The following is a 61,424-nucleotide window of genomic DNA, read 5'->3' as shown; positions in this document are numbered from 1 at the left end:
TCAGCAGCCCTTATCTTCACTTGCCTTAAGTTGAAGACACAATGGCTTGGAAAGTTTGAAAAAGTTCACCCTTGAACTATAAAGCGAAACTTTCAGCGTAGTCATCTGAATGCAGAACAGCGTGCAGCTGATACATTTAGTGGACAGATTTTGCTGTGCACAGCGTTCTAGTAATCAAAATAGTTCATAGAAAATTTTTCTTTTCATCCGTCGTAGTCTGTCTCACACTACTTGTGGTGGAACGTGATACGTGTCAACCAGAAGCATTCTCACTATCAATCATAATACATTTGCTATGATGCCCCAACTAATGGACCAACTTTAAAGCCCTCGGGCACCTCAGTCCTAACAGTTTTTATTTTCGTTGGACTATCATACTCCTTGTTCATGTCTTCTGTGAGAAAGAAAGTTTTTGTCGCCCAAGTGGGACATGGATCAACGACACGCACAAAATTCTGGAAGATTAGCAAAGAAATCATTAGTTTAAGCTCACTATTTCCTAATTAAAAAGGTTTATGGGATGTTCAAAAACCACATACTTTTCTCCAGGGATGGAATTTTATTCGCACTTGTTAATGACGTTGTTGGTGATACGCCAGGAACGACCATCAACTGAAATATTCCAGGATCACGGTGCGTTAGTTTTCACATCAGTACAGCCAAAACGGCGAAATTAACAAGAACTTGGGAGCCTACCCTTTAAGTGTGGAACACTACCGAAATTGACTCGAATATGGCTGCCACAAGAAACAGTAACTATCCACAATGCGGTGAGAAATCCTAGGAAACCAATTTGAATTATTGGCCACCCACATCCCAAAGTCGTTTCTTCGTTTTCTTTTGTAATAAGGATAATAACGGCCAGACTACCATTACTTTTGCGCAGGTCGGGACTGTAAAACCGATCACAATTTATGCTGAAAACTAGACGGTGTGTAAACTCTGGTTAGGCCAGGCAAGATGACATCAAGCTAAGTTCAGTACTGGGAAACGAAATATGTTTATAAATGTTTAGAAGAATGAAACCTAGGGACCGATATGGAGCCTAATGCTTCGTGTAAACATGCAGACTGAACCAGTGGACAATACCGATCCAGTGTTGGACAGTCGCTTGTCCTTTATTTGTTCCCTGCTTGCGTTGTCCATCGACTGAACAGTCAACGAATAAACGGAGATAATCATGCATAATGAGCAACCATGTTTACTTAGTCTTGATTTAAAATGTAATTAGCTCATGTAATCTGCGCTACACTATTGTGGCTGTGGTTTGGGATTTTTCAAACGGGCCTGTGCTTCAAATCTTTATGATGACCTTTACAAAACGATTTATGCCAATAATCTAAAACAAGCTCATACTGAATCAGGTAAGTCGAATGGGAGATAGTTTCAAAAACCTTTGCTAAACAACTGTTGTCTGCCAAAGTCTTTTGAAAATATGAGGTCTCAGTGGGTTCCAAACGTTTAGCAATTGCTTGACTGGGATATGTTACTTAGAATGGTGGGACGATAGCGCTACTTTTGTTAACCGATACTTAGTGATATCAGCATCTTCTAGATGGTCGCTTGAAGGGACTCCTTTATGTTCCCATCCATCTTGAGAACTAAAGTGAACCCAAACAATAACCCCGATTATCTTCAGTTTTCTGGGAATTCTTGCTTTGATTCACTTTGTCAACATTCTAAACGTTGACTATGACACCCCTGTCTCTTGTAGTACGTATCCAGACTGGTCAGCTGTTTGTTTCATACCCATGGACGGCTCTGTTTACCAATGCAACCCTCGGTCAATAAATAGTTCGTGTGTTCTGAATAAATCGGAAGCTTCTTGGGTGTCATTATGATAAGGCTGTCTACCAGTTATACTCCCGTTTATAGATACCAAAAGCCGAGGATAAAATGGTTTCTTAAAAAGAAACGCACCTCAAAATGCAAAATACAACCAAAGGAATAAACGTTTTCTCGTGACAAACTGCGACCTATCATTAGCACGCAATATGTAACTTTCTAACCAGTCTAGGGTTCGGTAAACACCAATGGAGTTTTTTAACGATCCGTTTTTTCGGTTGACTAGTGAACTGACTTATTTTCATGAACCATATGGAATAAATGATTGATTTTTTTATATAATTACTTCATTAATTCAAACAGCGTTTTATTGGTCAAAGCATAATGGGTAAACTTTCCCATCCTTAATTCTCACAAGACGCGCCTCGCAATGACTGCCTGACATGCACTTTTCAGGTTTTATCGGTTGCCATGAAGCTCTAAAACAACCTCTGAAGATCACAATCACTTTTTGAAATTATTCACTCCATTAATGTGTCCCACTGTCTTATTTCTTTCAAGTTCATTGGGTTGTATACGATGGCAGCAAAGCCCCAGATTTTCGACTTAAATCAATTAGTACATTCCTTGTGACAACATTTCACTCTGTGTATACTTCCCAAGTTACAATTTTCTAAATTACTTGGTCAGTAGGCTGCAATAAATTACCACTAACGCTCTCCCCATCCCTGTATGTTGAGTTGCCTTGAATGACAATATTGTTTCTGCTCCCATCTCATTTTTTCACTTCACGAAACTCTTAGGGGAATCTCAAAAGATTTTAAAGATTCAATTTAGAACTCACTGTTAACAGAGATGAACTCAATGATTCGTCAATAGCACCTGATAACTTGACCCGATCATTACCCATAAATCCGATCGGTACAAAGAAAAATGGTCATTATTCCAGTACAACCTCCAAACGTGCAGAAAACTTCATACACAATTGTTTTAGTGATGTCATCAAAGTAGAAGGTGGTCGTAACTAAAATGAACTAAGAAAGCATCCAACTTCCTGCGTCATTGGTTTAGGTAGCTAGTGCTGCCTGTTGTTAATCCTAGGAGAAATATCAGGTAAATGAACTTATAAAACTGTAAAATGCAGCCAGCCCAAGTTAATGCTTGATCAAAAATAACTCTTCACAGCGATTTATCTTCACTTTCCAGTTTGTGCACTTCCTGGCGTAACGTTGAGGTGCAAAAGCCGTGACGAAATACACTCATTTACGAATCACACTGGTATTACCGGGCGAATAGAGTGGCTAATTTCTTAGATATATCCTTTGGACGCATGTGCCGTACAAAAACCACCACAAGTTTTGGGCAGGACAATACTGGAGGTGTTGCAATACACAGTTCGGATATATCACACTGGTTTATTAGGTTGCTAAAGACGCTTTGGAATTTTACAGTCGGTTTCGCTTTTCCTGGGCTCATCACTACCCCTTTGTTCCAACAAGATATACTCCGGTATCTCGAATATCGTACCACGGTCTTTCTACAGACACATCACAAACAGGATATTCAACTGGGAGATAGTTGAGCTTCCCTTGAAAATCAACTTATTTTGCAACTGGGTCCAATTTGCCGACTTGTATCAACATCGCCCTCATGTGAATGACCAGTTAAACGAGATTATTTTAATAAACCAAGACCGTATGATGAATATCTGACCTGATTTTTTTTCATGAGATTTCATTTTTCATTTTCGGTAGGTGAGTTTCACTAATTTGTTCAGTTCCGTAGATAATTAGAACACAATTTAGATAAAAACCTAGGAAACGTTTTCGTTTGATTAATGATGATACCGATATTAATAAACCAAGACCGTATGATGAATATCTGACCTGATTTTTTTTCATGAGATTTCATTTTTCATTTTCGGTAGGTGAGTTTCACTAATTTGTTCAGTTCCGTAGATAATTAGAACACAATTTAGATAAAAACCTAGGAAACGTTTTCGTTTGATTAATGATGATGCCGATGGCGGACTGTTGAAGAATTTTCAGCAACCTTCTAGGCGGTATCTCATACCATATCCTTCGACACATTTGAGTTTTCTGATGCCACAACTCATATCTACGACGTGGCACAGAAACGTTATTATCTACCTGTTGTCGTTTTACATCATCACCAAGGCACCGATGGTATTTGGGTCCTCGTAGAAGCTGTTTTTCATTTTACATAAGCAGCTATCTTAGCTAATAAATAATTTGTTTAGCCATATGTCAATAATGTTGTGGATACATATTCACCTGTTAGGATTTTCCGTTGGAATTTTCAAATTGTGAACGTATGTGTAATCTGTAATGAGGGTACGATGTTCTTAGGTTAGACTGAACGCTAACACATATAGCTGTGAGCATTCAAAACCTGCGGAACCTATTAATCTAAAGACTTTTAGCTGGACAATTCAAGGATAGTAGAGTTTTTCTGTTGAAACTGCAACCCGAAAAACCATCGACGAGTTCTACACTAAAGGATGAATTAGAACCTTCAGAAACCAAATCTGACGTGCACGTGGGATGTGATGGAAGTCTTGACGTTGCAAACTGAGAAGGGTCGTTTGCGTAGGACCCAAATGTTAAACCGAATAACTGCAACGTTATTACCAACGTTTACAAACAAAGTATTCGAAATTAGACATAAAAAACGCCGTTCTTATTTTTTATATGTGGCTTTTTAAGCTGCAGAGACTAACAGCGCACCGTATGAGTTTGCCCTACAGGCGTCGAATCATCCTTGTTCGCTTGTGATACCGTGTAAGTAGTACCCACTGTATCAAAATAGATTCCATTTTCCCCATGCTTGGTTCTCAGAATTTGTTGAAAATGTTATTTTTAATGCCACGTGATCTAAATTTGTAACTCGAAAAATGTTTTCATTAGCGCTATCATTAGTTTTGTGTTGAGGAATCCTAAGTACAGTTCAGACCACGACATAATGCAGCCTTCCTTCCACTGATTGTCTTATTAGCTCTCTTATGAGTGTAGTAAGTTTATTCACCTATCGCATCATATTAAAAAGCACCTTAAAATGACAGCAAGAACATACATATTGGTAGCCGCCTAGCAAGATATCATTTGTTACTCCATCCATCTGTTCTACCAACACTCTTCATTGATACGCTTAGTTTACCTTAGAAAGGACATTCGAAAAAGGCAAATTCCGAGGGTAAAACTATGTGAAGGTAGAGTGAATCTGATTGAAATTATTGAAATAAAAACGAGTAGCTGTAACTTTACAGCTACCTTCATAGTTTGAGCCACTAGAGTCACCTTTATTACGCCTCCTTGGAAGTGCTACGGTTAGAAAACTGTCATGGTTTTGCGTGTAGGTTCTTTAAGTATATACAGGCTTATCATCTGCCCTTTGATGAATACTGAGGTTTCTCCTCCAAACCGACGATTTCTTCAATGGTTGGACTGTTAGGTATGCAGGTGTGTTCATTATGGTAGTTTCATGTATATCTCAAAGTTTTCATCTGGATTATGAACACGCGTTGATTCTTCTAAAGTCCTCTCTGCTGGTTTGAGATAAACCAGAATTCCTCCAGTGAGATCTCATTAACACGATCTACTAGTCAGTTATTCACTGACGAAATAAAGGGACCATTGACTACGTTTTTTATTCGTGGTAGGTGTAGTTGTTGATATCTTCAAGGAAGCAAACAAAAAAGACATTGAATATTTGCACATAATTTTGAGTGTGATGGTCCATGTAACATTTCAGCTGTGTTTCCTATCTAAGAGGATCATAAAAGAAAAGTAGGCAACGCTGTTGTTCTGAAATCCTTCACGTATCTTACTGCTACAACCCCATTTCGGAATACAGAATCATTGAGCTGTGAATGTAATAATTTTGTGGATACAGATGTTTTTGTTACAACGAATGGTAGGCTAAAATTTACGGAGGAAGTTGGTTGCTCACTTTAAGTGTTCCAGATAAAACCTTATCCCTGGATGGATTCATTTTGCTTCTATACTCCCCAGTTTAACATTCAATTCAATGGCAGTGTTGTTGAGTGTAGGTAGCTCGGGTGTTGGTTGTTGGTTTGTTCGCTGAGCTTCGCAGTTGGATTGCGAACGTTTCATCACCAATCGAGGTGGCATCGTCAGTGCAATGACGATGTCGCTGACGATGCCACCTCGATTGGTGATGAAACGTTCGCAATCCAACTGCGAAGCTCAACGAACAGACCGACAACCATTCGATTAAATGTTAAGTTTTGTGACTCAAGTCAACCAAAAAACTTTAACGGAAGACCCCAAAACATATTCAGTTTTCACAGCAAGCTGTACTTATGTAAACATGAACAGGTTCCGTGATTTAAAAACCAGGTTAGACTATGTCATTTGTGAGTTTACGCATCAGCCAAGTATGAGTCATCCCTAACAAATCGTATTCTCAGTTTGCACAACGCGGTGATGAATAAACTAGATATACTAGGAGCATGGTATAACTCATCCTCCAACTAAATTTAACGTAATTAACGGACATGATGACGCCTTTGTATGTATGACGATGTGCTGGTTGCTACAAAATGGTCCTGACTTAACGGGTGTAAGCTTTAATCTAGTTTACAGGCTCGAATTGCGTATTCTGGCTAGAAGATTGTGCTATTTGAAAACAGCACGCTTACTTCGTTTCATCTCATATTGTGCGCTGAAATTATCTCTGCACACTGATCAGAGTACAAATATACTTGACAATAGTTGAACGTCATCTAGTTTCTCCTACTGTTTTCTCATTAGTACTCCAAGAATGTTCTATTCAAAGAACTGGCCCGCTTTAGAATGAAACGACCATTTTCAGGTTTCGTTTTTGCATGTTGCTGAATTAGTGATCAAGCTAGTGCAATCACTGTTAGAAAGGTTCTGTCTATTTTGCTGCTTAAAGAAACAGCTGTCAATCATACTGTGATGAATGATTGAATTATTTAGGGTTTCACAAATCCAAGTCTTTCAATTCTTGGAGCATTTCAGGGCAACATACAGCCAGTGACATGGCTGTTCGTACAGTCATCCGGCTATTACTTATGGGGAAGGCATCGCGGAAAAATATGCGGAGAGCCCAAAGTGATTCAAGTAGTTCGTTCACCAAGTTCATTCGCAGCATTTGTATCTTCACCGTGACAATCCCGCACTACGTGCTGATAGGGATATTAATTATCGGTGTTTTTCTGTAGCTCCAAAACAGCTGATTGCTTGAGAATCAGTGTCGATGGATGGATGCCCCTCGCTTGATTACTGCGACCAAACGGTGTTGTACGGCGAGTGAGCAACATGTCCCATCGACTGATACGCCGGTTGTCTAGACCATTAGTTAATGGAGCTTTGGTCGTTTTTACTACATAGTTGTCATATCTGAACTCCACTGCACTTACCACATCTTCGGCCAAAATTTCATCTGGTGTGCCCCGAAAACTGTGGCAAGCTTGAATTGCCAATAGGAAGGCTTTTAAACCGCACAGCTGAGTAGCAGCGCCACGTCGCTAACACAGTTCGTTGCCACGGCACCTTTGCAACGTTTGACAGCAGCGGCGGCTACGTAGAGTCGATGAGTTGATAAAATTTCCGGAACCAAGGCGGCAGCAGCAACCTGTAACAGTGACGACCATGAGGGCTAAGGCCTGCTATGTTTAGGTTACATTGCTTGGGCATAACACTGTGTATCTGGTTCAGCTGTTAACTAGGGCATTCTGGCTTGCATGTCCCAATAAATTCTACATGGAGTCATATCATATCATCATCATATCAATTCCCACATCAAACCATTGCATGAAATTTTACATCACTGTTGTTGTACTATTATCATCGTTTATTTTTGGAGAGCATGGTCAAAAACACGAATGCAAAAGGGCAACCGGAGAATGGGAGTTAAAAAAGAGAAACGTCTCATTCGAATTCATTTCAACAACAGTTCCAGTCAGATGAGATGAATTTCAATGTTTGTGAAAATTTTGGTATGGAAACACGCTTCTAAAGACCAACAACCGAAGAAACGACGAACAATGTTTAATGCTCTTCAAGGCGCGGTAAGCGCTAGCACGGTCGAGACTCGCACATCAGGCACCAAGTGTCCGTCATACTGGGTCTGGTATGAGATTAAATGTCAAAAACGTACACTCAACGCCATGTGTCACGCATAAAAGTGTCGCAAGTACACAACTGCAAGCAAACACAAGTCAATGTATGTGACTTTGGGAAGTATCAGTCCAATAACAGCCTTGGTGGATTGAGGAAAGAAAATCCCTCGATAAGAGTTGATCATTAGTTGGTGGACCGAAAAGACGACATCACAACCAATTGCAAGTAGAGCTGAGACTATGGTGACAGAATATTCATCAGAATCATACTTCTGCGTCCTCTCATTCCACACTAGTTATTATTATTTATTTTTGAAGAGCATGTTCACAACATAAAAAGTTAAAAAGTGAATGCGAAAGAGTAACAGGAGAATATGGGAGAAGAGAAACGTCTCATGACTAGGTAGGCCCACAGGTGGACATATGTTCAGGCAAACTCAGCTAGTTAAGGACAATCAACACAAAAGTTCAGAGAGTTACGGGTTCAAAGTTCAACAGATTGTTTACGCTGCTCCTTAATACTAGCATGGAACGATAATTAAGTAAAGGATTAAATGACGCAGTGCACACCTTATTTGGTCATAATAAGATGTGAGTAATTAAACTGATAGAACCCAACGTTCCAGGATTCATTTCACTCCCTTGTTAATTTTTTGAAAGATTGTGAATTGTTCCTTCTTCTTCTCTAACCAAATGTTCCAAAATCTTCGGATCCAGTTATGCGTTGTTTTCATGACACGTTTTGTGCAACCTGGTCGTACGTTTTGGAACCCAGTGCAATCGGCAAAATCAGGATCTAAAAAATCCGTGCATTTATCTCTGAACTTAAGGGCTGTCATCAAACTAGTTCGTCCCGAACAGTGGCATGACTTCTCGTTGGAAGCTTTAACAAGTAAACACCAAACAGGCATGAAGCACCCATCTGCAACGAGCATGTCATGTACTGCCTTCCATTCAATGATATTTGATTGCAGGACCTGGCTGTTAATCATTTCCAGCCCTCGTCGTTCAGTGGTATTAAGGTATACCACGAAGCCATAGTTTTCACCTACGCCACTCATGCACTTTTCTTTGTTCAGATATCTTCGGGTGGTGCCAGCCTGGAACGTAGGCCTACTTACATTTGGGTAGACACGATAGGACAGGAGCCTATCACCAAGTTAGACAGCTTGGATGGGATATTGAAATCTACAGAGCTCGTAGGCTTCTGTGAGAAGCTGGACCAGAAAATTTGAGGACTTTACAACAAACAACACAAATAAAAAGTCGGAAAGTGATCAAAAACAGCTTAGAAGCATCTATATTTTGGAATGCAAATAAGTTTGCTTCAGTAGTAATGTTCTTGCTAGCATCCCTATCACCTTTGATTTCAAAATTTCTGCAGAAAACTCCTGCCATTTGCTTGATGTTACTTGATTATTTAAGTCCCGGTGTGAATTTTGGCTTGCCCTAGTTGTGATCGTATAACGTCTCGATTCTCATGGAGTTTCATATAATCCTCTGAACGGTGGTTAGCTGATGAATCCATTGAAGGGCCTGCACACTGGTGGTTGATCAGATGGTCGTTTATCTGTTCGCCGAGCTTGGAAGTCGACTTGCGAACGTTTCGTCCCCAGTGAAGGAGACATCATCAGTGTGCAGTTGGGTTTTCCTTTTCGACCAGCTGCGTTTTGAACAATATCGAATATCCTGTCGTGTGATTGGCTAATTGCTATATAGTTTTCTTATAATATTATTATTATTATATTAATAATATTATTGGCCTTGCTGCAACAGTACAACACAGCAGTGTCCCGCAAACCTGCAAGCACCCTACGGAGAACATTGTCAAACCTAAAGAGTCGACTAGACAAAATTTTCATGACGAACGTCGTGTCCAAGATTCAATGTGGAAACTGTGACTAACACTACATGGGACAAACAAGAAGGGAGCCCTCTACAAGAATACATGGAAACAAACTTCCAACCAAAATGCACGGCCAATTTTTGCTCGCCTGTGTGCATCCAGATCAGGATGGACACAAAGTCACATATTGGATCAAGCGATTACAAAGAAAGGCGTGAATGGCATGGCACTCCACTGTAAAAGCCATCAACAAACATCAAAACTGACCCATTCTATCGCCCATTGTAAGCAAAAGAATTACGGAACTATAGAACGTAGAAGCGGACAAACTAAAATGGGCTCAAAATTTCGGGGGAACAGTCCTATTCTCGGGCTACAGTATATCCGACATATCGAGGGATCATAAAGACCAACTCCACAAATCACCCATCCCACTGCAACCAGAAGAAAAAACCTACAGCGGACGCGAAAGTGCAAGCGGCTAATCAGACTCAAGATGAGACTAGGATACAAAGAAGAACGCAAAACAGTTTGAGGGAAGGCTACCAAAAATAGAAATTTCATCACAACCAACCTAATTAAAAAAAAGGACCATAACACAACATAAACCCAGATCGGACCAACCCAAAATGAACCTGAAACCCCCTCAAAGCAGCCATTCAACCAGTGAAATACGAGGCATTCAAAACACAACGAAGCGCAAATCACGATCATGTCAGTAATATTAAAAGAAAGGTACATATCAGTTAGTCAATCACAAAAGAGAATATTCGACACTAAAAAACTGTATAAACGCAGCTAGTCACAGAGGAAGAACCTACTCAACTGTGTACTGACGATGTCTCCTCGATTGGGGACGAAACGTCTGAAAGCCGATTGACAAGCTTGGCGAACAGACCAACGACCAGTTGATCAACCACCATTAAACCCACTCAATCCATCAATATTTCTACACATTGTTGACCTGCACAGGTCGCTAAGAGTTGAATCTATCAAGGGTCGAGGTGGACTATTCATCTTTATTCATCTGAATATGTCGCTGTCTTAACAACGACTAGCTTCTCGGCATAAAGTTTTGAAGGCGATAAGACAGTATGTGTATTGTCTAGGTTCTCTTCCCAAATGGCTAGAAAACAAACTTGCACTGCCGTGGCTTTCTCCTTGAGAGGATATATTTGTGGCATGATTGATGCGCTCTTATGGCATCCTGAATGGGGATTGAAAGTGCCCTAAACCCGCTTGTACATAACCGAAATAACCCGTTTCACTACATGGACAAATCAGACATCTATCCACTCTCTAGTTCTTGTATAAACCCCAGTTAGAATAGACTACATTTATCAGTCTGGGAGGGTGTCCGAACTAACCTAAATGAAACTAAATTCTGTAGTAACTCGAGCGTAACGTCTTCATTTTCGTGGAATAGTTAGCAGCAAAATTCGTGTCCCCCTTGAGAATAACGCAAGTGGTAAGTGAATGTTAGCCCGTGTAACACAAAAGTGCTTCACTCTCTCGCAACACGCGCTGGTACAGTATGCAAGCGATTGTCTCTTTTATAATATTCCTTAGATGAATGCGTTTCGTGGGGGCGGCACAGTATATGCTGAATAAGCCTAGAAAAATCTGATGGTCGCTACTTAAGAGTTGTATATCAGTAAGGCTACTAATGTGTTGGCCTGTATTATATCCAAACATAATCGTGCTATCTCATACACTTGTTCCGTTATTAAAGTCCACTACGACCAGGACAACAAGAAAATTGAGAGATTAGGTTGTTTTAAGCATTGTAAAATAACGGTATTTCTTTTTTGGGCTGAGACACATTCGAGTTCATGATCAAACGGAAATCTAGCCACTGTACATGGTTTCAAACATACTACTGTGATTCAGTATTGTGCGCTCATGTCCACATCGTGGTACCACAGAAAATATCGGATGATTCGAACAACTGAAGAGACAATGCTTGATTGCATGAGCCTGAACGTGTTGCTCGCAAAATGTGGACCGTCACATGACTGAACCTCGATATCGATCCTGAGTGGGCAAGAGACACCGTTAGAAGCAATAATTTCGAAGTCACAGTGAGAAATTGTGAGTTAGCGCACAGAATGCTTGTTCTTTGGTCTATTTGGAACAACAAGAAAAGCCTAAAATATTGTCTCCTCAAGAGCTGTTGTTCTTAAAGCACACTTCTTGTGCAGCTTCTGCGACCATCGTGAGAGTGCCTTTCAGAACGGTTGAAGTGGATATACCGGAAACGTATAGAAGTACAATATAACGCGTAGAACTTACAAGAAACGTAAATATTTCATTTTAGATTGCACAATAAGCGATCACACCTCATTTACATTGTTTGTACCGAACAGTAGTAACTTTCTCAAATGTACTGTTTTTCGCAACATTAGAAAGTGATATGACTGACGCTCTACGATATATAGACCCAGTCTCGACTGAGGGATCGGGAACGCGAATTTGCCTCAGCTTATCTTGTAATACCTAGTGGAGAGTGTTCCCATACAGAATACAGTGATAAAAAATTCCTGCTCCCTTTTGACCTAAACTGAAGGTGTTTTTATTTGCTTTCTCAAAAAAATGTGGAGATCTCAGAATAGAAGAGAAATCATGCAATGGGAAGTAAACACATAAAACGTAAATTAAAAGACATTTCTACTCCCAACTTTCCTCATTCCAGCAGATGTCTGAAGTGTACTAAATTTGCTCATTACGAGTATCAGACCACTGATTACAGTGGTTAAATCGTACTTACTATCAATTTGTGACCCCCTGACAACTATTCCGGGTGGTCTGGCACTGCTAAATGACGTGAGCCGAAGGCTCACTAGATAAAGCAAATATCAGGGCAAACAGCACTCCTAAGAAAAACAGGGGTAATGTTTAAATCACCTAATTTTATGGACCAACTAAATCATCCCATCAGTGAGGTGGGGTGTTTTGTTGTCCCAGGTGTATAAATACTTCAGCCTATAAGGCTATGGATTTCCCGGACCTCATTATCGTCAAGCTTGTCAGTGTGAGAAAGTCATACACGCCAGTTCCTGCAACAGTTTAGAATCGTCACACTTGATCAAGTCATCGTTGGGACTTAATTCATACTACACTGGGATACGATACTTTAGACGAATATCACATTGAATGCTGCGCATGCGAGGAACGAGCGGATTTTGGAAACAAATATTGCCACGGGCAAGCTGTTAAAATGGCCAACAAAATGATATTCAGAATATTGCCAAATTCCAGTTTAAGTCAAAATCTAATAAGCTGACGCGAATGATGTACTAATTTCATTCACACAGCTGAATTCCGTTGTTTTGATTTGCGTTGACAGCAAATAATCAGGTTCTGAAATCTCTGGTATGCTTAATAAGTACTTACGTCCACTTTCAAACTAATTATTTCACCATGACGCAAAGGAATGTATGTTGCCTTGTCATCATAAAAGAAGTCCTACGCATCTGTCACAATGCATTGACCGGGCGTACTTCTATCCTGAAAGGATTACTTCGGGTGATTGTTATAGATGTACACGTTGTCAAACCTCTGTTTTCTTTCAAAGCGCGAATGGTATCAAACTCACTGATCAGTGATTTCGGTTGTTCCCATAAAGTTGTGCATCAACGTAATGGAACCATTTTGCCTGTCTGAATTAAAATATCAATTCTTATGATAATAAAATCTACAGTGAAACAGAAAAGTTCATCTCCACCAGATTTATTTACACATCTAACTAAGAAGAATCCATCCAGCATTTGGCCGTTGACTCATTGATCACACTGGTGAATCATCCTCCGAGTCGGTGGTACTAGATTCCAAGGCCATCTGCCATGATATCTGAATATGTGCACTTTTTCCCGAAAGATTACGTACCACAACAACCTAGTTCACCATATGTTCCCGTAACTTCTGCATCCCACTATGTCACTCTGCGCAATCTACTACACTTACGTGTTATCAAAATATTCGGTCCCATTCTCACAGAGAACAGTTTGTGGTAACAAACATTGGTGTCAAAGCAAAATAGTGTGATGAACCACCAACAAACCATAGCTAAAAGGCTTGAAAGAATATATAGTTATGAGGAAACGAAAACCTCGCTAGCCTGCACAAGCTCGACATGATTACCTCGGTTATGCTTAATCGTGTGGAGGAGCATTCACTTTGGTCTGTCGATACACTGATTTTAATAACAGACCATTTGAGCAGACAACAAAAGCTCACGAGTACCGCTTCACTGGTTGTGAAAAGTATTAATAGGTGATAAGCCTGCCACTTTTCAGCTGATTGTCTGAATGTATCGCGCACAAGTAAATCTACCAAAAGGCAAGTTTCCTTTTCGAATTCTCTGTGAAGCTTATTTGCTCAACAATTAGTCGAACTGTTTTTTAAGCTTTTTGTCGTTCTGTTGGTAATATTCCGCAGTATACCAATGTACTTGAAGTAAAACCTGCCTGCCTATCGCCTAGAGAATACAGTATTCAAATAATTTGTGGAAAACTGAACTTGTTTTGGATGAACAGCTTTCCAGAGAACCCTTCACGAGAGATCCATTTCAAAATGTGCTCTCCATAAGCGCATCATTATGCAATAAATTTGGCTGTCGTATTGAATTGCGTTATCCAGTGCTCTGGTAAATACCCAATAAATTCACATGATTTATGCTTGGATTGCACAAAATTCTGTCGTCACATTCGCATGTTCCCAACACAGATGGGAAACGGAGGAAATATGACTACTGTAGCTGCCAATCTTCACTGTTTTTGGAGAAGCTCTGAATCACCGGTGCGGCGTTGGGAATTCACTAATCATATATCCATCAAGGACTATTTATGTGAAATGAACCGCTAAATTTAAGGGAGCTATCAGGAAGGGCTTACCGTGAAATAATTTTGTACATGAACTCGTGGTGGTCGGAACAGGTTTTGCAAATTGTATTACACGCAGGAAGAATTTAGCACCATCAATTTACGTCTTTACATTCGAACTGAAAATTTGAACACCGCCGAAAAATTAAACTGGAATACTTCAAACATTTTACACTTCGAGCGCTTATTTCATAATTAGCATTGCTTGAAACGTTTGTGTGTATATAGAAGAAGTACTGTATGCTTTGAAAAAGTCCTGACCCGACCCCCCAGCGCGCATAGAAGGCACAGTAGCACACGACTCAAAATAGGAAGTGTCCGGAGTGTCGCCAAACCATTCACGCAAATTAACCAGCCACTGTAAGGAAGCTTATTACAACTGAAGTTAAGATACATTACTTTCCTTGCTTCAAAGTGTTTTCGAAATTTAATTGCGAAAGCCATACCCTAGAGAGCTGGCTGTTTGCTTGAGAAAATATGATCCCAAAGAGAATCAAGATTCTTATGTTTACTTATGATGAATAGGGTGACAAGGGAAAATTCTTTCCACCTCTTGCCTAGCACAAGTTATTGTGCCTACTACAATACACATCCAACAACATAGTCTCTCATTCGCTTTTGAAATATAAGTTGTTGGCATTTCGCTAGTGGCTAAGCATTATTTGAGCAGGCATAGGTTAACAAATCAGACATGAATAAGAATAATCACCTGGTTCCTTTTCGGTTTTTGTAAGCTTTAGTATGGTCAATGATAAATGTCCTCGAGGTGGAAACATCCTCTAATGCCAGAATGGAGCAGAAACAAGCCAAAAGACAGCACCACTCGAAATATTAATTGAATGGTGGTTGAAAATTTTCAGAAATCCTGAATGATAAATCTGCCGAATCCGTGTGGTTTTTTGTATGAAGTAGTGGACGGAAAGACGACTTTACAACTAGAAATACATTACTAAAAATGAAGCATTTTTGCAACAAGCAAGACGGGGAACGGAAATCACATCATTTTGAATAAACAAACCATGATAATTAATTTCAGCCTCTCCAATAAAAACTAAAAGTCCGCATTTTTTGGGACAATGCTGACCAATTACGTTGATTGCAAGGGATCCGGATGAACAACAACTGAGCAACATACTCTCCAGTGTGTTATAAAACACCCAAAAGAGATTTCTCACTGCGAAGACATTGTGGTGCATCCATACCTTGTTAACTTTGATTAACGGGACAAAGTGCCGGTTCTTTACTCATTGCCTCCAGCAGCAAAGCAATCGTTGTCAACACTCAATAGCACTCATCTTGAATACACTTTTGTCGTAATCACTTGGGGCAACCAGCGACATGCAGGTGAATTCACACTCAAATAAGAAATGAGAAATTGGTTTATCCGGCGTTGCAACCAGGTTTTCTCTTGGTTACAGTCAGGAAGACAAAAACCTTGAAAAAAAATTGGAAGAAACGAGATCAGAGCAACACAACGCTTTCCAAGTGGAGGTCCTTCCAGAGTCCTCAGATAGCATAGGTTTGTCAATACTGACTACGTCACGTTTTCTCTGCTGCTAGCGGCCAGAATAAAAGACTGTCTCTCCGAAGGAAAGTCTTTTCAAATCGGAGAATTGAATTATACCTCATTTTTTCTCAAGGAACATTATCTAAGGCAAAAATACAAACATGCTTCACTGACAAGTGTCGGAAGACCCCGGTCTCTGTTTGGGGAACGTAATATTGAGTTATGTTGTGAAAAAAATAAATCGACCACGCACTCATTCCATGCCTCTAGATTCTTTGCATTCTATGTCTTTTTAACTCTGAAGTCTTGTTAGGATCTTTGGATTTGTGGAATATTCAAGTTTTTTTGCCTCGTTGACTTATGGACTCGTTTGAAAGATTTCTAAGGAAAACAGCATCTGCGAAATACCCGGAATCTAAGACTGTATCAAGCCAAGTGGCATCTTAGAAGGTTAACTTACTTAATTGATTTTACCCTTAAGACCAGCGCGTCTAATCGTAGCCAGTGTGTTTTTGTTAAGGAACTACCCGCACTAGAATTCAATACAGACCAATTCTGAGCTGAGCATTTGTTCAGTTTTGAGGATCCCATAAGTTCTTTCAAATAACCTTATTTCATTTTAACATTTTTTCGCCATGTGGCCCTCTATTTTACTAGGTGAGTGAATCGAGTTGCTCAGTTCTACCAATTTCACCAGGCTTTCGATGGGACATCCGACATTATTCTCTTTTGCAGCCTTCGTTCGCGGAGTACCCATGGTTAGTGAGGTATTTCTCGAACTAATTAAGTTTTTCTGGCAAGCGCTGAGGAATCTTAGTGTTAGGCACCAGTAGCAGCAGGTCCAATGATACAGTGGGTGGGAAGCCTGCTCCATACATCTCCTTATAGCTGGATCCCAGAACATTCGTTTTTCATTTAGAACACACCACAGCAATGAAATTCAGCATTCTTCCACTCCATATGTTTCGGAGAAATCCAATAAAGCAAATCTGTAAACAGATTTATGGTAGATTTTCGGAAGTGCGACTCAAATAGAGACTCCGTAGAAGTAACAAATCCTTCCTACGGATCACTCGGTTCGATCAAAAAATCGACAGGTTTGTGGCATCTGATGCGCCCTTACAGGCAGGCTAACTGCTCGTCACTATGGCAACCACAGATCTGAACTCACGAAAGAGGGAAAACAATGGAGATACATTCCGTCGAATTTCGGATTGTGGGCATGGTTATGTATGTATGTGAAAGCTGCGTATTGAACAAATGAAGTTTGCCTTGAGGACTTGTGATTAAGTACCTCCGAGTCAGTTGAGTCATGTCAACACTTCACTAGATCTTCTGGACGTTCCTAATAAATTTGCCTGCTTCAAACACAAGCTGCAGCACAAGTAGAAGTCCACAGATATCATGGAAATCCGATTTTCTATTTTACAGTCGTAGGTGTTTTAGATTTTCAGATGCTCAATCAATAGACTCCATCCATCCACCACTAGGGAAACCTACTTTGTTTCACTGAATCCGCTTATGAACACTGTGGTTGAATAAGCCCAAAGCGGACTATTTAATTATTCTCTACTCCTTTATAAATACGCACTTTGACTTCGTTCCTACATTACTCGTGCAAAGTAATATGGCACTTGGAAGCAAGTAAATTTCACAGCGAATATCGAACACATTTATGAGTTTGGGAAGCTAAACAAGTCGGTTCAGAAGAGACGCACGAACTTATGAAGAATATTTGTACTTTTAAGTTGCACCATAAGCTATCTGTTGCAGAACCTAAACCCGGCTTGTGGTTTAAACTTAGCTATATAATTATTGGCGCAAGAATTCTGAAGAGTGAACATCTATGACTAATTTATTAACTCCGTTATTGCTTGTGGAGGCATAAATGTGTAAAGTTATCCTATTTGGTTCCCCACCTTCGTGAAAATGTAAATATCTTCGTAAACATTCATATACGGTGGGAGAATAACAGTTGTGACTGTGTACAATTCTGCGATTATAGGCTCTCGGACGGCAGTATTAACTTCATTGCGCCCAAGAACAACCGGTGATAACAGGTCTAAGCAAACTAATGGTGTGAGAAGTAGAAGATATGGAGAGGCCTTAACATCTAACAGTAGTTATACCGGACGATGCTCTTCCTTACATAATTTGTAAATAGTGGCAACATCTGTCTGGGGATTTCAAGGTTTCCCTTGAAGCCTGTAGTTGCTTCGGCATGATATAAAGCCTTCCCATAGCATTGTTTCTGCTCCGGTGGTGTAACTGTTTTCGCTAGAGAAACCTTTTGTACACATGTTTAGTGAATTGGAAGGAAATATGGTACCTTTTGCCCTCAAGACCATTACTGCTCGACATAGTCTGTACTCATTAGTGATCACTTGTCAGGTAACTTGAGGAACTCCTCTTTTGATACTCTGGAACAAAACAGACTGATATCTAACCGGAGAATTTAAGAGCCGTTGACTAATCAGGAGAACTAGATTTGCAACTTTCGTTTACACTTTCGGTTACACTGAACACTCAAACACGAAACTAGTGAGTTAAAGCAGCTTTCAGATGGCGAATCGGTTAATCTCTTGGAAATTTGACATCAGATCCGCTTTAAACCTGGCTATAATAACATATCGGAGAATGAACGGTGGAAATAAAACAGCTTCGGGGTTCTCCTTAGAATGTGGATATCCCTAGGTACGGACCTCGTCAGATGTAAAATTCTGAGGAAAACTCTCAGGATTATGGGATGTCACAGTAACTGTGAAAAAGTTTGCTGCGTTTTGGTTGCCATTTCTCTATTCCTCCTACCCTCACCGTCTAGTTAGCTTAAATTAAAATCTTCATTCATCAAAGGACGCCTTATGCACGAAAAGCCCTCCAGTTGTTTAAGATTGTCAAACCTCGACCGTATTCATATTTTGGAATTTTACATTCCATCCTATCAGGCAGTAGTAAATTTCGTCGCAGTATCCTCTGTTATGGCGACCAAATTGATGAGTGGGACTTTAAAAATAATCCATTTCGCGCTCACATCTTATTGAATTGGGGATCTTCCTGCGTGAAGTTCTTCAAAAGCCTCTGGAAGCCGGTCATTCTAAGTCAAGTGGACCTTCGATCCGAAAAGTCGTCAGTCGATGGGAAAGGTAATTCTGAATCTCGAAACCTGAACTGCTTGGCCGAATATTATTTGGAGCTACCTTTTACCCCGGAGTTAATTAATCACGCTGGGGACTGAAAATTCTGTCCGAGTAAAACAGTTTCTAACTAGTGAGCAGAGGGTTCGAATCTCGCTGGAGGTTTGAGGAGTGCATACTGCTGACAACTCCGAACAGCGGTAGAACAATTGTTCAGTATCCCTAAACAGATAAACCTCGCTTACAGTACGGATTCTCAACTGAACTATCAGTCGCCCATTACAACATCGACACCACCAAACTTTCCTCGATTAACTAGCGCATCGCTCAACATAAGCTGTGGACTTAGACTATTTAGCCCACAAAACACCTTTGTTCATATATGGCCAAACGAAAAGCAACATGAGTTACATTGCGTAACGTGCAGTGGATATGCTAAGTGCAAATAAAATCATTGTTTTCCACGGCGAAAACGGAGCACTGGTCACGGAAAGTAACAATAACTTTGAAAAATGAGGCATAACTTTTGGTACAGTGGAGGTATAGTAACAAGTCGAAAAGAGGCTCCTGATAAGAGAAGTCGCTCCCCTGAAGGGGTGGCAACGGTGTTCCCGTTATTAGCGATTTGGTGATGAATGCTTCATTAGGAGACGCTAACTCCATGCTGGTGCCTGAAATTTGAAGCAATCACTGCTATAATAACTTCATTGTTCCGTTATCTTTATAAACTGCATCCACCTGGAGTTCATTAATTGTGTGAAATACGTAGTGTTCCTCATAGTTCTCAGCTTTTATATCGGTGTTCGGACCTCAACAACGAACCTGCCGATTCACTCGGACAGTAACCAGGTATTCTACCTTCGGACAGTCACATCTCTAGCTCTCTTATGAGGTAAGCACGGCAGTAGCCACCAACACAAGCCCATTTACTGAATTCTGAAGTTTGATTTGTAGTCACATGCCAGTCAAAGTGGATCATTCATGGATCATTCATCGTGTCAGATACTATGTAATTCTGTCATTCATGGCACAGGGGAAGTGTAATTCAGTCACTATTATCCTTTTCATATTGTGACTTCCATCAAGCTAGAATGCGTTTATATTGCTGAAACGTCTAAACTGTGAACTAGCGCGCAGTAACTGTTGAACTCTACCAAAGCACGCTTCTGTGATTCAAACTTTATTTGGACAACTCATGTGATAGCCCAAACGCTACTATTGATACCACAACTGCCTGGAGATGGGAAAATTCGAGCAACCACCTTTGAGGTGTTGGGTCCTTGAACTCTATCTCATATTTCTTTGTGGACCGATTTGTTTCCGTTAACTGAATTAGACAGTAAATAACCATGTGTCATTCTTTGGACAAATCGGATGATTTGTACATGGATGTCGCGTACATTTAGTCCGAGAATAAGTGATGTGGCATTTTTAGGCTTGAACCTGATAAATGCCCAGTCGAGGAGAAACGAAATAGCTCAACTTACTGACCAGAAGTTCGGTGGTTCCAACCTAGCACTGTCACTGCTATCGTGCTTCTTTCAGTTGGCATGGCTGCTGGCACCAAAAGGTTGTTACATCTGTCGTTATTATTTATTTACCGCTTCAGCATTCATTGACGAAATCTGAGCAACTCGGAGATCGGAATTTTATCTTAAATACCTACATTAATAGTCAGCATTGAAATGTAAATGTCTACAGATATGCTGGAAAACTGAAGAGGATGCTCGAGGAAGAGGGCTGACAGTTCGTATTATGGCGTTCGACCACCTGTGCTAAGTTCACCTACCACTAAAGCAAGCCCTAAATGCAACAGGATTACACTTCCTATAAAAGTGTTCGTTTGGTAAAATGCTCTTTTGATGCTGTGGTACTAACCAGGACTACCATGAAGTCAACAAGTGATCTGAATCGTATTCTATCTGAGTGGGAGTTCATCACACTTTTGATCAGCTAATCCTGATAGGAAGGTATCACCCTCAACTACTGTAATTTAACACACTTTATCGGGAATTGTATAACTGACTGAATGAGTAACGGTAAATACTAGCAGGACTATTCGTCTGCATAAATTTTCTCTTGTTTGTAGAATTTCTTGAACATCAAGTGACTCGTAATTATGCAACACGTTGAGTAAATTCTCTAAAGCTTGAATGCATCAACATAACGGCCACGAAATCTCGGTTCAACATTGCTGGCAAACGATGCCCCTGTGATACAACATTTAATGACCTGAATTCTATGCGCGGTCGACATGTTCGGGAGTGGATCGAATGTTGTGTTAATTTAACGTGGTTGAGGTTTGCTGTGTTGTTGCACACCGTAGGTTTCACGTCCATTTGAAGCGTGCGACCGTCGGCTGTTCTTTTCAAAGGAAATCGACGTATATACCATGGACTAGTCTGACTAACTGGGGGCTTCGAAACCAGGCGTGTGCAGCCAAGAAGCGATTGCCCTTAGGACTACTGAACATCTGCATGGCTTGACCTCAACAGGGTTAACCAAATTACACCGGTTGCTCGCGATTGAGGGGTCTTCCAACTCTTAGTCGATTCCCAAAGCGTTACATGCACCGTTACGCGGCGTTTCTACCCTGCGTTCAGTTAACCACCTAGCTGCATGTTACTCGTCACCCACCTACCGCACTGGAACGCCTGTCGCTCGGTCGGTCGGTCGTTCGTGTGTGGTCCGTATATGTAACATGTGAAACTTAGGTATGGGTGCGCGTTACACATGTTCGTAAGCAAGAACATGCGCAAACGTGTCACTTTTGTAAAAGTGAGGTGTCAAACTGCCCTGGGTTGATAGCCGATCCGCTAAATTGCGCTAGTGCGTTTGTCTACCGACAAGGCTGCCTGAAGCCAAATGGGTGTTGGTGTGGCTGTGTTTCTGTGATCAGACAGACGAAATTTGTCCGCATCGCACTTGGGAGTTGTTAGTGACGGTGGTGGTCCTCTTAACTGTAGTGAAAGAACGTTTCAAATGTCAACGTGTAGTTCGATTCATACAAAGGGATGAGATTGTGTGTTCTCGTGTATGTTCATCGAATTTCATGTTTTGCCCAAAAAAATGGGCTGTGCGCGTTGTGGAACTAAACCGTGTTCTGAAAAACTGTAATACGTATGTTCGCTCTTGCTCAGTTGATGTAAAATAATATGCAACAACTTTGTGAAGACCAAAAATGATACAGACGAGTGCAGAATCGGGAATAATAGCAAAGTAGGAATCAGTAGATTTTTTTCATGGTTTTTAGTAGATCCATAATCATCTCTGGGGAAGGATGCGTTGTTTGCAGAATGGAATCGTATTCTATCTGAGTGGGAGTTCATCACACTTTTGATCAGCTAATCCTGATAGGAAGGTATCACCCTCAACTACTGTAATTTAACACACTTTATCGGGAATTGTATAACTGACTGAATGAGTAACGGTAAATACTAGCAGGACTATTCGTCTGCATAAATTTTCTCTTGTTTGTAGAATTTCTTGAACATCAAGTGACTCGTAATTATGCAACACGTTGAGTAAATTCTCTAAAGCTTGAATGCATCAACATAACGGCCACGAAATCTCGGTTCAACATTGCTGGCAAACGATGCCCCTGTGATACAACATTTAATGACCTGAATTCTATGCGCGGTCGACATGTTCGGGAGTGGATCGAATGTTGTGTTAATTTAACGTGGTTGAGGTTTGCTGTGTTGTTGCACACCGTAGGTTTCACGTCCATTTGAAGCGTGCGACCGTCGGCTGTTCTTTTCAAAGGAAATCGACGTATATACCATGGACTAGTCTGACTAACTGGGGGCTTCGAAACCAGGCGTGTGCAGCCAAGAAGCGATTGCCCTTAGGACTACTGAACATCTGCATGGCTTGACCTCAACAGGGTTAACCAAATTACACCGGTTGCTCGCGATTGAGGGGTCTTCCAACTCTTAGTCGATTCCCAAAGCGTTACATGCACCGTTACGCGGCGTTTCTACCCTGCGTTCAGTTAACCACCTAGCTGCATGTTACTCGTCACCCACCTACCGCACTGGAACGCCTGTCGCTCGGTCGGTCGGTCGTTCGTGTGTGGTCCGTATATGTAACATGTGAAACTTAGGTATGGGTGCGCGTTACACATGTTCGTAAGCAAGAACATGCGCAAACGTGTCACTTTTGTAAAAGTGAGGTGTCAAACTGCCCTGGGTTGATAGCCGATCCGCTAAATTGCGCTAGTGCGTTTGTCTACCGACAAGGCTGCCTGAAGCCAAATGGGTGTTGGTGTGGCTGTGTTTCTGTGATCAGACAGACGAAATTTGTCCGCATCGCACTTGGGAGTTGTTAGTGACGGTGGTGGTCCTCTTAACTGTAGTGAAAGAACGTTTCAAATGTCAACGTGTAGTTCGATTCATACAAAGGGATGAGATTGTGTGTTCTCGTGTATGTTCATCGAATTTCATGTTTTGCCCAAAAAAATGGGCTGTGCGCGTTGTGGAACTAAACCGTGTTCTGAAAAACTGTAATACGTATGTTCGCTCTTGCTCAGTTGATGTAAAATAATATGCAACAACTTTGTGAAGACCAAAAATGATACAGACGAGTGCAGAATCGGGAATAATAGCAAAGTAGGAATCAGTAGATTTTTTTCATGGTTTTTAGTAGATCCATAATCATCTCTGGGGAAGGATGCGTTGTTTGCAGAATGTTTGTTTGTAAATTATTTCGTTTCGCTAATCTCGTGCAATCTGTTTTCAAGTAGGAAATGAGGCTGACGGAATCTCGGGGACTACGCCTACCTGATGAGCTAAGGAGAAAAATTAGTGTATTTCGCTAATCTCGTGCAATCTGTTTTCAAGTAGGAAATGAGGCTGACGGAATCTCGGGGACTACGCCTACCTGATGAGCCCCAATAAGGAGAAAACCGGTCGTGGGCAGTCGAAGAATTTTCAGCAACCTTATGAGTAGCGCATTACGAAGGTTGCGTTGTTCTTTCATTAACTCAGAAATAAGAACATCCCAAAAACTTATAGTATTTCGACCAGTTTGTTGGTCTTCGCCTTCCTATTGTGCTTTGGAAATAATTCCAGCTAAGTCATGCTCCCGTTAAACTGATGAGGTCTAATGTACTATGAGAATCCAGTGGTGATACCCTTAAAGCACGATCACTTCTAACCATTCTCCCGAACTCGTAAGCTCCAAGAAAAGGCGACAGCATCAGGATCTTCCATTCAGGAAATCACGCAACTGCCTTGGGAGATCAAAATAACGTCTCTCACTGCATCATTTAGCATGAAATTCCTCCACTTTCCCAAACCACAAGAGCAACTGAGAAAGCCTTCAGATATGAAAGGGAGTGACAGGTTGACGTTGTTCTCCTGTCTGGATTACAGGTAACCAATAAAACTGCAAAACAAATAGTTGTGAACACGGGGGAAGTAAAGCAATGGTAAGCAACCTGGAAAAACTCTACAACGAAAAAACAAAACTTAAAGAGGTGCCAAATGATGGTGCATCACTGACTCAATATAATCAGTTCATATTCATCACAATGCACACACAGGAGAATAAGTTTTCCACACAACTGTGGAGCGAAAGAATTCAGTAATGACCAGCCAGTTGCAATGCATCAAACGAAGTGCGTCAGATCACTTAAGAATTTTCAGTATGAGATTTGGTTCCGCCGTACTATTTTGATAACTGAAATGACACTTGACAAGTTTTCACTGATTTCACGACATCTTCAGCAGTTTGTGACAGGGAGCTTCGGAAAAAATCGTATTACGTCAGTCTCTATTCTTGTCCAAACCTAAAGACTAAACATTTCCTAGTAGGAAAACAGTTTTAGCTGCTTCACCAAAACATATATCGGAGTAATGCGCCAACCATTGTTTCTGATCTGTTTATATTTGGACAGACAGAGCACACACCTTCAGTACCAGCCGAAGAGATATTTTCCTCGGAAGCGTTCAACCATGAAGGGAACAAATAACTAGCGCCACCTTTTTAAAAAATTTTCCAAAGCTTATGGTTAGGGAAGACGAACAGATAGAGCCTTCAGTGGTTTGTTCGAAATAAAACATACTGTCAGTGACGAGCTTATCCAGCGTTCTAACATCAACCGCAGTTGATGGTGGGTAATGTTACTGTGTGTGAAGTACTATAAACACAAACTGTCGACTGCGCTAAATTCCGTTCACGGAGTTTGAGCTTCAACAGAATGCAAACTTCCTAACTTAGAAATAGTCCAGAGTCTACGCGCAAGCATAGACTTTCACGACATCCGATGCTTAGGTGTTTTTTTGGTGTTACGAAGAAACAGGGTTTCTTGTTGGAGTACATCCATCTTAAGTTTGTACATCTGGATTCAAATGATGCTGAGGCTATCGACTCTGGATCTTGTTGGTTTCTTGTAGTCGAACCCAAACTTTGAGGAAAAGTATATGTTGCTCTCATGAATAATAGCGATCACTGAACTGGGTTCGAATGTAGAAGTGGTTGTTCTCTAGATAAGGGAGGGATCTTCGCAGTTCGAATATAAAAGCATGTGAGTTACTCTCATCGCCTTCGCTTGGGACACACCAAGTCGATGTTACCATCTTAGGATACTGTAAAGCCCATGCATGTCTGACATACGTAGCACTGAACAACGGCAATCACTGCATGAGGTACACTTCCTTAACCAAACCACAAGCACTATCACATACATGTTCGATGGCTTCCATTAGGGTAGATATCAAGAGAGGTTCACCGCCACTGCCATTTTCAGGCATAATACCTTGTTCTTTAAAACTCAATCCTTTCTCATTCTAACTTCGTACATATATGCAGTCACCAGACCGCGGTTTTACCGCAAGTATCTCAATTCCGAAGTATCCCATTTTCTGCATTGGAAACCATTTTTGGACCGAGTAATTTCATTCAGCCCTTTGGAAATACGTACCATTATGCCACTTTTTAGGGGGGGAGCATCACTTTGGTCTATTGGGTAAGAAGGCACCTACGATTCAGACCGTGAAACACTGAACGCAAAATTGCTTTGGAGATACTTAACTTGACTTTGCGATACATCGGGTAATTCAACTCGGGGCAGCGTTAGACTGTCTAAGTTAAAGCTTTAGTTCGTTCGAATTAGATAGTAAATTTGCTTCGAATATGATTTTTATAGTTTCACTTCTGCTCCTCAGCCAGGAAAGACATCGCTTGGTATGATGTGTTATGCAGGCAAGTAGTGACATCCTCGCAAATCACTTTTCAGACCCTCCTCGAGAGATCTTTGAAAGTAAAATCATCTAGCCTGCATACTTTGGTTCTTACATAAGTTTAAGTTCTTTCTTTGTAACAGAGTGCTAAATAGCTATGCAGCTGTTTGGGGATTCTGGCATTTGCACCATGGCACTTTACCAACTCTCCCTTGGATGATATCCAGCCTTCGTCCAGTCTTTTTCAGTTGGTTTCTACAGGGCGAACCTCAGGGTCGGAACTGCAACCTTAAGGTGCAGTTTGATATGATAGATGGATTGGTATGATACTACGGGTTTGTCCAAACCCTTCTGCATTTTTCCATATGTATGGTCTAATGAGCCAAGCTCAAGCCACCACAGAACTAATATGGAACAACAAGTAAAGCTCAATAATGCCCCGATACAATTATGCACCATGGGACACTGGAACAAAACCTTTTCGGCGGTGGACGATAGTTATCTTGAGGGTGACATTGTAAGAATACACAACTCAGAACCGCTTGCTTTAATCTGGTGAACCACGTGAAAGAGATAGGCGAATGTAGCTGAAGGGGAAATGAGCTTGAGCAGAAGTACCCACACAGTGTTCTACGATATATATATATATATATATACTAACGGCGAGTGCCTGTTCCTATGACTGCTGTAGATCATTTTTTCGTCCTTTTGCAGATTCATATAGCTGTACTTTTGACTGCTCCTGTGCTAATCCTCTCGTATTACAATACTTCTTTTGCCTGCAAGTCTTTTAACTGGAGATGTAAATTACTCACAAGGACTGGCTGAAATATGGCCATCCCTTCTGTTCGACTCAACTTGAATGCATTCTTAAAGGCACTGTGTTAATTCCATAAGTGTCATGTGGTCTGAATCATGAACACAGTCATATCCCAGTGAAAAACTAATGGCAAATGCAAGATAGAGGACTAAAAAGCTGCATTACACAAACATGTAAATCGCGTCTACTTACATCGAAATGGTGTGCCTTTTAACAGCCCAGTAGGGACTGTGACGGAATATTTTGAGTGATCATGGTCGCAATTTCCTTGTGAAATAGGAAGTTTTATCGAGAAAAGACCAGATACAGTGCCTTTCAGACATCGCTTCCAACCCAGTATACTGAACATAATGTTCGAAAATTGCACTACTTGGTCACATGTGCTTCATGACCCTATGATGGTCACTGTTGCTAGTGAGAAATTGTCCAATTAATCCAAGAGCTTCCTTTAGAGAGGGTATACACGCAACTTTTGTCACAGATATCTGAACGTCGTATGAACACCAAAATATTTGACAAAACTTTTTCTTTTTTCAATCCAGACTGTTGCACACAATGACACGAATTCCTGGCCACTACACGACTATCGTCGAATGCCAACTTCCTTAAGTACACAACGTCCATGCAAGTTGACCCGTCTGAGGGGACGCCGCGTGCGAGGAAGCACACGATCTGTGTGGTCTACTCTGTATGCAGGAGCTCGCGCAGCCGCCATGCGAAGAGCTTTGCCATTCTCAAGATCAACACGTGAACAAATGCCTGCTTCCGAAAACGGAATACACTGCATGGACCTCTATAAACCTTCCGATATGAACCTGTTAAACGCAATGGGTTCTGAAGGAAATATCACTGAGTCTCCACTTCCAACGATCAGTACGGACCTGCAAGCAAGACTTCATTCGAACGTGCACGATGCTCTAACAGGACGTAGCAGAGCGGGATACTTTGAAGCAGCCAATCTTCGAGTTCCAACATCTCATTCAGCCTCAAGTAAATCGTCTGTACTCATCGGGAACCCAATTGTCATACTCAATCCGAAAGAACCACGAGAAATATTCATTGGTGGTATTCCATCTGTTCCATTGCCCCTATGGGCTTATAAAAAGTGTCTAACGATGGTCAGAGGGGAACCGCATGAACTAGGCCCTCGGTTATGCCTTCGCCTGCTGCAAAGCCTATTTAGTTTGCACTATCTGGTTACGCACAACTATAACGGATCTGGAGGGAAGGCACCTATTGATCCAATTGTGATGGGCGCTGTTCTCCGACAAGCACAGATTCAGTTCGGATCAGGATACTTCTTTACCGAACCAATGGCACTAGGAAAACTTCGCGATTATTTGAACAACGCGTTCCGAGTGATGGCTTTCAGACAACGCAAAGGAGAGCGCGTTCGTTCACCCTTCTGGAACGAACAGGGCGAACCGGTTCATGGATTGGAAGCGCCAGTGGAGTTTGCTGAGACATCGGATGTGATTGTATTGACCAATGAATTCTCTCCAGACTTAGTAAGACCGAATGAGACGAGTGGATCTACTAGCACACCAAACGACGTTGAATTCGAAGAACAAAACACCTGAATAACTGTTTCCCTTGGATTTTGCAATCAAAAACAAAATAAGTCATGAAATCCATAATCCCCGCACTGGAACATGTGAAACGGGTTTGTATAACCAGAATGTTATTTATATTTTGCGAAGACATGTAAAATACATTACAGTCCATCTGAAGTAGCAACTTTCGGATAATCACGAGCAGCAGGATTTATTTCAGCACAAATAAATATCCCGTCATTCATAGCCACAAGGGGAGCTTCATTCAAATATCATCAGAATGTAACTTTAGTCTATAATTAGGGTCGAGAGTACTGCAAACTCCGAGAAGTCAACATTATTTCGACATCAAGTGGTCACAAGTGGGACCAACCTCTGCGATAGCATCGACAACAACTTCGTTTTCCGAGTTTGAAGAGAGAGGGTCGGTAGGCAGTTAATGCGATGCAGATGCGGTATTTTCTGACAACAGAAAATGGCGTCAGCAAAAGGCGGAACCGTTCAATTCCCAGAAACGTGTGCGAGCACATGACATAAGTGGGACATGTGTGTTGCACTCACTTCAAGCTGTGGGGATATTCATCAAGCCAAAGAAGCTGTAAGTATGCCTAGTCCTTTATAAGATTGGTATTATACAGGTTTAGCGAAGTGCAGTCAAGAGATTTTTGCATCCATGTGCAAATCTGCTCAAAATTTTCGATTTTATTTTCATCTCATAGGAACACAGGACTCCAAAGTAGCTGCCGCTACTACTGGTACCACGAAGCTTAGTTACAGATGTGGGTTACATGGAAGACCTAGTTTGCATTAACACTACTTTTACCCTTTAAGACAGCTGAAAATCGCATGCAGTGGTGAATTATTGTTGCGGACCACAGATCAATTGCGATGGAGCAAGAAAATGGTTCCGCCCATATTTGGAAACAAAGTAGAATCTGAAATACGTTGTCGATTACGGGATCAGAAATTGAAACTGGCGAATCCTGTTACTCTCAAAAACACCATTAAGTTTGTGGGATGAAAACTCCAGTTTCACGAAGGTTTGACACAACACCGAGTTGGAATTGCGGGCGACCGTGAATGTGCCTTTGCGGTGAAACCCACTAGAAACGGACAGCAAGCGGAATAACCGAAATCCCCGTTTATAATTAATCTACTGTCTAAAGCCCACCAAACAGTAATAAGCACAACCATATGAGAAATTAATGGACTTCTCGAGTGGTCGAACAGAAGTTTTCTGGTCTTCGCGAGTATCTCATTCGTTTCTCGTCACTACACTTCATCGCAGTGTGGTGGCATTGAGTCTTATGACACGGCTATTCGTGGGTGTGGAATCGATTTAGTACATCATTAAGACCACCACTGATATAAACTCAGATATACTAGTGCTTAAGTGCGATGCAGTCGTGAGGGAAGAAAGCAATACCAAAGCAGGCAGTTCAAAGTATTGTATCCCTGAATAAAACGATCGACAATAAGGCGGACACTATTAAAATAAACGTTCACGAGTACGTTGGATAAGGGCGTTGTCAGCAGAACTGACCCAGCATCCTCTGCGAATCCCACTCGACATACGATCACGGCACTAGGACAGGCGAACATTAGCTAGGCATTCCGGCTAGGGAATTACGCCATGAGCACCACTGAGATCGAATGCGTGCCACACCCAGCAAAGTTCCCAAACATATGCAAGCAAGAACACGAGTTCCAGTTAGGAATACGTAAGCGTTCCACAACACTGACAGTAATCGCCTTCATCGCTTGGAACAAAAGCATGCTTTCTTAATTGGACTGTAGTTCACGTTCCAAACACTTTAACCTGATAAGCTTAATCCGCTGCTAAAACGATACTGCTTGCTTACCAAGTGCCCTCTTACGCATTACTTGGTGCGTACTCGCTGCGACCAGCTAACTCCTGCTAAGCTACGGAAGCATTAGGGATCAAATTTTGTAGACGTGCAAGGCGCACGAATCAGAAGGGGCAAGCCTAATTATAGAGTTAGATCGCTTTTACGGCTTCTCTGTGTATGCAGAGTGAGATTCATCGAAGTCCACTTCTAACGCCACAAATGGTGTTGGTCGGTGGACGCTGCACGAACGTTGACTCCATCTGTAATAGTACAATCACTGCTAATGCAGTTGCTAACATATGTGAAGCAACCAACAAAACCAAGATCGTCATTCTGAAGCTTCAGAGGTAAAAGAGGATAGGGATTACACTTTACACAGGGGAACCACCCGTGGCTCCTACCGGGAACACTATTTTCGAAAGCAGATGACTCATTTCCATTTTGTTTATCCAATCAGGTAGCAGTACAATGAAAAACGATAGTGCATATATTTTGTCTGAATAGCACCTTTATTTCCTCAGCACTAGATGTTATAGTTGAAGAGGAATTGAAGCTGTTGCACCTCCCAGTAAATATCCACGCAAAGTACTTTACAGGGCTCTGGTAAGTGATGGTCAATAAACGTTGCCTTGAGCGTTCAGGTTCACACCGAAAGACATTTCAGTATCATAGCAGACAACACGGGTAACGTTAACGATTGGACTAGATACTCTCAACAGCGCGCGGCGGTTCGTTATCCCTCTACTAATTCTGGTAGCGATACGAGCGACTCAGGCCCATCATGGAACAGAACCGACCAGGACACACGTGAGTGTGACGCTAAAATGATTCTGGTTTAGGTAAAACTACACAGATAAGCGCTAAAAAGTCGGGGTCCCACGACTTGTCATAATGGGAATTGGAAGATTTATTTATGTAGGCCGCTAAGCCGGTCAACATCTGGAGGTAAGAAGTCCCACAAAAAGGAGAACTGACCGGAAATTCAGCAGTCGACCGCTAGAAACGACCATAACGCGACCCAACAATGGTCTACTGCTGATACCGAGTAGTTTGTTTTATAAGAGAAGTAGTCCAGCGCGGGTCCACGAAACCTCCTCCATAGACTTGCCGTCGCGAATAGACAGCAAAGACCGGAAAAAACTACAGTACGAACTGTTATGTAGGATGCTTGGATCCGGCGACTATATCCCTAATCCGTAATTTTTGAGTTCCGCAATTTTCATTCTGGTCAAGATAAAATCTAACGTGACGTTTGAAGTAGACAGGTAACGCCTCCTGAGGGGCTGGATCGTCAACTTCTTGTACACTACAGCAAAGTGTTGGAATTAAGCGGACTAGTCCGACGGTCTTGATCTTTGCCTCCAACTTAAAATTTGATCTCTCCCTAACAACTGACTATCAGCCTGCAGGAGTACAGATATATACAGATATACACAATAAAAGCATATGAAGAATAATGACAGGTGCATCAGGCATCGACAATCCGTCTGCAGCCAAGCGGTGCACTCAGAGTACATCAAAATGTATAGGTAACTGGAAGGAATCCGGGCTCGCAAGAACCAACGCGCTAGAGAGCCCAATTAATATGCAGAAAGGAGGAAATTCAAACACATCAGTAAGGAGGTTTATAGTCTACTTCACAAGCAGCCGCATTCCAGTAAAGTGAAAAGCAGTTGCCTGCTGCAAGAACAGTAATCGCAACAGCGGATAGATAATTACTGCCAAATAATTTGGTGACTCGCCCCATATATTGTGCGATTAACTCAGTTCGGTTTATCCCGTGAACATGCGGACCTTTACATAAGTCATGAAACTGAGCTTTCCCAAATCGATAAAGGACAACTGACAGAAAAGACTCAGTTCTTTTTGCAAAATCATCCCAAAAGTAAGACGAACAATGATTCTGAACCTGTATTTTCATCTTGGAAAATTGACCGTTCAGCTGTAGCACCCTTCCGGTGCCTAGCTGCCATGCCACCCGAAGGTTGCACGAGGGCTGGGATACTGCCGGGTTGCCCAAGCCTAGACAGGGGAAGTCAAGAGGCAGAGATCGGGTTCGAACCACGGACCTCCCGGTCAGTAAATTCGCGCTCCAACCACTTCGTCCAACTCGCCCCCATCTTGGAGAAGGTACTTCTGAATCCTTTGGATCATTAATCGTTTATCCAAAGACTGGTGTACACCGGGTTAGGTGACGTCTACTGCGTTATACACATTATGTACGTATAAGTTTATCGCCGTGTTGGCGAGCGACAAGGTAAATGAAGATCGGAAAGCAATTAAGTTTGTGGGGTACACAGGACCGACAATTTTAAACGAAAATCAGACAGTTCAAGAATCCTTTTCCCGTCTAGATTGGCTTCATTTACAGGATGAAATCCAGACCTGAATCACATTCTAGCATCAATATGCTGTTCACCCCCATGTTTTAGGTAACTCTTTCTCGTAATTCATTCGTTGCAATGTATAAGCATCAAACACCTGGTCATACATGATGAACTTCGAACGAACGGCGCTGGTTTCAGTTCTAGTGGTCGGAAACGTCCGGAGAATTCCGGAAAAGTCTAGGAAGACGAAAGCCTTCCATTTGGAGCAATATACGACCGAAGCCGTCTGTGTGCGCGCCTAGGGTACCCTTGGGTGCGACGACCCCCGAAAACCAGATAAAAAGGACAGGTGATGGGTAAGCATGTACAAGAGGTAATCACAAGTTGTTCAAGTGAATCGAATCTTCAGTGCATCCGTTATCCATACATCGGCTGTGCATACCTAGAAAGCAGAAAATAAAGACAGTGTTGAGTTGTGCTGGATAAAGAACGCAGCTGATAAAACTGTAACAGAGGAGCGCTCACCCAAACACCCATTTTACTAGTTATCAGGTGCACCATCACCTACGACGTGGTACCGTTTCGGGAAGCTACCTAAGCCTACGTTCTCCGTTATTAGTGTCATAGACAACATCAACCGAAAACAGGGGTTTCGTAACCAGTGAGAAAAACAAAAGAGTGGGAGGGAAATAGGAATCTAATACCAACCTATCAAAAGCAGTTCAACATGCCTAGCACACTGAGGACTTAAGTAAGCAGCCTAGATGGAAACACCACATAAACCGACTGATAGCTCTGTCTTTCGGTGAATTCAGCCAAGCAAACGGAAGATAACTGAATGTGCGCTGAGGGTATCGCCTCGATTGACTGCATAACGTTTGCAAGCCAATTACCAAGCTCAGTGAATAGATCAACAGCTACCTGATCTACCACCACTAAAGGAAGGGTCACGCAAATACAATCATTGAAGACACTCAGGATTGTCGTTTTGTTTACAAGTTTATTGCACTCCACTTCCGAGTAATGTGAGTTTGTTCAGCTTCTCAATGAGAATAAGTGCTGCACAACCGCTTTCTTAGCAGTCATTTTCGACTGTAGTGTTAACCTGAAAACGGAGCCACTTACTTAGCGGGCAAATTGAGTGGAACCAGACAAACTGCTGCCTCGACAGGTCTGCGTGGTTCCCATTTACCAAGCCGGTGTTCCTGACCCAAAGCAACAGCTAGGAAGCGACGATCCGCACTGAATGCCAGCGAGTTTACGAAGCCACTCTGGAAAAAGAAAATTAGAAAGGAGGGCACCAGTTGAACTAAGAGGACAATAAGGGGGTTTTCAAAGGAATAGCTTACGTGGACTAGGGAGTGTAGTTTGACGAGAAAATGATGCACCAGGGGGCTGATTAAACAAAGAATATACACATGCATGGATGGCCTCGGGTGTTCAGCCCCTATACCAACCTACGGGGCCTATCGAACTCACTAGCTAGCTAGCACCTGACACCACCCAATGATACACAACCCAAAGAGACGCGTGTTAATTTCCACAAAATTCGCTTTCAGATCAACAGCTTGGATGTCAGAAACTTGCTTTCAACGAACCCATAAATTGTACTTCTTTCCACATTTAAGCGCGATCAGAAACTGTTTTGGCCATCCGCAGCTGGAAGAAGATAGAAAGCATAACTCGTCCGAGAACTTCCTCAGAAGCGCTTTTGAGGCCATAGGCTCACGAGGACAGAAGCTGGGAAGGGAGTCATGGACCCCCACCCGGAGCTGACACCTGAGTATCGTGTTAAGCGGCGACATGTAATGGTGATTGACACTGAAGAAACGAATCACTGCATTAGAAAACTCCGACCAGGATTTTCTAGTGAAGAGGAGGAAGCTGCAAACGTCCTCGTCAGAATTGACTTCATATATAAATGAACCAACTCTGAATTGCAATTTCATGTGTTAATGGGATCCCAGGTCGTTTCTTAGAGATGATCACTCATCGGTTGGCTACATGGAGAGGTGCCGGTATATTGGTAAACGTCTTCTATCGGAGTCCGCAAAACCGCAGCACCAGTTGGATTGGGTGAATCCGCTGACAATCCCAGTTACACCATAATTGCGGACTTCAAAGTGCCTAATATGAACTGGAGTAAACCATCGGATAGTTAAGCCATCAGTAACACACGGGTTCTGTTATTCCTCGTGGCATAAAAGTGCCGAGTTGTTCAGAATACTCGCCAACTCTCTGGATGCCTACTTGGGTGACAAGCATCACGCGTTAAGGTGTTATCAACTGAGGCTGATGACAACCTGCGTCTAGCTAGAAACATCAGGAGAGTGGGTGCCTTGATACCCAATGTTTGGCGCACAAAACTTCCGAGGTTGATCAGCGCGATGGAATAAGTTTAATGGGATGTGCCAAGCGAAGCTCTCGGTGCAGTTTGGGTCATTTCCAGCCACACGTTCAAACTCTGCAAAAGATTTGTGCTGAAGACAAAGGCAGCAGCCACGATTTGAACGCGCCTTGGATGTAAAGAGAAATGGAAACATGTCTACGAGTGAGACATCGAGCGTGTCATATTTGTCAAAAGGATGGTACGTCAGGTGACTGTGAAAGACAGCGGAAAACTCATAAACAGTGCAAACTGAAGAAAACTAAGCGACGTGCTTATGAACCTCGCTTAGTCGAACACACCAAGGAACAGCCTAATAGGATGTGCTCTAAAACCAGTCGGGGACTATGGAAAGCCGATTATCTTCACTGAGGGAGAAGCTGAGTCACGTTATGGAAGACAAGTTAGACCGAGAAAAATTCCTTGCTATGTTGCTTCGGATATCTGGCGCCAGAGTCACTCATCTAATGAGCAGACGCTGACGGGCGCAACTGCACGGTGTCCGGACCTACTCAGACTCTGTAATACCTGCACAAACGGAAGGCCCGTGGGCCTTCTGTTTTGTCCGCTGATACTGTACCACCAGGTAACCACTTTGACCCTAGTCCTTGCCGCTGTTTTCAAATGGGTAATGTGAATGGGCTTTCCATCAGAGTGGAAGGAAACCACTATGTAACCGTTCTACCACAGTCATCGTACGTGTGCAAGGTTTGAGAAACTGGACGGATTTGATACGACGAAATTACCTGTGTAAACTACTGCCCAGATCCCTAATGAATTGATAACAAATCGGAGAAACCAAGTAAAACTAAACGATAGAGGCCAGCTCAAACACCCTCGCGCGAAGTCAATCCAAACCTATGTGCACGTTGGTGGTTGACAGCCTTTGAGCATCCTGTTAGCGAATAGCGTATCCTCTCTAGAGCTTTCCGTAAGGCTGAACTTCAAACACATACCAGCGATAAACTGCAACCTGTAAGCCGCTCCAGCTTGACCTGTGTACGTTGCTGCTGTCTTTCTTGATTGTTGTTTGTTTCTACCTGATCTGATGGGCGAACAAATCGCCAAAATTGGATGTGACCGGTGGACGACCCTGAGGCGATCAAGTCTGTACCGGCAAGACCGGTTACGGCGGAAACCCAGTTGGCTATGGGGCGGCGGAACTCAGATTGGCCAGGTAACGGATCCAGTAGTTTCGGCTCCGGATGTGCCGGTGATATAGAGGACACCGGACTTCCTCGGCTCGCGTGCCAAATGTATAAGTGACTGAAAATAAAACAGTGGGGAAATATCCAGTGGTGCTAGGGGCCAAAGCGAATGACACATCGTGACGCAATTTGTGTGAAGAGCAAAGTCAAGTTAACTTTAATTATATTTATGAGCAAGCACCATATTTACCATTGTAGACTGTCTTGCTACATAAATTATTCTAGCAAATTTTGACTGCTTTTGAAAACCAACAGATAAGAAGCGCACTATTTTCAACGAATGTAGAGGCTAGGATACATATGGTTGTTTGGTCGATCCATACGGCTTCTGCAGTGGTATTCACTGACTGCTAAGTCACTTTTAGATCCATCAATTCATAACAGAGTACGCAAAATATTTAGAAAAGACTGACAGGGAATTCGTAGGGCTATTGTTGTACGCTAAGTGTTGCACTGAAAAACAAAAGACAGCTACTCGAAAATGGTTGACTACGAATGCTCAGACAGTTTCAACCGTTCGGGGCGCAAACATGGAGACAAATGGCATTGACCGAAATGGGCTATGTTCAGATGAATACGGTGAGTGATCGGTAACGGATCAGGAAAGAAGTGAGCACTTTATCGATTCCGCATAGGATCAATGGGATTGTGGCACACCTCCAACAAACGAGAGCTAACATCGCAGAGACCAGGAGAAAACCTCTGTGATGGTAGCAGCCTTTAGACAGAATTAAATTGGGGCTTACTAAGAAGAAATGATTAGGTTTCTTCGCACTTATGATCTGCTGCACGCAACCGATGTCACTTGCTCTAGGTTACTGTACGCAAAGAGAGGGCATCCAGGGGACGAGGATATGAAAGCTGTCAACGGATTGAGGTGCATCTCTGTTCATTTGAGAGCAATTCGGGGCATAGACTCTTCCTTATAATTCCGGCGACATGAGTCAACAGAAAACTGCACCGTACTCCCTCATTTTAATAATGTCATGCACCTGTGGTTTTAGTAATAACCAAGCTGAAGGTACATCACTGTCACTTGCTTGTTGTCATGCCACTCCGACCTTTTTGTTCGTAGGGAGAAGCGACTGTTGTATTGATCAACCACAACAAACACTCGAGCAGAATCAAAAGTGAAAGTAAAAGTGTTGGACCAGTGACCAAGCTTATTTTCACTTCGAACTTCCTAACGCGACACTACTTGTCTAGAATACATTTGAAAACGTTGAGCAAATATGTGAATGTGAGCAGCGGGGATCGAAAGTCATTATGAATGCCGTAAAAATAAGTACGTACCAGATATGAACAGACAGGAATCTAAAACAAGACCTTAAAACTAATTCAGCGGACGTCTTGGCGTGCGTCCCGCATGATAATTTCAGTTATGTCTCAGAGGAACACAAAGGGTGAGACTAAACAGTTTCGCTTTCAAATGATTAGTCTGGGTAGCTGCTTGTGCCACTCCGATACATCCAAAAATGAAAATACGCTAAACCAGGCAAGAGTACGTTGCATTCCTTGCAAGATGAGTAAGTCTGGCAGAATACCTCAGAGTTACTGGACAGATTGTCTTTTTCTTGGATGTATCTACCATTCCTCACCACAAAATGACTATTGAACCGGGAAGCAACTTCTCCGAGGAAAATCTCCCAGATAGGGTCAGCTGTGTGCACTGAACAACATTTCGGAGGAATAGAGCCCCCTCAAAATATCATTAGCTAACCACTACCTTCCAGTGTAACTACTACTACTGTTACTACTCCTGCTTACTTTGTTGCCGATCCGCCAATGAAAACGTCGTCAGTTACAGCGTAGACGCATTCAATCGCGGTCCTGTATGAAACAAATTGCAGGAAAATAAAGGATAAATTCAAAACACACGGTAAAAGATCGGGTGGCAAATACTGCTGATGCTGCAGCCGCAGTACTAGAAAGACAAACAGGTGGAAAAGCAACACTTGAGGCAAATACACCCTGACAAATAGACCGGCAGAGTTATCGACTCGTCAGTGTTGTAGGACTGAATACGTTTTGTTTGCCAATCGTTATGTAAAGAACATCCCCTTCGTCTCTTCAGGACCTGGCTTTGAACTGGGCAATTCCGAATAAACAGTTTTCTGCAGCCATGATGACGCAAACCAGTAAGAACCCAACATTGTGTGTGGCGGGGAGGATACAGTCAAATATAGTAATAATGATAGTAAAAATAATTATTTTTCAGCTGCAACACCCATTCGGTGTCTAGATGCTATGAAACCCGAAAGAAGCGGGCAAATAGTGCACTACAATATGTATCTTATCCTCCCAAAGTACCCTTGAGTGACGTTGATCAATTTTGCTACTGCTCCGTCCTGTCCTGCATTTTTGGCAAATTGGTTCTTTTGCTTGTAATTTTCCATTAGATCAACAACAACTTATTCCGCAGGTGTTCAGCTTTTGGTCCTCGTTGACTCAAAATAAAACTATGTGGAAAAGAATACACTTCATAACGTATGGAAGTTTTGCGCCCAGTGGTATGTCAGGCCCAAAGTGGGGCTGTTGTTACTTGATGCGGTTACTGTCTGCATGTAGTTGAGCCAAACGCACGTATGACACCATGCTACGTTGCCAACACTACTATGGGAATGCCAAGTACCACCCGACCTTTTGTTCGGAATCGCTCCTGCGAACCCTGCGCAGCCAAGCGTGGTCTACAAAGCTGAAAAATGATGGACCATCGGCAAGAGAGGTCAGAATATTATTCGGACCAGAGCATGATCTCATCAAATCAGCCCTTAGTCTTGGTTAAGGGGACAGTTATTTAGCAGGAAAATATACCTGTATTGTGGAGTGATGACTTGCAAGCACTGAAGCGCCCAGTGGGGGCTAGCACGATGTCCTGATCGGAAAATACATCGAGTGATCGGCACTCATAGTGACCTCGACAGCTGTGGGGAGTAGTTTTATGGCAGCAGTCGAAACAGCGGTATCGGATCTTTTCTACTGTTTGACATTAAAATACCAACCTAGCATGGCTGTTCCCTTACGAGCAGCCTACGACACTTGCTGTGTAGACAGTCAATGGTGATGTTTGTTATAACGTAGTGTGATAGAAAACATATTTGGGCCCTCACAAGCATTTGGAAAGTGATAGGTTACTCGTCATTTACAGAAGCCTCAAAAAACATCAGTCTACACAACACTGCGTTATTTGTCCCTAGAATCAAGTCACAGTACCGCAGCACCGTCACCTCTAACATTATATGTGCGCATTATTTTCAAACACCAGAAGTGCGTGCCCTCAACTTCCCCTGATTGACCAATCGGCACAACAGTGCTAGTCTGTTACCACGGAATTTGGTAAAATCGGAGCCAGAGAACTGGGTCAGTCTGATACCCACTTACTCGATGGGGTTTTTTGTGGTATACTGGACACATACTTCTTCCGCTACCTTCCAAACACAGACCCCGGGACCACCGAAGCCTGAACAAGAAACACATCTCTCAGTTGATAGGCCGCAGAGGCCTAAAACTTCAATGTTGGTCCGCGCACTGAAGAGGAAAAGTTTATACGGTAGATCAGATTTTGCAACCGGCAAGTACAGAAATATATGTGAAGAGCATTTATGCAAAAGGAAGGTTACCAGATAAAAGAATTTTCTATCTGTGAAGTCAGTTACGGATGTATAAACTTCTAAATAAACTGATCGAACTAGGAAGATGTGCAGAAATGTTGGATGTATAAACCCGAAGCGATGGGAGGTGAGGTGAAGTCTGCTAGTGAAGTTTATATTGGCCACGGCGTTAATCATCATCTCGCACGGGGCGAGATGGACCAAGTGATTAGAGCGCGAATTTACTGACTGGAAGGTCCGTGGTTTGAACCACACCTCTGCCTCTCGACTTCCCCTGTCTAGGCTTGGACAACCTGACAGTATCTCAGCCCTCGTGCCTCCTTCGTGTGGCATGGCACCTAGGCACCGAAAGGGTGCTACAACCGAACGATTTTTTATACGCACTATTCACGGTTTAGTGGACCATAAGGGAGTGATATTCAGTCGTTCAGCTGTAACACACTTTCCGCGACTGGCTGCCATGACACCAGAACGAAGCACAAGAACTGAGATACTGCTAGGCAGCCCAAACCCAGACAAGAGCAGTCGAGAAGTTGGGGTAGTGTTCGAACCAGAGACCATCGAGTCAGTAGATTCGCCCTTTTACCACTTAGTTGTCTCGAACCTCAAGGAAACGTATACAGTGAAACCGAGCTGCAGTGGGAAATGGGCCATTTAGGTAGCTGTCACCAAGGTTATGTCGAGCAAGTCAGTGCGCTGAGGAAGTAACATAACACAATAGTCAACAAGAATTCAAGTAAACAGGTGTGGGAATGTTCGCCAACACGCAACCTGATAGAGTAGACTTTGCTGATCCAAGGCTTGCATCCAGTAACATCAGGAAAGCACCTAACGCTTACTATGACTGACCAATGGTGCGAACCCTTTGTGGGGGCGACTCCTACCTACGGCCAATTGTGATCGTTATTCATTGAACTGTGGCAACAAGTTTATAACAACGGGTAAAAAATGCAGGTTGATACAGGCAAACCCACTTGTCTCAACTCACCCCTGATCTTGTAGTACTTCAGTGAGAGGCATATTCCAGACACAAACGCGTCCGGAACAATCCGCCGTGAACAACATGTGAGAGTTACGTCTGAAAGAAACAGACTGTAGACGTGTTCGAAATAACAGTGAAAGCTACTTACTGTAACAGCGGCTCGGTGTCTCTTCAGCTTAGTTCGGACTGTCATTTGTTCGGGGTCCCAAACAATCACAGTCTCGTCCATACTGGAGGTAGCCTGAAAGTGCATGGATGCGGAAAAGTCGAGAAAGGGATTTCAACTAATGACGGATGAGAACTTGTGAAGGGAAACCTTCATAGAACTAAAAAGGGATGCTGCAGGATTCGGTCAGCTAAGTCCTACATGCAAAAAAGTGTGTTTTTCATCGCGTTGATCAAACTCGGCGACTCAGCATGAAGAAGCCAGCCTTGGACACTCTGAAAAGTGGTGCCATGAGGATGCAGCGCTTGATTTCGATTAGCTATATATGTATGGTTTACCGGACAAGCATCTCGCTGTGCTCACCACATTATGGGAACATATGTATGCTAGAGTTATACCAGTTATCGACAACAATAGACCAGCGAAAAATGCTGTTGTTTAACTGATGTTGAAAACGTAACTCTCTACGGCGCGGTGTGAAGTCCTCTTTGAAGGGACATGTAGATAAAAGACATGCTGGGACCAACCTCTGTGGACGGTAAATACGTCTGATGCGCGTAAATAAAATGAGTAACCGAATTACAGCTTTAAAATTAGGGATACTGTCTAGTCTATGTTGGCTTACAGTACACTAAATTAAATGTATAAATGCGCGAACTTCCAACTTAAAATATGTATGTGCAAACAGCTCATACGATTGTGTGCGCTAGATGACCAAAGTCCGTTGTGGTTAAAGCATGTTCTGCCTACGAGGAATATCGCCGTAGCGTTGTCATTGGACCGAAAACTAGCAAAGCATATCGAATAGGTTCAAGTAAGCAACGCTGTCGATCTGCTTATGTGCTCAATCTTCAAGATCAAAGCACGTATATATGAAAGGAGTATATGGTCATGGTAACCCAGCGAGATGCATAAGGGAAGTTTACGAGCTGTAGTGAAATCACATGGAAAGTCTACTACCTGGTGAAATGGAACACAAGTGAAAAGATTAAGCATCAGCAGAATATTTAATCTTAGTACAAAACGATATATAGTTCCGATTGCTTAGATAGTGTAAGGGGTTTCTGACACGATCGGACAAACAGATCCCATGAAATGGACTGGAAATACCCCCTTACCACGCCTCTGGCTAAGCGGAATGCATCTTTGTTTTTGAAGCCCACATAGATGTGTTTAGATCCAATGGTTTTTGATTGGTTATGTATGGTTGGAATCATACAGCAAAGCTCGCTAAAATTTCCTATCTGTTCGTTGATATCAAGATCGTTGTTCTTTCAAAATTACGGAAGAAGTGACTTGATTTTATCTGCATATGCAATCTCCCGCAAAATATATCTCATTCCCTGTATAGCCCGACAAGTGAGATCTTCCGTCTGATCTGGTTGTTTGAAAACATCGCCTACTAGCAATGAGGCGAGCCAAATTGAGCATTCCAACATGTAGTGCGTCCAAAGCCTCGGTTCTACATGTCGTGCATCAGGCCACTTGAAGCTGCTGTGTAACACACATTGACGGAAGAGACCGAACTTGGGTAAAGATGTTTGAAAGTAGGTGTCTGGCTGCTAGAGATAGTTGACTGATCAGTCGATCAAATCAAGGCAAGGGCGAGCTTAGAAACACGCGTAATTGCAAAGCATATCCAAGTCACTCGTTCCCAGAATGACTTTACTTTTATTTCGAAATGCTAGTTTTAAAGTGCTAGCTTTGAGGAAGAACATATTAACTTATTACTGTCGAGAGAGTTCATGCGTCATGAGCTTGTCTGGACGACGAAATAATCGTCTAAGTTAGCATACCTCGAACAAACCTCTCCCTAAAATACGAGCGACGAGGAGGCAACCTTCACTCTACAGCTCTTGATTCCCCGCAACCCCCCTCAATTATGCAGATCATGACTATATCAGATCGAAAACCGCTCAAATGTCTTGTCTATTCTCTCTAACTTCCAGGTTTTAGCAGCCGGAACCAAAGTGTCCTTGGCAAATGGCTTACAGTTGATCAACAAAACAACCCGGCTGGTTTCAGTCGTTCAGTGGGTAAACTATAAAAATTCAACCGCCAAAGCGAAGCAGTCACCCAATGAATCATCGAAAAGTTCGAGTAATACTTCAGTGAAAATAGTTTTCAATCCTTCCCCGGTTTGGAATATATGATATAAGGAAATGGTTTGTGTAAATCAGTCTTACACGTGAGAAAACAGTCAACGCAACCAACATAACTGTGCTCGGAATAACTAACTGCCTAAAATGCACATTTAACCAGCAGACGCGTTGTGCGTTGTGTTCGGTAGTGCTGACGATCCTGTCAGCTTTAGTGGTCTGCAAAGAATTCTGGCTATTAGACATGCGCTGTAGTGGCATAATGCTGAAAAAGTCATTAAGGACAAGTACCAGAGTACTGTTAGCAAAAGATATTCGCAAAGATGCAAAGTAACAAATCATGCGACAATTTTTTTTAAAATCTGCTTACGAGATATTTGCTGTCGCTTGAGATGGCAATTGAAAGTATAGGACCAGTGTGATAAGCGTATGATGCACCGCGCTTTCCACCTCGAATGACAGCTGTCTTCTGATATGTATCTAGATTCCCTTGTAAAATCGAGGGAAGAATGAGCAAAGCGCCAAAATATACATTTCATAACGTTTGAATCTTTCCCGCCTGTGAAGGCGTATTTCCCATCATCCGAAATACAGACGCACGAAACTGCTCTTTTGTGACCCAAAAGGAATATTATCCGCTCGGGATCTGGTGGTGATAGCTAATCAGAAATTAAAATGTACTTCAGGAGTTTACCAACCTTATGGGCTAAAGTAACAAGTAACCGTCCTTTCTCGAGCAAAGCCTCCTCTCTCAATCGGAGTGAGAAGGCGCTGAGCTCCTCTTCATCAGAACCAACTAAAAACAAAGGAGGAATAACAAAGAATGCCAGCTTACTTTGTTCACGGGCTTTTTGAATAGCCTTTCTAGTCAGTCGGATGTGTTTTTCATGTGCACTTTCCAATTCATCGGTGACACTATGTTCGGATTCATCTTCAGACCTACATACGCGTGTAAACAAATTAATCGACATACGACATAATCTCATCGCTGTCTGAAGGAATTTCTTCTGTAACATTCTTCTTTTTTTGGGAGTACAAAGTTAGATTGAACAACACCCAACCTGTAGTTTCGATGTCCGTTTGGCCTTCATTGTCGGTATCTATCAAAATATGGTAGTCGACGAATAAAATCCGGTGATGGAAAAGGGCTGCGGACGAAGAGTGGTCGTGCATGAGTGAGGGAGTGGCAGTAATACGAAAAGCAGCCGTTTGTATGCGGGTTCAAGAAGCCGGTAAGATACTTCAAAAACACCAAATTCCAAACATTATATCAAACTAGGAATCTGTGCCAAACTGCACACGGACGACCCGAAGGTTATCCATTGCTCCACTGTCATTGTTTTTATTAGAACTGTGGGGCTCAGTCTACTTATCCTTCCTGAATTCATACTGAAAAAGCAATTATTCTTTTTTAGACAGAGCATCTACTGGACGAATAACAATAAGTCCCTCCTGCGGTGTTTAAAATTGGTTTCGCTTTTGTCCCTTGTGAAATTTCTGGTAGTTTTTTCGTTGGTTTGCCGTCGATTTACCGTGTATTCCCACCCATATATTGCGTTGTTGTAAGAATCGCGCAACATGCCCGGAAGAACCCTTTCCTGGTTAACATGATCCTCACATATTCTCAGCCTATTAAATCTGGTCCACTGACATTTGCCATTAAGCCTGTCGCCCGGAAACTCACTTCTACTTTCCTAGTGCGGCAACTTTGAAAAAAATTTGAGACCGCTAATATGGAGGCTGAATATCGTATCCTACGGGCAAGAATTCCTGATAACTGCAGTAATAACTGAGGCATTCGACCTCTCCGTTTCTCCGATCGGCAAGCATACCCTGCCTCTAGTGGACATTATGCTGCGCGGTGAACATTGGGCACGTAATGCCTCTGGTGGTAAACTGCAATTGGCTGGCGAGGTTGACTGCTCCATAAGCTTCACTAACTCGACGGCACAAGCCACGCGCTACCTGGGGTCATGCCCAAAATTGATCTCATATGGCTGAATTGGATTGACAAGCCGAATCTGCTGGATGAGCCAATTAACTCTATTTACAACCTCATGCACGCAGTACCCGGAGGTGTCCTTGAACTCATTCTGCGAAGCGTTCACTCGGGGTCTTCCTACAACACCATGCATCTATATTCGCCGACGAGCTTAGACGGCTCACAAAAGCAAGAACCAGGAACTGGGCCCCCTACAGAAGGCTGGTGTTCTCCAACAGAATAGCTACTCTGCATGAGCCGCACCGATCGCGTTGATAAAGCTAACGTGACCATCCGGTTGTGTTCAGGCTTCACCACCGGTTTCAATGCTGCATTGACTACCCACCAGTACCATCTGCCTCGTCCCAACGACTTGTTCGTGAAAGTGAACAGGAGTAGTGTTTCGCGAAGATTGCCTCGGCCGATGCTTGCCTCCAGGTTTAAGTCGAGGAATGTCAAAATCCTGGCCCAACTATTCGTGAACAATGTTCCTTGTTCAATATTCGTTATCAGTGTCTCAAGATTACCAAAAGGGATACTGAGGATTTCATCACCCATGCCGGTGTAGTCAACAGAGAATGCGAGCGCTTTCAGCTCAGCTCCATGGCCGAGAATCAGTTCAAGTGTCTTATCTTCGTGGCTGGTCTTCAATCGCCACATGATGCAGATATTCGGACCCGGCTACTCAACAGAAGTGAACAAAATCCAGAGTTGACGCTTCAGAAACTTACCACCAAATGCCAGCGTCCAATCAATCTCAAGGCTGATGCTGCTATCATTGGACATTCTGGAGAGGCATATTCCAGACACAAACGCGTCCGGAACAATCCGCCGTGAACAACATGTGAGAGTTACGTCTGAAAGAAACAGACTGTAGACGTGTTCGAAATAACAGTGAAAGCTACTTACTGTAACAGCGGCTCGGTGTCTCTTCAGCTTAGTTCGGACTGTCATTTGTTCGGGGTCCCAAACAATCACAGTCTCGTCCATACTGGAGGTAGCCTGAAAGTGCATGGATGCGGAAAAGTCGAGAAAGGGATTTCAACTAATGACGGATGAGAACTTGTGAAGGGAAACCTTCATAGAACTAAAAAGGGATGCTGCAGGATTCGGTCAGCTAAGTCCTACATGCAAAAAAGTGTGTTTTTCATCGCGTTGATCAAACTCGGCGACTCAGCATGAAGAAGCCAGCCTTGGACACTCTGAAAAGTGGTGCCATGAGGATGCAGCGCTTGATTTCGATTAGCTATATATGTATGGTTTACCGGACAAGCATCTCGCTGTGCTCACCACATTATGGGAACATATGTATGCTAGAGTTATACCAGTTATCGACAACAATAGACCAGCGAAAAATGCTGTTGTTTAACTGATGTTGAAAACGTAACTCTCTACGGCGCGGTGTGAAGTCCTCTTTGAAGGGACATGTAGATAAAAGACATGCTGGGACCAACCTCTGTGGACGGTAAATACGTCTGATGCGCGTAAATAAAATGAGTAACCGAATTACAGCTTTAAAATTAGGGATACTGTCTAGTCTATGTTGGCTTACAGTACACTAAATTAAATGTATAAATGCGCGAACTTCCAACTTAAAATATGTATGTGCAAACAGCTCATACGATTGTGTGCGCTAGATGACCAAAGTCCGTTGTGGTTAAAGCATGTTCTGCCTACGAGGAATATCGCCGTAGCGTTGTCATTGGACCGAAAACTAGCAAAGCATATCGAATAGGTTCAAGTAAGCAACGCTGTCGATCTGCTTATGTGCTCAATCTTCAAGATCAAAGCACGTATATATGAAAGGAGTATATGGTCATGGTAACCCAGCGAGATGCATAAGGGAAGTTTACGAGCTGTAGTGAAATCACATGGAAAGTCTACTACCTGGTGAAATGGAACACAAGTGAAAAGATTAAGCATCAGCAGAATATTTAATCTTAGTACAAAACGATATATAGTTCCGATTGCTTAGATAGTGTAAGGGGTTTCTGACACGATCGGACAAACAGATCCCATGAAATGGACTGGAAATACCCCCTTACCACGCCTCTGGCTAAGCGGAATGCATCTTTGTTTTTGAAGCCCACATAGATGTGTTTAGATCCAATGGTTTTTGATTGGTTATGTATGGTTGGAATCATACAGCAAAGCTCGCTAAAATTTCCTATCTGTTCGTTGATATCAAGATCGTTGTTCTTTCAAAATTACGGAAGAAGTGACTTGATTTTATCTGCATATGCAATCTCCCGCAAAATATATCTCATTCCCTGTATAGCCCGACAAGTGAGATCTTCCGTCTGATCTGGTTGTTTGAAAACATCGCCTACTAGCAATGAGGCGAGCCAAATTGAGCATTCCAACATGTAGTGCGTCCAAAGCCTCGGTTCTACATGTCGTGCATCAGGCCACTTGAAGCTGCTGTGTAACACACATTGACGGAAGAGACCGAACTTGGGTAAAGATGTTTGAAAGTAGGTGTCTGGCTGCTAGAGATAGTTGACTGATCAGTCGATCAAATCAAGGCAAGGGCGAGCTTAGAAACACGCGTAATTGCAAAGCATATCCAAGTCACTCGTTCCCAGAATGACTTTACTTTTATTTCGAAATGCTAGTTTTAAAGTGCTAGCTTTGAGGAAGAACATATTAACTTATTACTGTCGAGAGAGTTCATGCGTCATGAGCTTGTCTGGACGACGAAATAATCGTCTAAGTTAGCATACCTCGAACAAACCTCTCCCTAAAATACGAGCGACGAGGAGGCAACCTTCACTCTACAGCTCTTGATTCCCCGCAACCCCCCTCAATTATGCAGATCATGACTATATCAGATCGAAAACCGCTCAAATGTCTTGTCTATTCTCTCTAACTTCCAGGTTTTAGCAGCCGGAACCAAAGTGTCCTTGGCAAATGGCTTACAGTTGATCAACAAAACAACCCGGCTGGTTTCAGTCGTTCAGTGGGTAAACTATAAAAATTCAACCGCCAAAGCGAAGCAGTCACCCAATGAATCATCGAAAAGTTCGAGTAATACTTCAGTGAAAATAGTTTTCAATCCTTCCCCGGTTTGGAATATATGATATAAGGAAATGGTTTGTGTAAATCAGTCTTACACGTGAGAAAACAGTCAACGCAACCAACATAACTGTGCTCGGAATAACTAACTGCCTAAAATGCACATTTAACCAGCAGACGCGTTGTGCGTTGTGTTCGGTAGTGCTGACGATCCTGTCAGCTTTAGTGGTCTGCAAAGAATTCTGGCTATTAGACATGCGCTGTAGTGGCATAATGCTGAAAAAGTCATTAAGGACAAGTACCAGAGTACTGTTAGCAAAAGATATTCGCAAAGATGCAAAGTAACAAATCATGCGACAATTTTTTTTAAAATCTGCTTACGAGATATTTGCTGTCGCTTGAGATGGCAATTGAAAGTATAGGACCAGTGTGATAAGCGTATGATGCACCGCGCTTTCCACCTCGAATGACAGCTGTCTTCTGATATGTATCTAGATTCCCTTGTAAAATCGAGGGAAGAATGAGCAAAGCGCCAAAATATACATTTCATAACGTTTGAATCTTTCCCGCCTGTGAAGGCGTATTTCCCATCATCCGAAATACAGACGCACGAAACTGCTCTTTTGTGACCCAAAAGGAATATTATCCGCTCGGGATCTGGTGGTGATAGCTAATCAGAAATTAAAATGTACTTCAGGAGTTTACCAACCTTATGGGCTAAAGTAACAAGTAACCGTCCTTTCTCGAGCAAAGCCTCCTCTCTCAATCGGAGTGAGAAGGCGCTGAGCTCCTCTTCATCAGAACCAACTAAAAACAAAGGAGGAATAACAAAGAATGCCAGCTTACTTTGTTCACGGGCTTTTTGAATAGCCTTTCTAGTCAGTCGGATGTGTTTTTCATGTGCACTTTCCAATTCATCGGTGACACTATGTTCGGATTCATCTTCAGACCTACATACGCGTGTAAACAAATTAATCGACATACGACATAATCTCATCGCTGTCTGAAGGAATTTCTTCTGTAACATTCTTCTTTTTTTGGGAGTACAAAGTTAGATTGAACAACACCCAACCTGTAGTTTCGATGTCCGTTTGGCCTTCATTGTCGGTATCTATCAAAATATGGTAGTCGACGAATAAAATCCGGTGATGGAAAAGGGCTGCGGACGAAGAGTGGTCGTGCATGAGTGAGGGAGTGGCAGTAATACGAAAAGCAGCCGTTTGTATGCGGGTTCAAGAAGCCGGTAAGATACTTCAAAAACACCAAATTCCAAACATTATATCAAACTAGGAATCTGTGCCAAACTGCACACGGACGACCCGAAGGTTATCCATTGCTCCACTGTCATTGTTTTTATTAGAACTGTGGGGCTCAGTCTACTTATCCTTCCTGAATTCATACTGAAAAAGCAATTATTCTTTTTTAGACAGAGCATCTACTGGACGAATAACAATAAGTCCCTCCTGCGGTGTTTAAAATTGGTTTCGCTTTTGTCCCTTGTGAAATTTCTGGTAGTTTTTTCGTTGGTTTGCCGTCGATTTACCGTGTATTCCCACCCATATATTGCGTTGTTGTAAGAATCGCGCAACATGCCCGGAAGAACCCTTTCCTGGTTAACATGATCCTCACATATTCTCAGCCTATTAAATCTGGTCCACTGACATTTGCCATTAAGCCTGTCGCCCGGAAACTCACTTCTACTTTCCTAGTGCGGCAACTTTGAAAAAAATTTGAGACCGCTAATATGGAGGCTGAATATCGTATCCTACGGGCAAGAATTCCTGATAACTGCAGTAATAACTGAGGCATTCGACCTCTCCGTTTCTCCGATCGGCAAGCATACCCTGCCTCTAGTGGACATTATGCTGCGCGGTGAACATTGGGCACGTAATGCCTCTGGTGGTAAACTGCAATTGGCTGGCGAGGTTGACTGCTCCATAAGCTTCACTAACTCGACGGCACAAGCCACGCGCTACCTGGGGTCATGCCCAAAATTGATCTCATATGGCTGAATTGGATTGACAAGCCGAATCTGCTGGATGAGCCAATTAACTCTATTTACAACCTCATGCACGCAGTACCCGGAGGTGTCCTTGAACTCATTCTGCGAAGCGTTCACTCGGGGTCTTCCTACAACACCATGCATCTATATTCGCCGACGAGCTTAGACGGCTCACAAAAGCAAGAACCAGGAACTGGGCCCCCTACAGAAGGCTGGTGTTCTCCAACAGAATAGCTACTCTGCATGAGCCGCACCGATCGCGTTGATAAAGCTAACGTGACCATCCGGTTGTGTTCAGGCTTCACCACCGGTTTCAATGCTGCATTGACTACCCACCAGTACCATCTGCCTCGTCCCAACGACTTGTTCGTGAAAGTGAACAGGAGTAGTGTTTCGCGAAGATTGCCTCGGCCGATGCTTGCCTCCAGGTTTAAGTCGAGGAATGTCAAAATCCTGGCCCAACTATTCGTGAACAATGTTCCTTGTTCAATATTCGTTATCAGTGTCTCAAGATTACCAAAAGGGATACTGAGGATTTCATCACCCATGCCGGTGTAGTCAACAGAGAATGCGAGCGCTTTCAGCTCAGCTCCATGGCCGAGAATCAGTTCAAGTGTCTTATCTTCGTGGCTGGTCTTCAATCGCCACATGATGCAGATATTCGGACCCGGCTACTCAACAGAAGTGAACAAAATCCAGAGTTGACGCTTCAGAAACTTACCACCAAATGCCAGCGTCCAATCAATCTCAAGGCTGATGCTGCTATCATTGGACATTCTGAATTCTCTCAGCCGGATATGGTATGCAAAGTAACTCCCAAAAGGCAGTCAAATTCCAAACGAAATCCAAGAAAACCGCCCACACCTTGTTGGTTTTGTGAAGAGTGGCACTATTCACGCCACTGTCCCTACCGGAACCACAGGTGCAGTGCTCTCGAAACTGTCCCTACCGGAACCACAGGTGCAGTGATTGCTCTCGAAAGGGTCACAAAGAAGAAAATTGCAGAGACAACTTCAGAAGCTCGAGCAAACACCGACCCGACAAAAGGACGCAGGCAGAGGCCATAACCACCATATTCTGGATGAAATCACTCGGTCGACGCAAATTCGTCACATTATGTATCAAAGGCACACCAGTTACCCTCCAACTGGATACAGGTTCTGCACTCACTCTGATTTCAAAACGAACCTGAGATATAATTGGAAGGCCGCCAGTGGAACCCACAAAGTGCACCCTTCGTGATGCATGTGGTGGGAACCTCAAACTGACTGGTAAGTTTAACTGTCCCCTAACGTTCAAGGGGAATTAACTCAATGGTACACGCAACCTCACGAACTATACAGGCCTTGATCTTTTGGGCCTGGGGTGGATTAATGAGCTTCAACTCTTGTATCAACCCCTCAATGCCGTTTGTAACGAAACAACTGCAAATGGCTCTGATACGTTCAAAACAACATCACGTCCTGACGATTTTCTGATGGCCATAGTTAAAGCGAAACCAGAGACCGGATGGAGCGTACGCGACACAACAACCATTCAGCTTCTGGCGTCTGGCAGCGGAAGCCCTCTCACTCCAGTCCAATTCGGTGAATCCTGCCTGCCGCCTGCAAAGTTTCATCCGCGGTCCGAGCTCTTCAGTCTGCACTCGCAGATTCATGCAGACCGTTCTACTGCTATCCGGAAAGTTAAGAAAGGGGGACTGGCAGAAGGGACACCGAAACAGTCACACAGAAGACAGATACGGATTTAAGGATCTAAGGAATGCTCTCCATGGTTGACACATGGTCGACTATGTCAAACACGAGACACAAGTAAGATCATCAGCACGGCTACGTCACGGGAATCAACTTCAGACAACAGACTGCTGCTCCGTAAGGGGACCGTGTCGCATGGGACGCCGAACAGCCGTGACATGTAGTGTCTGTAATCCGTTGTCACATTTACCATTCTGCCTGAACTTGAACCACACTTTGTAACTGTCGTTCACATGGTATCATGACGTTTGTTTTAATGTTACGAATACACAATTTTTCCGGCGCGACCTGCTGACTTCTTGCTGAACGACTGTATTTACGCCCGTCGAACTGTTTGTTGACTGTTGAACCAGTGGGACTAAATCTCTGTGTTTGTGTCAACTGTTAAACGTCACAATAAATCCCTGTGACACTTTTTAGCCGTGAATAATTTTCCTACCGTGGAATATTTCACTCACACGGAGCCATCTGCAGGAAATCTCGACGAGTGAATATTTTCCTCTCACAGCCAGTTACTGCATTCAGATCGGTGTAGTGGACTACTGAACCTACGCACTCGTGAGTCCCCATTTGACTACTCATTCCTTTCCTATTGTGATTTTTGTGATTTTGCATTGGTTACTTTTGCTTGTTAATTTATCCGAACACGCTGGTTAGGTCCTAGTCCGCTACATACTTGGTGAGCCCGAATCATTCCTTAGTTTTTTCTTCTCTGCAGTACTCCCGTGCTTTATTGTATTTATTTTCCACGTCAGCATGGCTTCTGAACAGACACAGACACCCGAAATAGACAACGTGGTTTACATTAAGTTACCTGAATTCGGTGCACGTGATCCGAGGCTATGGTTCGCCCAACTTGAGGCCATTTTCGAATCCCGTCGCATTACCTCGCAGAGTAGCAGATACAATTATGTGGTAGGATGCTTACCAGACTTCGTTGCCCGAGAAGTCTCTGATTTAATATACACCCGACCGTCCACCGATCCGTACGATGCTCTCAAAGCAGCTATCATTTCTCGTACCGCTTCCAGCGATGAGCAGAATCTACGGAAGCTTCTCTCCGGTGTTGACGTCGGCGATAAAACACCGTCACAACATCTCCGCCACATGATGCACCTGCAAGGTAAGCATCCGGTCAACGATGCGGTTTTGAAAGAACTTTGGCAACAAAGCCTGCCCATCGAAGTCCGTAAAGTCATTTCCGTCATCGAGCAGGATTCTTCCTTAGCGAAGTTAGCTGAGGTGGCTGACCGCGTCCATGAAACCTGTAGACAGTTCGTGGTCTCTAACGTTCAGCAACAATCCACTTCGCAATCTAACCTGGAGGTCGAGTTCAGTGCAATGAAAGCTCAATTTACTGAGTTATCCCTCCAACTGAATGAAGTCACGAAACTCATTGGTCGCCCCCAACAACATAGACGTTCTAGGTCTCGATCCCACAGTCGTGCTCCCAAGCACAGTGACCAACCTGGCTGGTGCTACTACCACCGTCGCTTCGGTGACCGCGCTATCCGATGCACCAGACCTTGCACTTTCCCCACAAAGCCTTCGAATTCGGGAAACGCCATGGCCGGCCAGTAATGGCGACCACTGCACCCGGCTCCTCTACCTGTCGCCTGTTCTTCGTATATGACCGCTCCACGTCCTTGAGTTTCCTCATTGATACCGGTGCTGAGGTTAGTGTAATTCCTCCTACACGCAAGCATAACCTACGGCCGGTGGCATATACTCTGCAGGCAGCCAACGGTACGAGCATTAAGACCTATGGTGAAAAGCTTCTTACTCTCGATCTAGGTCTTCGTCGTCAGTTCCCTTGGGTTTTCACAGTGGCCGACGTTAAAAAACCCATTATTGGTATGGACTTTCTCACGTCATTTGGTCTCACGGTTGATCTCCACAGACGGCAGTTGCTTGACAATTCGACAACTCTCTCCATAAATGGCAAAGCTTCATCCATTAATTCTATTGGAATCCGCCCAGCTTTGCCGGATAACCGTTACACAGCACTGCTTCGCCAATTCCCAGAGATCCTGAAACCTGCTTCCAAGACCACTTCCGTAAAACATGACGTTTTCCACCATATCTCGACAAAAGGCCCACCCACCGCATCCCGTCCACGGAGGTTAGCTCCGGAGAAGCTTGCCATAGCCAAGACAGAATTTCAGCATTTGCTTCAACTGGGTATCATACGACCATCAAGCAGCCCCTGGTCATCTCCACTGCATATGGTCCCCAAAAAGTCCGAGGGAGATTGGAGACCATGTGGCGATTATCGTGCACTAAATCGTGTCACCATCCCGGACAAATACCCAATTCCGCATCTGCATGATTTTGCCCTTACTCTTCACGGCAAATCTGTCTTCAGTAAATTAGACCTCGTCAGAGCATATCACCAGATACCTGTCGCTCCAGACGATATTTCCAAAACGGCTATCACCACTCCATTCGGTCTATATGAATTCGTTCGTATGCCATTTGGGCTCAGAAATGCAGCTCAAACATTTCAACGATTCATGGATCAAGTTTTACGGGGATTAGACTTTGTCTACGCTTATATCGACGATGTACTTATCGCCAGTCGGTCAGAAGACGAGCATGTGCTTCACTTAAAGCAAGTTTTTGAAAGATTTCAGCAATATGGTATAGTCATCAATAGTAGTAAATGCCAATTTGGTGTTTCGTCACTAGAAATTCTAGGACATATTGTTGACTCAGACGGCATCCGTACTCTGCCATCTAAAGTTTCCGCCATTTGCGACTTTCCAGCTCCCAACAGCATTAAGAAGTTGAGACGTTTCCTTGGCCTTATCAATTACTACCGTCGCTTTATCCCTAACTGTGCCGAGGTTGTCCAACCGCTCACCGACCTACTCAGACTGAAAACGCGCAATTTCACCCTTACAGCGGAGGCCATTGCGTCATTTGAAACGGTTAAGGAAGTGTTAAATCAGACAACCAATTTGGCACATATAAATCCTGATCCGTCTACACCTCTTTTCCTGGTTACTGATGCCTCACAAACTGCAGTTGGTGCGGTTCTACAACAGGAGGTCAACGGTGAAATACAGCCTTTATCATTCTTCTCGCATCGCTTACAACCTGCACAGACTCGATATAGCACTTTTGGCCGTGAACTTCTCGCAATCTACTTAGCTGTTCGGCACTTCCGACATATTTTGGAAAGCCGACACTTCGTGATTCTCACAGATCATAAGCCGCTCACTTTTGCACTCAACGCGACATCTGATCGTTATTCACCGAGGGAAACTAGGCAGTTGGATTATATCAGCCAATTCACTAGTGACATCCGGCATATTAGTGGTCGCAGCAATTTAGTTGCAGATGCCTTATCCCGTGCCCATATAAACCACTTGGTACACGCTCCGTTCGATCTGCAATTAATAGCTGAGAGCCAAAAGCAGGACGAAGAATTACAAGAGCTTAGATCACATCCTTCCCTGAAGTTCGTTAATATGCCGCTCTTAAACTGTGATTCTAAAGTTCTGTGTGACATGTCCACTGGTAAACCTCGTCCATTTGTGCCTCAGAAATATCGTCGGTCAGTCTTCATGCATTTCCACTCCATTTCACACCCGAGTATCCGTTCCACTGCTCGATTAATTTGTGAACGTTTCTTGTGGCCTGGTATGCAGAAAGAGATCCGACAATGGGCAAAACAGTGCAAAACCTGTCAACTGAGTAAAGTCCATAAACACACGGTTACGCCACCCGGAAGTTTCAACTTGCCTACACGCCGTTTCCAGCATATACATGTAGACATCGTTGGACCACTTCCACCATCCAACGAATGTTCCTATGTGTTAACAATAGTCGATCGCTTCACACGCTGGCCTCAAGCGACCCCCATGCGCGATTGTTCGTCCGAAACCGTTGCCAGACACCTTGTCGATTCTTGGGTATCCTATTTTGGTGTCCCTGAGAGCATCACTACAGATCGTGGGAGTCAGTTTACCTGTTCCTTGTTTCGTGAACTGAACCAGCTATTAGGATGCAACCATTTCAAAACTACAGCTTACAATCCTGCAGCCAACGGCTTAGTCGAACGTCTTCATCGACAACTGAAAGCCGCCATTATGGCTAAATCATCATCACAGCTGTGGACCGAATCGATACCAGTGATATTACTTGGCATTCGCAATACCGTGAAGGAGGATATTGGTTGCACTCCAGCCCAACTTGTCTATGGACAAACGCTACGTCTTCCCGGAGATATGGTATGTGTATCCACACCCAATGAAGACCTCTCACCATCGACATACGTCAGTCGACTGCAAGATCATATGCGTACTCTTCGCCCGTCTGACACTCGGAAATCCGGTCGACGCACACATTTGGATCCCGGTTTATCTTCTTGTACACATGTATTTGTCCGTGTTGACAGCGTCAAACGACCGTTGCAATATCCGTATGATGGTCCGTTTAAAGTCATTTCTCGCAAGGACAAGTACTTTGTGATTGAGAGGAACGGAAAACCGGACTCCGTCAGTATCGACAGACTCAAAGTTGCATTCATCGATGACGAGTCTCACTCAGATCCCCCTACTGTAGTCACTCCACCCACAAGTTCCCAAACCTCCAGTACAGCCATCCCAGGGAACCCCGAACATATAGCACGACGTATTGACGATCACCCGTTACCTATCCTGAAGCAAACACGTGTTGGTCGAACCTGCAAGACTCCTGTTCGCTTCGCAGACTACACCCCTTGAGTTTTGTCACATTATCGAGCGTCATTCCCTTTTATTATCCCTGACGCTCTAGGGGGGGAGTACTGTAGTGTCTGTAATCCGTTGTCACATTTACCATTCTTCCTGAACTTGAACCACACTTTGTAACTGTCGTTCACATTGTATCATGACGTTTGTTTTAATGTTACGAATACACAATTTTTCCGGCGCGACCTGCTGACTTCTTGCTGAACGACTGTATTTACGCCCGTTGAACTGTTTGTTGACTGTTGAACCAGTGGGACTAAATCTCTGTGTTTGTGTCAACTGTTAAACGTCACAATAAATCCCTGTGACACTTTTTAGCCGTGAATAATTTTCCTACCGTGGAATATTTCACTCACACGGAGCCATCTGCAGGAAATCTCGACGAGTGAATATTTTCCTCTCACAGCCAGTTACTGCATTCAGATCGGTGTAGTGGACTACTGAACCTACGCACTCGTGAGTCCCCATTTGACTACTTATTCCTTTCCTATTGTGATTTTTGTGATTTTGCATTGGTTACTTTTGCTTGTTAATTTATCCGAACACGCTGGTTAGGTCCTAGTCCGCTACAGACATACCAAGCAAGTGGATGGTATCAGACCCTAGATCAGCAAGCTCGTAGCTCCAGGGACGGGCCGAAATGCGACAGCACCTCCATGAGTACAATGGAGTCACGCTGGTTAGGTCCTAGTCCGCTACAGACATACCGCCCAAGTGGATGGTATCAGACCCTAGATCAGCAAGCTCGTAGCTCCAGGGACGGGCCGAAATGCGACAGCACCTCCATGAGTCATCACAATGGAGTCCAAGGCAGCGGTCGGTTGAACAGCCTTCTCAAGGGGGGAGGTGTTCGGAGGCCAGCCGTCCGTAATAACCGAACATCACATCATTTGGACGGATGTCACGTGCAGGACGCGGACCAAGCGGAGGCATGCCCTGATTAGTCAGAATGTCAGCCAATCCGGATCGAGCACCTTTGAGTCGACGCTTCTCACCACGTCACGGGGACTCTAGCATGACCTCGTGGAACTTTCCTTTGTCTCCATAAAGAGCTGTGTAGAGCTTCCGTACCTTTTGATATATCATAGTGGGCGGGGCAGGAAGCCAAGGGACGGAAACAGAGTTGCACGATCATCCATCAAGCACAATACATTCCGAATTCGCCGATAACAACCGATGCCATATATACTGCTGAGATATTGCTGGTTAAATATGTGGTGACATTCCATACCCCCACCTGAAACGCTCAAGTCTCGCAGACGTTCCACAACCGCATTTGAAATATACGCTTTTGATGCAAAAGCTGGCGAAAGTTGGCAAAAAATATTCTGGCCTTCTGGACCTCTGATGTCACATTACCAGCAGGATTGAGACAACTTCCGGGGATACACGTAGCGTCCCACCGATTCCATCGTCATTCCTTCGATTCGTAGACCAAAGGGCGTACGCGTACCCAGGAACTGGAAGTTCTTTGTCAGCCTTTCAAATAATGCACCATCTACTTCTTCAGAAATGAAAAAACGCCATCTTCATATTCCAAGCTGAAAAGGTTTTCAATCAAAGGGGTTTGAACACCAGAGTCTGGCTCAGTAGTTCTTCAATGAACAAAATGAATAAGATGCGGTAGATATCTTTATTCGACACCGCTAAATTTAGGAAAGTTTTTGGAGAGCTCCCAAGTATGTGAAGACAAACAACACTTGACACTCACGGCAGTGAAGCATCGGTGTTGAATGCTGATATCATACTGTCAATGATGATGATGTCATTCACGGATTCACGCATTGATACACAGGATCGAGGCTTTTGCCCAAGTTTCCCGGGTCGGTTTTGTTCTTGTCGGTCAGTGGCTGTCGTTCACCTGAAAGGCACAAGTGAAAAAAGGGTGTAGCACTGCTCGTTATGTTCTCAGCGCGGGGCAGTATGCTCGCCAGCGCGAGGATTCGCATAAATAAACGTCTAATAGTGCTTTAAATTGGGTTCGAGAAGGAGCGTGTACAACCGTCGGAAGAAGATCATTCCACGCAGCTACTACCCGAAATGAAAAAAAGTTTTGTCTAACGGATGTGTGTGCCCTGAGCTTGAAGATTTTCTTACTATGTCCCCGCCGGGTGTTTGCTGGGTAAACGGTAAAAAACCTGTTTGCCAAGCTTTGTTCAAACAAGGCGTAGGTAAGAATTAGGTCCCCTCGGAGGCGACGGCACTCCAGGGGAAAGAGATCAAGCGTCACGAGACGCGTTTCGTAGTCCACGGACTTGAGGCCGGCAACCATTCTCGTGGCGGCCCGCTGGACACGCTCAATGAGGGTAACGTCTTTCGTACGTCCTGAGTAGACAACTTGGTTGGCGTACTCCAGGAGCGGTCTGACGTAGGCCCCATAGAGTATTTGGAAGTCCATGCGAGTAATACGGGAGAAGGTACGTCGGATCATCCGTAAAACGGCGAATGCCTTTTGGGCCGATTTCTCATGGTGTAGTGCGAAGGACAAGTTTGAGGAGACCCAGATGCCTAAATCTTTTTTGGCATCTATCCTCATGATGTTTTCTGGTCCCTTTTCACCATGCATAACAAAGGCATTCGCTGAATCCCCTCCAAACGACACATGGACGCACTTTTCATCATTCAGAGGAAGGTGCCAGTCCAACGACCACTGCTTGGCAGCGTCTACATCCATTTGGAGGGCGCTGGCATTGGAACTCCAGGATTTCAAGTCGTCCGCAAAAAGTAAACATGGACTCGCAAGAACGTCTGGGAGGTCGTTGACGTAGATCAGAAACAGGAGTGGTCCCAAGACGGAGCCTTGAGGAACTCCAATGGAGACCGGCGCTGGAGAGGAATAGGTTGAGCCTATTCTCACTCGGAATGACCTGTCTGATAGGAACGCCTTGATCCAGCGAAGGATTTTCCCTTGAATCCCGTAAGACTCGAGTTTGTGGAGCAGCGGGACGTGTGGGACCCTATCGAATGCTTTTGAGAAGTCGAAAAATATGGCATCCGATATGAGTCCTTCGTCCTTGGCTTGGGTTAAGCTGTCCATAAACACGAGCATGTTTGTCACGCAAGAACGGTTTGGGAGAAATCCGTGTTGGGCTGGAGATATCAGATTGCTGGAAGTAAGGTGATCTAGGATGGCTCACTTCAGAATGCGTTCCATCACCTTGCACGGCACGCTAGTGAGGCTTATAGGCCTATAGCCGCCAGGCGATAGTATATTGGCGTGACAATCGCTTTCTTCCAAGCAGGGGAAGGCGGCCTTCGTCAAGCGACTGACGAAACACCAAGTGTAAATGGTTTGCCAGTGTGGAGGACGTTTCTTTCAGGATCCTCGGATGGACCTCGTCGGACCGCTGGAGCGTATCCCACTGCGCAGTGTTGAGGACAACCAGCGGGTCGTTGGGAGCAAACGCACTCCTTCAAGAACTAAGCGTAAGTATTGTTGATGCACCACTTTGCTTACTGAGATTCGGTTCATGAACTTTCTTCCTGTTTCTCCTGGTGTGCATGATGCCTCAAAGCTGACACGTCTCTCAGTCACACACGGCGGACGCAGCCTCAGATACAGCAACCTCTGCACACGCTCACCAGCCTCACGCGCCGCACCACAAGCACCGACCTGTTCACGTAGGCAATGGTACACCGGGAATGGTGTTCTTCAAAAAAAGGCCAGTGTAGCGTACAGTGTCCACCGGGTCATTGAATTGTGTGAAAGTGTTAGTGATTTACAACCTTTTTCACTGGGCTTCGGTCCATGAGCTTTCTTTCTGTTTTCCATTCACAGAAATCGTAGTGAATATTTGCGTTCGGAAAATCAGTCCCTTGTGTTTCCATAGCGTTTTCACTGCAATGGTTCTCATTTTTTCGGTTCATTGTCAATTCTGAGACAGAATGAAGTATATGTAAAGGAATAGCAATGTATCCTCAACCCTCGAGCGACTCTGAACAGCAGCGTTGCTGATGCACCGCGAATCAGCTTCGGATCGAATTGTGGTACGTCGGAAACAGTTAGGATGTGGACCAATCAGAACCGAGACTAACTGGCTCGGTGTATCACACACTACCACCGAGAATCCGGCCTGACCTTACTAAAAATACTGTGGAACCTCTATAAATATGCCTCTAGTTGTCGCCCAGTTGGGTTCTACTCAAACTAGAAGAGGCAGTGTTGAAATGCTTGTACACAAACGGCCTCAGCCTTTTCAACAAACTCGGCGATGTTAGACAGTCAGCTTGCCCTGAAAAACCGTCCATAATCGTACTCACAGAGACCTGGCTCACACCAGATGTCTCCGACGCGGAGATCTCGATAGACGGTTACTTTATTTTTCGAGCTGACTCAAAACGAGGGAGGGCTGGTGGGGTTGCTCTGTACTTACATGCGGCCTTTATCCTTTATCCCCTCCTCGCTGACACCACCCCTGCACCATTCTGCGATGCACTGTGGGTCCAAATCCCGCTGCGCAGGTCCGATTCT

The 61,424-nt window shown here is 43.5% G+C and overlaps 2 protein-coding genes across 2 annotated transcripts; one reads left to right on the top strand and one right to left on the bottom strand.

Annotated features, from left to right (window-relative positions):
* Positions 1–27,876: 27,876 nt before the first annotated feature.
* T265_01433 (hypothetical protein) lies at positions 27,877–28,863 on the top strand (the record flags this gene model as incomplete). The annotated part of the gene is made up of 1 exon (XM_009165459.1): positions 27,877–28,863. The coding sequence occupies one exon, from the start codon at positions 27,877–27,879 to the stop codon at positions 28,861–28,863; it is 987 nt and encodes a 328-aa protein (XP_009163723.1).
* A 1,983-nt stretch (positions 28,864–30,846) lies between these two features.
* Positions 30,847–49,645, bottom strand: T265_01432 (hypothetical protein; the record flags this gene model as incomplete). Its single annotated transcript, XM_009165458.1, has 15 exons — positions 30,847–30,946; positions 34,139–34,284; positions 36,356–36,665; positions 38,375–38,437; positions 39,989–40,135; positions 41,207–41,310; positions 41,349–41,441; positions 44,164–44,261; positions 44,301–44,404; positions 44,439–44,526; positions 46,178–46,303; positions 46,352–46,448; positions 49,171–49,268; positions 49,308–49,411; positions 49,446–49,645. The coding sequence occupies 15 exons, from the start codon at positions 49,643–49,645 to the stop codon at positions 30,847–30,849; spliced, it is 1,878 nt and encodes a 625-aa protein (XP_009163722.1).
* Between the last annotated feature and the right edge of the window lie 11,779 nt (positions 49,646–61,424).

This window comes from Opisthorchis viverrini, assembly GCF_000715545.1.
Source record: "Opisthorchis viverrini unplaced genomic scaffold opera_v5_15, whole genome shotgun sequence".
Lineage (NCBI taxonomy): Eukaryota > Metazoa > Platyhelminthes > Trematoda > Opisthorchiida > Opisthorchiidae > Opisthorchis > Opisthorchis viverrini.
The sequence above is the reverse complement of the archived record's forward strand: the minus strand, read 5'-3'. Positions and strand labels throughout refer to the sequence as shown.